The sequence below is a fragment of the Sorex fumeus genome, unplaced genomic scaffold, assembly GCF_029834395.1.
Source record: "Sorex fumeus unplaced genomic scaffold, SorFum_2.1 ptg000028l, whole genome shotgun sequence".
NCBI classification, from domain to species: Eukaryota; Metazoa; Chordata; class Mammalia; order Eulipotyphla; family Soricidae; genus Sorex; species Sorex fumeus.
In genome coordinates this window covers 224,381-296,469 of record NW_026606085.1, presented here as the reverse complement: position 1 = coordinate 296,469, position 72,089 = coordinate 224,381, and positions in this window count along the sequence as shown.

Here is a 72,089-nt window from a genome sequence, read left to right as displayed (position 1 = left end):
ATCCATGTGGGTTCCGGGGCCAAGACCTCCAAGCCTACCCGGATTGGAGTCGAGCATCCTCCACCCAGATCCTCCAAATTCCAGTAGGCGGGGGTCACACCCACGATCTGGCCCCCTGGCGCCGTGTAATCCCATCAACGGCCAAGACTCAGAGACTATAAAATCCAGTTCCCGGAACCGCGCGGATGCGAATGCCACATCTTATCAAGACATCTTTTTATGACATATTATTATCTCATTCCTACTTTGGACAAACTTGCAGGCTATCGAATGTAGCCTGCCCACAGGGCAGAGTCTTGCAAACTCCCCGTGGCGTACCAAATATGCCAAATACCAGTAACAATGATGGGTCTCATTCTCCTAAAGAGCCTTGAATATAATCTCAGTGCTAGGATGAAAGAGACGTTACTGGGGCCTGCTCGAGGCAATCAACGAATAACAGGATGATGAAAAAAAATTTTTTGATGGGGTTGGGTGATTTCTTCTTGTGGAGTTTAACCAGTACCTTGTATATCCTTGATATCAACCCCTTATCGGATGTGTATTTGGTGAATATCCTTTCCCATTCTGTAGGCTCTCTTTGTATTTTGGTCACTGTTTCTTTTGAGGTGCAGAAGCTTCTTAGTTTAAGATAGTCCCATTTGTCTATCTCTGTTTTCACTTGCTTGGCCAGTGGCATGACATCTTTGAAGATAACATTAGCTTCAATATCATGGAGAGTTTTGCCGACTTTGTCTTCAATAAACATTATGGATTCTGGTCTGATGTTGAGGTCATAAATCCATTTTGATCTTACTTTTGTGCATGGTGTTAGGCAGAGATCTGAGCCCACTTTTTTGCATGTAGCCATCCAGTTTTGCCAGCACAGTTTATTAAAGAGGCCTTCCCTGCTCCATTTCACTTTTCTTGCCCCCTTCTCAAAGATTAGATGATTATATGTTTGGGAGGAAATGTCAATATATTCAACTCTGTTCCATTGGTCTGCAGCTCTGCTTTTGTTCCAGTACCATGCTGTTTTAATTATTACTGCCTTGTAGTAGAGTTTGAAGTTAGGGAGGTTGATTCCTCCCATTTTCTTTTTCCCAAGAATTGCTTTAGCTATTCGTGGGGGCTTATTGTTCCATATAAATTTCAGGAGTGTTTGCTCCATTTCTTTGAAGAATGTCATGGGTATCCTTATAGGGATTGCATTGAATTTGTTCAGTGCTTTGGGAAGTATTGCCATTTTGATGATGTTGATTCTCCCCATCCATGAACAGGGGATATTTTTTCCATTTCCTCGTGTCCTCTTTTATTTCCTCAAGTAGCGTTTTGTAGTTTTCTTTTTACAGGTCCTTTACTTCCTTAGTTAAGCTGATTCCTAGGTACTTGATTTTCTGTGGCACAATTGTAAATGGGATTGTTTTCTTGATGTCACTTTCTTCTCTTTCAATATTTGCGTATAGAAATGCCATGGATTTTTGGGTATTGATTTTATATCCTGCCACTTTACTATACAAGCCTATTGTTTCTAGGAGTTTCTTGGTAGAGGTTTTAGGGTTCTCTAAGTATAGTATCATATCATCTGCGAATAGTGAGAGCTTAATCTCTTCCTTCCCTATCTGGATGCCCTTAATATCTTTTTCTTGCCTAATCGCTATTGCAAGTACTTCCAGTACTATATTGAACAGTAGTGGAGAGAGTGGGCATCCTTGTCTCATCCCGACCTTAGGGGGAAGGGTCTCAGTTTTTCCCCATTGAGGATGATATTTGTTGTAGGTTTGTGGTAGATGGCTTTAACTATATTGAGGAAAGTCCCCTCTATCCCCATTTTGGCAAGGGTTTTCATCATGAATGGGTACTGGATCTTGTCAAATGCTTTCTCTGCATCTATTGATATGATCATATGGTTTTTATCTTTTCTTTTGTTGATATGATGGATTATGTTGATTGATTTCTGAATGTTAAACCATCCTTGCATCCCCGGGATGAATCCCACTTGGTCATGATGTGTGATCTTTTTGATGAGTTGTTGAATTCTATTGGCTAGTATTTTGTTGAGAATCTTCGCATCCGTGTTCATCAGGGATATTGGCCTGTAGTTGTCTTTTCTTGTGGTGTCTTTGTTTCCTTTAGGTATTAGAGAGATATGGCCTTCATAGAAGCTGTTTGGGAGAGTTTCTGTTTTTTCAATTTCCTGGAAAAGCTTGAGAAGAACTGGCAATAGGTCCTCTTTAAATGTTTGGAAAAATTCCCTAGTAAATCCGTCTGGGCCTGGGCTTTTGTTTTTGGGAAGACTTTTGATTATAGTTTCAATTTCCTTGATGTGAATAGGTCTATTCAGGTACTCTATATCTTCTTGATTCAGCTTTGGGAGATGGTAGGAATCCAGAAATTTATCCATTTCTTCCAGGTTCTCGTGTTTCGTGGCATACAGACTTTCAAAGTAGTCTCTGATGATCTCTTGAATTTCTTTAGTTTCTGTTGTGATATCCCCATTCTTATTTCTGATTCGATTTATTAGGGCTCTCTCTCTCTGTTTCTTTGTGAATGTTGCTAGTGGTTTATCTATCTTATTTATTTTCTCGAAGAACCAGCTCTTGGTTTCATTGATCTTTCGGATTGTTTCTTTGTTTTCCATGTCGTTGATTTCTGCTCTAAGTTTTATGATCTTTTTCCTTCTGCCTGATTTAGGCTCTTTCTGTTGATCCTTTTCTAAGGTCTTGAGCTGTGAGGTCAAGTTGTTTATTTGCATCGTTTCTACTGACCTAAGATATGCTTGCAGAGCTATAAATTTTCCCCTTAATACAGCTTTCGCTGCATCCCATAAGTTCTGGTAGTTTGTGTCTTCATTCTCATTTGTTTCCAGGTATCTTCTGATTTCGTCCTTGACTTCGTTCCTGACCCACTCATTGTACAGCATCGAGTTGTTTAATTTCCAGGTGTTTGATTTGGCTCTCCGTGTCTTTGTGTGATTCACTTCTATCCTCAGTGCATCATGGTCTGAAAAGATGGCTGATACTATTTCTATCTTCCTGATTCTGTTGAGGTATGTTTTGTGTCCTAGCACATGGTCTATTTTGGAAAATGTTCCGTGCGCGCTGGAGAAGAATGTGTATTCTTTCTTTTTGGGGTGTAAAGCCCTGTATAGGTCCATAAGCCCTTTCTCTTCTATTACTTCTTTCAAAGCCAATAATTCCTTGCTGGGTTTTGTTCTTATTGATCTATCCAGAGGTGATAAGGCGATGTTGAAGTACTATTGTGTTGGTAGTGATGTCCTCCTTAAAATCTGTTAGCAGTTGTTTTAAATATTTAGCTGTTCCCTCATTAGGTGCGTATACATTTAAGAGTGTGATTTCTTCCTGTTGTACGTATCCCTTGATGAAGAGAAAATAGCCTTCACTGTCCCTTCTAATCTTTTTCAAGGTGAAATTAATGTTGTCGGATACTAGTATGGCCACCCCAGCTTTTTTGAGGGAGTTGTGTGCTTGCAGGATTGTTTTCCATCCTTTGACTTTGAGTCTGTGTTTGCTCTGGCTGTTGAGATGAGTTTCTTGTAGGCAGCAGAATGTTGGGTTCTGCCTCTGTATCCATTTTGCCACTCTGTGTCTCTTAAATGGTTATTTTAGACCGTTGACATTGAGAGAGAGAATGGTTATGGGGTTTTGTGTCATCTTTCTGTGCGGGTGTGTTGTGGTTGTAGAGTTTGTCTTTTCTTATAGTAGCCTCTTTAGGCCTTGATTTAGGTTTGGTTTTGAGTCTATGAAGTTCCTGAGCTGCTGTTTATCTAGAAAATAGTGTACCGTTCCTTCAATTTTGAGGGAGAGTTTAGCCGGATAGAGTATTCTTGGTGAAGCATTCATTTCAGTGAGTTTTTTGACTATATCTCACCACTGCCTTTGGGCTTGTAGGGTTTCCTCTGATAGGTCTGCGGTGAATCTAAGGGGTGCTCCTTTGTATGTGATTTCCTTCTTTGCTCTTGCTGCTTGCAGTATTGTGTCTCTATCGGCAGTATCGATCATTCTAACTATGATATGTCTTGGAGTGTTTTTGTTGGGTCTCTTTTAGCTGGCACCCTTCGGGCTCCTTGAACCTGAATGGCTGCATTGTGCAGCTCTGGGAAGTTTTCAGCAATGATTTGTTTGACGGTGTTTTTGTCGTTGGGATTGTTTCCCTGAGCTTCAGGTAGTCCCATGATTCTCATATTGTTCCTCTTGGAATCATCTGCTAAGACTCTTATTCTCTGTAGAGCCATTTTGAGCTCCCTTGCCACTGTTTGTTGTTGCGTGTTGGCTTGGTGCAGCTTATCTTCCAGCTCACTGATTCTCTCTTCAGCTGCGGTCATTCTATTTTTAAGAGAAGAAACTGAGTTTCTCATTTCATCTAAGGAATCTTTTAATCGTGACATTTCTGCTCTCATTTCTTCTCGTAATTTGTCGATTTTTTCTGTGGTGTTACTGGCTGTCTGTCTGACTGTTTCATTGAGTTGATTGAACATCTTCATGACTTCCTATTTGAATTGTATGTCAGAGAGGTCCCTTAGGTGAGCTGTATCAACAGAATGTTCTAGATTGTTTTCGTTGTTCTCCCCTTGTGTTGGGGATTTTCTTTGTTTCTTCATATTGCTGAGTAGGTTGGGAACTAGATTCCTTGGGGACTAGGTTCCTTAGTATGGGAAAACAACCTGTGGCCGCAATAGCGGCCACCCATGGGAAAATAAGCCACGCCCACTTTTGAGGCCACGTCCACTTGTGAGGAGGCCACGCCTCTACGGAACACTGGGTTTGGGATGAGATGGGCGCCGTGACAGGAGTGAAGAGGGCAGGGCAGACGCTCAAAACGGATTCTCTCCAGGCATCTCGGGAGACACCTGGGGTCCTGCAGGGAAAGATGGAGGTCCCAGGGTCGTGAGCCAGCAGCTGAGCTGACCTGGATGTGGGATGAGATGGGCGCCGTGTCAGGAGTGAAGAGGGCAGGGCAGACACTCAAAACTGTTTCTCTCCAGGCATCTTGGGAGACACCTGGGGTCCTGCAGGGGAAGATGGAGGTCCCAGGGTCACGAGCCAGCAGCTGAGCTGACCTGGATTTAGGATGAGATGGGCACCGCATCAGGAGTTAAGAGGGCAGGGCAGACGCTCAAAACTGTTTCTCTCCAGGCATCTCAGGAGACACCTGGGGTCCTGGATTTAGGATGAGATGGGCGTTGCGTCAGGAGTCTGAAGGACTGTTCTTGAGGAAACAGTCCAATAACCTGCTAAGCCCCCAGTACATACTTAAAAGTGATTCTTCCACTAGCGTCTGAGAAGCACCAGTGTACAATCCAATAAGAATATAGGAATAACTGCAGGTATTCTAGAGAGAAGCCATCTTCCTCTTGGCTGTTGCTGAAGGACAGAGAGAGATCCTGAGCTTTTCCCTCAGATGAAGCCTGGCCCTGTGAGTCCCAGTCTGTGTCTCAGACTCTGAGTCTCTGAGGACGTCAGGAGGATCAGCTTCCCTGTCATCTCATCACCCGGCACAGCTGCCTCCCCCTCAGTTTTCTGACATGTTCAGGATGTGGTTCTCACACTGTGTGTCTTGCACAGTAATACACAGCAATATTCTCAGTGCTCAGCCTGCTCAGTTCCATTTAGGCTGTGTCCTTGGATGCGTCTATAGTGAGTGTGAGTCTGCCCTGGAACTTCGGTGCATATCTTGATTCACCATTGTCAGTGAATATCCTTTCCATCAACTCAAGACCTTGTTCTGAGACCTGCCTCATCCTGCTCATCATGTAGCTGGTGAAGTTGTATCCAGACGCCATGCAGGAGATCTTCACTGATGTCCCAGGTTTTCCCACCTCAGCCCTTGACTGCACCAGCTGCACCTGGGAGTTCACACCTGTGGACAGCAGACAGGAGTGGGTGGACTCCACTTGGCTGGACCCGTTTCTTCACCCCAAGGAATAGGAACACTTACCTTCAGCCACAGTCACCAGGAAGAGGATTCTCCAGGTCCAGTCCATGGTGGGGACCGTACACTCAGGGACTTCTGAAGGTGTGGGTATGCCTGCTGTGTGAGGATGTCAGAACACAGGCACATCTGTATTTAATTCAGTGTCCCTGGCATAATTTGCCTATTCTTTAGGAGGGAGAACTCATAGCTGAAGGCCTAGTCCAACCTGAGAATGGGCTTGTGGAATCCACCTTGTCATCCTCAAGGGGAGTGAAGAGGTCCACGTTCTGATCCTTGTTTGAGGATAAGAGACTCTGCCCTGTCCCAGGACTCTGTTCACACAGAGCACCCCCTCCGGAGGGCCAAGCCCTTTCACGACTTTTCCTTCATGGCCCCCCATATATGTATGGCCTGGACACATCTGGACACACCTGGGCTTTGAAGTTATTTCTGGGATCCTGTTACTCCCCAAGGGATGCCACAATGAGACTACAAAATCATCGTAGTGCCCCAGTGGTTTCCATTGGAGATATTAAGAAGTCCAGAAACACCCCCTGCATACAGGTTTTACTACCTTGTTAATATGATAATTGTTCTTCACAAATGATACGTGGGCACAATTTAATCTTCTCTGTCGTACATGTATTTTAATTTTTGTTTTCTTGAGAAAAAAATTTAGTTTTAATGAAGAAGGAAATTCATACTGAGGAGATTTCTGCCTCTCTGCACCTATTTCCCCCATCTCTGCATACTTTTCAGCCTGCAACTCTGTGCTCTTGGGACGTGGCCCCTCCTGTATCCCGGTCCCCACCCTGCAGAGAGAGCCTCTGGGCTCTCAGGGGCTTCAACCTCTTGACATCTCTAACGCAGGGTTAAATCCTGGGACTTCACTTCAGAAGCTTTGGTCAGGAGTCATATTATTTTATGGGCTTTTTGATTTGGTTCTGAGTCACACCAAGCAATTCTGAGGTCTTCTTCCTGGCTCTGTGTTCAGGAATTGATCAGGTAGATGCATCCCAAGAAAATATTGGTAAATCAAGTAGTTTTATATATATAAAAATTAAAAGGTGACGCTGAGTATTCTTTGCTGAGATTATGTAGAAGTAATACAATAAATAATTAATTCACAAAAATAAAAATAGTAAAAAACTTCAAACTAAAAGTGGATGTAACAGCTTAACTAAAGAAGTAAAGGACCTGTACAAAGAAAACTGCAAAACGCTATTTCAGGAAATAAAAGAGGACATGAGGAAATGGAAAGATATCCCCTGCTCATGGGTCGGGAGACTTAACATTGTCAAAATGTCAATACTACCGAAAGCATTGTATAAATTCAATGCAATCCCTATAAGGATACCCATGCCATTCTTCAAAGAAATGGAGCAAACACTCCTGAAATTTATATGGAACAATAAGCCCCCACGAATAGCTAAAGCAATTCTTGGGAAAAAGAAAATGGGAGGAATCAAACTCCCGAACTTCAAACTGTACTACAAAGCAGTAATAATTAAAACAGCATGGTACTGGAATAAAGGCAGAACTGCAGACCAATGGAACAGGGTTGAATACACTGACATCTCTCCTCAATCATATGCTCATCTAATCTTTGATAAAGGTGCAAGTAATGTGAAGTGGAGTAAGGAAAGCCTCTTTAATAAATTGTGTTGGCATCACTGGACGGCTACATGCAAAAAAATAGGCTCAGAACTCTGCCTAACACCATGTACAAAAATCACTTAAACTTAATCACTTAACTTCCCGTTAGTCGTCGATTTGCTCGAGCGGGCGCCAGTAACGTCTCCATTTGTCCCTGTCGCGTGTTAGTGTAGCCCAATGGCATCTCTTCGCTCCGGGAACATGGAGGGCCTCAAACCGATCGTTCATGACCTTGACAAAGAAGTCTGACCATCTGGTAGGTGGGCGGCCACGCGGTCTCTTGACATCCCGTGGAATCCAATCAGTAACAGCTCTAGTCCAACGGTCGTCTTTAAATCTCATTACGTGACCAGCCCATCTGATTTTCGACACCTTGGCAAATGAGACAGCGTCCCTGATCCTTGATCGTCGACGGATGTCGGAACTCCGGATTCGTTCTCTCATTTGAGTGAAACGTGATATTCCAAGCATAGCTCTTTCTATTCTTCTTTGGGAGACCTGAATGGCGTTCTCATCTTGTTTGCGTAGGGCCCAGGTCTCTGAGGCATATGTTAATGCAGGAAGAACAGTGGAATCAAAGAGATGTGCCCGGAGCCGGAGGTTCTTCGTTCTCTTAGCTATTTCTTCGACGTTCTTGAAGGCATTCCAAGCCGCTCTCTTCCTCCTGCGCAGCTCGGGTGCCAGGTCATTTGTCATGTTGACCTCTCGACCTAGGTACACATAGCTGTTGCATTCGGAGATGGTCGTTCCATTGAGAGCGAATGGGGCGTCAGGAACAAGGCTATTTCTCATAAACATTGTCTTCGTAAGATTCAGCTGTAGTCCTACCTTTCCACACTCACGGTCAAAGTCGGCCAGCATTTGTGCCGCTTGGCTGATGTTTGGTGTTAACAAACCAAACACCAAACACCATGTACAAAAGTAAGATCAAAATGGATTAAAGACCTCAACATCAGACCAGAAACCATAAGGTACATTGAAGATAAAGTTGGCAAAACCCTCCATGACATTGAAGCTAATGGTATCTTCAAAGATGCCACGCCACTGGCCGAGCAAGTGAAAACAGAGACAGATAAATGGGACTATCTTAAACTAAGAAGCTTCTGCACCTCCAAAGAAACAGTGACCAAAATACAAAGACAGTCTACAGAATGGGAAAGGATATTCACCGAATACACATCTGACAAGGGGTTGATATCCAGGATATACAAAATACTGGTTAAACTCCACAAGAAGAAAACATCCAACCCCATCCAAAAATGGGGCAATGAAATGAACAGAAACTTTCTCAAAGAAGAAATCCGAATGGCAAAAAAGCACATGAGAAAAGGCTCTACATCATTAATCATCAGGGAGATGCAGATCAAATCCACAATGAGATACCATCTCACACCTCAGAGACTGGTCCACATTCAAAAGAACAAAAGCAACCGATGCTGGCGTGGATGTGGCGAGAAAGGGACACTCCTTCACTGTTGGTGGGAATGTCGACTGGTTCAGCCCTTCTGGAAAACAGTATGGACGATTCTCAAAAAATTAGAAATTGAGCTCCCATTTGACCCAGCAATACCACTCCTGGGAACATATCCCAGAGAGGCAAAAATGTATAGTCGAAGTGACATCTGCACTTGTTTGTTCATTGCAGCACTCTTTACAATAGCCAGAAACTGGAAGAAACCTGAATGCCCAAGAACAGATGACTGGTTAAAGAAACTTTGGTACATCTACACAATGGAGTACTATGTAGCTGTTAGAAAAGATGAAGTCATGAAATTTACATACAAGTGGTACAATATGGAAAGTATCATGCTAAGCGAAATGAGTCAGAAAGAGAGGGATAGACATAGAAAGATTGCATTCATCTGGGGGATATAAAGTAACAAAGTATGAGATTAATACCCAAGAATAGCTGAGATCAGCACCAGGAGGATTACTCCATAACTTAGAGGCCAGCCGGGTATCCTAGAGGAAAGGGCAGTTCCGATAGAGAAGGGAGCACCAAATAAAGGGTGTTTGGAGGATCCTCCCAGGAGGGGAGATGCATGTCGAAAGTAGACTGTGGACTGAACATGTTTGCCACTCAATGCCTCTTTTGCAGACCACAACACCCAAAAGGAGAGCGAGAACACAGGGGATTTCCCTGCCACAGAGACAGAGGGGGATGGGGGGATGGGGTTGGGGGGATATTATCCATGGTGGTGGAAAATGGGCACTGGTAGAGGGATGGGTATCTAATCATTGTATAATCGAAACCCAAGCACAAAAAATTGTAAATCTACAACTGTAAAAAAAAAAGAAAGAAAAAAAAGAATCATCATAAACAAAAAAAAAAAAAAATAAAACAGGATTTAAGTCTTTAAGTAAAGACTTTAATAGCACTATCCTCCCATTGTTCATTGATTTTCTCAAGGGATCCCAGTAATGTCTCCATTGTAAAACTTGTTGTTACTGTGTTTGGCATATCAAATATGTCACTGGGAGTTTTCCAGGCTTTTCTGTGTGGGCAGAATACTCTCAGTAGCTTGCCAGGCTGTCCAAGGGGGGCAGAGGAATTGAGCCCAGGTCGCCGTGTGCAAGGCCAACACCCTACCCGCTATGCTATCGCTCTGGCCCAAAGAATTAAATAGAAACAAAAATATATTAAATTTGTTAAATTAATAGCTTTTCAAAAACCGGATGTGAGTCTAACACAGCTGCTAACAAGTTTATTCTATAACTGTATTCGTAGGGCAACTATAAGTAAATAAGTAATGAATTTGATCAAATTAATGAAGTTTTATGGAACATATGGCTGGAATTCTAACTTTTTCAGTGATGCAGAATAGCATTATTTAAAGAAATTTTCTTAGAGAAATGAAAGTGGAGATAAAGAGATATCCGTGTTCAAGAGAGCACATGGGCTTCTCCAAATGGAAAAAATCCTTGAGTTCTGATTTCTGGTCATACATGTTAGAAGTCTGGAAAACATCTCTCCACCCAGCAGGAGGGAAAACCTGACCAAGTGTAACTCAGAGACTCACTTTCAGTTTATCTGTGAATAGTAAGAAAGGGGAAATGGACAGAGCAGTAAATTAGGATTATCTAAAGAAATTTACTTAGAGATATGCAAGGAGAGAGAGAGGGGAGGGGAGGCACAGGATTATGACAGGAAGGACAAAGACAGCCCAACTACAGAATCTGGTCATCATCGCGTGAGCCATCCTTCTCCTTTATTGATCCCTAGGAGCCTGTATGGGTTCTGTGTCTCTCACTGTCTCTCAGACTGTCTCCCTCTTAGGTGCATCGATTTCAATACAGACACTGAAATGTTATTGTGTATATCCCTTTTCCAACTGTCTACATTTAGTTCTTATCCAGTGATCATATCTAACTATTCCTGTCATTTTGATCTTTCTCTGTCCTTCAAAAACCACACACTTGTAGCAAGCTTTCAACCACTGATCCGTCTCACTGTCCCCTGTTACCTGACACTGAATATTAATCTCACACCAAAGTTTATATCCCACAGAAGAGTGCATTTATTCTATATCTGTCCCTTTACTTCTGACTCACTTCACTCAGCCTGATACTCTCCATTTCCCTCCTTTTGTTGGGTCACACCGGAAATGCACAGGGGTTACCCTTGGCTCATGCACTCAGGAATTACACCTGGTGGTGCTTGGGAGACCATATGGGATGCTGGGAATCGAACCCGGGTTGACTGCGTGCAAGACAAACGCCCTACCGGCTGTGCTATTGCTCCAGTCCTCCACTTCCCTCCTTTTATAAGCGAATTTCATGATTTCATTTTTCCCGGTGACTGTATAGCATTCCATTGTGTAGATGTGTTGTATTTCATCCAGTCATCTGTTCTCAGATACTCGGGTTGTTTCAGAATAAGCTATTGTGAATATAATATTGTGATGCGATAAACAAATACATGTCCATTTAGACAATTTGGAAATATATTTCCAATTAGTGTTTTGAGTTCTTTGGGTCAATGAAAAGAGTGGAATTTCTGGGTCACATAGAAGCTAAATTTTTAGCATACTGTGCACTATCCAAAGTTTTCCAAAGAGTTTGATCCCGTTGATATTTTTACCAGCAGAAAATGAGGATTGCATTTCCCCCACATCTATGCCAACACAGAATGTTTTGGTTCTTTGTGATGTGTGCCTTTCTCTCTGGTGTGAGGTGATATCTCAATAGTGCTTTAATTTGCATTTTTCTGATTAGTGATATAGACAATTTGTTCATACCATTCTCTGCCTCAAATTCTACTTTAAGGATATATCCATTTAAAAGCTCATTTTTAGATAGGGTTTATTTTTCTCTTAGATTTTTCAAGTCCTTTATATAAGTTTTATTAATCCTACATAAGATAAGTCTGTGGGTCTTGCACAGGGACTATAAAACCCAGCACCAGGAAGAGAACAGTGCAGAATCTTCTGCCCACGCACCTGGCTGTCCTAGCCGGAGACCCTTGGAGGAGGGCGGATTGAGTCTCCCTCCCCTCCCGTAGCAGAGCTCCGGCAGCCAAAGACCTCCAGAACCAGCCACAACCATGCTGAGATCACTCTCCACACGCATGAAGGTACCGGCAGAGAAACAAAGGCATGCGGATCCTGCAGCTGAGATCTCCAAGCCTGCTCAGATCAGGGCTGAGCACCCTCCACCCAATCCTCCATCTTCCAGTAGGCAGGGGTCATACCCACCAACTGGCTCCCTGGCACCGTGTAATCCAAACAATGGCCAAGACCCAGAGACTACAAAATCCAACTCTCGGAAGCATGTGGCCACGACATCTTATTATCTCATTCTTGCTTTGGACAACCTGACAGGCTTCGAATGTAACTTGCCCACATGGCAGAGTCTGGCAAACTCCCTGTGGCGTATCCTATATGCCAAAACCCAGTAACAATGATGGGTCTCATTATCCTAACCCCGAAAGATCCTTGAATATGGCACTTTTTAAAATGTCAGGTCTAGGACGAAGGAGACTTTATTGGTGCCTGCTCGAGGCAATCAATGAACAACAGGATGATCGTGATCATGATCGTGACATAAGATAAGTAATGAGTTTTATTAACTCTACATAAGATGAGTAGTGAGCAGATATTTTTCCCCAGTATTTAGGTTGTCTTTTGATTATGGTAATCATTTCATTTACTATAATTGGGCCATATTAAAAAAGTAGCTGACAACTCAAAGCATGAAATGAGTGAAAACTTTGGCTCCACATTGATCCAAAATAGTTTAGGGGAGGGAAATTAAAACAAGAAGACAGTGACCATGTGTTTGTACACAGGTGAAACACAAAAGGTTTGTCATGGGCTGATCACAATCACAAACCAAAATCACCTTCGATGTTGGGTGCAGAAACAGACTAGTGAGTCAGTGACCCTTCAGATGGAATTGTGACCAATGTGGATGGGTCATTGCAGGTTCAGAGTCAGGACACAACTCACGGGTCTTCACAGCACAGAGCCTCACTCAGCCTCTGTGCACATAACAAGGACCTAGGATGTGGTTCCTCCTTCCACAAACACAAGGTGAAACAAAATCTTCTCTGGACTCACTTCCCACTGCCTTCTCAGAGTCACCAGGGCTCAGCACTCCCTCGTCAGACTAAGATGAACCTCAGTTACTTTCTTTGTCTCCTGGAATCCAAAAGCATTAACTAGTGGAGGTGATCATAGTCGTGTTCACGTAGTACCAAATACAGTAGCCAAAATGCACACACAACACACAACCGCAACGTTCAGTTCTGTTTGTTTCCTCATTCAGCCATGGAGCCCATTCTTTCTCTGCTTCAGTTCTGGTTGAAGGGCAGTGATCATTGTTTTCTTCCTCTTCTGAGACTCCCAAGTCTCCTTGTCAGTATTTTCATCAGGTCAGAGAGCACTGAGAGGATTGTTTTTCTCCGCACACCCACAGAGCATCGGTTGTTCTGATGTTCTTACCTGGATTCAGTCCACATCCATTAAACAATAGAATTATGGTTTCAATATTCCTGGTGCTCTGTGGGAGCAGAGCATGTAAATGCCCGGTGGTCTGGTCATGGATTGGGTGAAGTCTCTCCCAAATAAACAATCTATTTAGCTAGTGCTGTGACTCTAGTAACTTCTAGCAGCCAAAAAGCCTGTGGTGTTTTCTCAGTGGAACTGGGAGGACCACAGGTCTGTTGGCAGAAATAACAGTAGGTTCTGGTGCTGACGGGGTATCACTGAGGCCTGTGACATCCCTCGGTGAACAGGCTTTAAAGAATATCATGAACTTATAGAAATTATCCCATGAGTCTCAGGAATATAAATTCTCAGTCCAAATGTATAGAATTCAGAGCCCAGAACAAATCCTTGCATATGTTATGGTGTATCATTGGGAAAGGATTCCATCTCCTGGAGTGGAGCAAGGAAAATCTCTCCTGTGTAATCTCCAGGCGGCTAGGGAAGCCCCAGGGGCTCTCCCCTTCTCTGGCCAAGGTGGAAGCGGCTTGGGCCTCTCCCTCCACCCCTGGCGGTCCATATCCTAGATTGATGGAGGAGTAAATGAGGGCCAACCCGGCTGATTGATCAGTTGCCATTTATTCCATTCTCCCCATGCTCCTGTTCCACTCTCTCTGAGCCCCCCATTCTAGTCTCACATTGGCCCTCATTCCTGTTTCTCCCACTCATCTCTCCACACTCCATCTCGCAGCCTGGTCTCTCTCTCTTCAGGCACTTGCTACTGTATTCTTCTGCATTCTTCTCCCTCTGTCCCTCTTGCTAGTCTCTCTGCCTTCCATCTTGTTGTCCTGCTCTCTGTCTCTCCAACTCTCTCGCTTCTCCAGTTCCCCAGCACTGCGGGTAGACACCACACTCTTTCAGTAGCAAGATCAACATAAGGAAACCCTTCCTGACCATCCATCAAGCTCAAGGGCTGAAACACCACTTAGGGGTGTTCCTCTTCTCCTTAGTTCCAGTCACTTAATTAACACCTTAATTAACATCATAATCCTACTTCTTAATATTAGTTATTTTGTATGGACACAGTAAGAGATACAATGAGCTTGTAGTGTGGCTATCCAAGGAACATCTTACCACGGACTCAGATTACAGTGCTCAGGCCAGATTAATCTTTACTAACCCTAGAAGGGACAGAATATAGTTATTACTATTTTGATCATGACAGAATTTGTCCATGACTATGCTCTTAACTTATAGTAAAGTATTATGACACTTTGACCAGGCCCAATTCGTGCCAGAGTAGCACATAGCTCACAGCTTGCCCTGGGTCCATCCAGTCGCTCGCTGGAACCCTGATTTTGGGGTGCTAATAAGTAAGGGAAACTGAGGCTTATGTAGAGAGAACAGATCTCCAGGAAGTAAAAATCATTCAGGGTCAGTTAACTGCCAAGTTACTAAAGCATAACATTAACTGTCTTCTTGTGTCCATAAAAAAAGGACATTGCTTTGAATTTATTATGCAAAGGACTTAAGAAGAGAAAAACAATATTTACAAGTCAGCAGAGCACAAAGAAAAAAGTTACAAATAAAGGCAGAGAAATGGGAGAACTGTGATGGGAGCAACCCAATAAACCTAAGCTCTCTGCTGCAAGACAGAAAGGACAAACCAATGTTATCCTCCACTCTACTACAAATGGTGTAATGGGAAAACAACACCACACACAAAGACAACAATAGAAGATAGACTGAATCCATATCTCACAGTAGATGCAGAATTTCATTAAAAGTGGACTTATGGTCCAGCTTTGACAGCAGAATCTTTAAAATACACAGAGGAAAACCTCGACCAGTCTCTCCATGACACTAATCTTTAAAGGGCTCATCTATAGTTTCACTCCATTGGCAAAGAGAAGAAAAACTGAAATAAATAAATGGAACTAAATCAGTTACAAGATTTTCATGAGAATTTAAATGATATTAAAACTGAAGCAACCAACTGACTGGAAGAAAATGTGTACCCACCAAGCATCAGATATTCATAGCACTCACCAAGCTCAACATCAGAACAAATAGCACTGTAGCACTGTCCTCCTGTTGTTCATCGATTTGCTCGAGGAGCACCAGTAACGTCTCCCCCAAAATTGTGAGACTTGTTGTTACTTTTTTTGGCATCGAATACATCACGTGTAGCATGCAAGGCTTTGCCATGTGGGCAAGAAACTCTCGGTAACATGCTGGGCTCTCTGAGAGGGGCGGAGGAATTGAACCCGGGTTGGCCGTGTGCGAGGCAAACACCCTACCCTCTATGCATCACTCTAGTCCATCAGAACAAATAACACACAACAAAATGGTGTGGAAATAGATTATTTACGAAAACAACATTTCTGAAGGCTGTAGACATATGAAAAGGTGTTTATCAACACTATAAAGGAAATGTTAATACAAAGGACAATGAAATCATCTTTCCCTAGTGAGAAGAGCTTATATCAAAAATACTGGAAACAGTTTTGTAAGGTTGTCCAAGAAAACACCGTTTCTATGTTTGTGTGACCTTATCTAAGGAAAACACTATAAGATTTATCTAACAAGTGAAAATAGAATCTCCAAGTTACAACTGATTCTATTTTTGGTAGCTTCACCCTAGCTTGAAAACAGTCATTTGAGAAAATACATGTAGACATATGTTTATTGCAGCGTTTAGAATAGTTGCCAAGGCATGAAAACAATCCTAATGCTTAATGACAACTTTATTGATAAGGAGTTGTGATGTATATACACAATGGGATACTGTGCAGTTATAAGCAAAGACAAAATAGCAGCGTTTTCTGCACCATGGATGGAACTAGAGGATATCAAATTAAGTGAAGTTAGTCAGAGGGAGAAGAACAAAGTCAGACAATCTTATTCACCCGTGGTACACAGAGAACAGAGCGTTACGATGGACAGGATCCAATGATAACTCCCCCTGCGTCCTAACCACAATCTGGGGTTCCCGAGAGGAGTCAGTCGGGGGCTCAGATCCCTGGTAAGGAGAGGCCGAGCACAGGGGCCACAGCAGAGTGTGGGAGTCTTGGGGATTTGTTGCTGGGAGAAGCGCAGGGAGTTTGTGACCCACCAGCATCAACACTCAGGCTATTGTCATCATGTTCCCTCAGTGACAGTAAAAAGGGAAGGAGAGAAATCTCTCCATTCTGTGAAAAGAAATTATCTTGACTAAAGAAAAATCAACCACACCTGACCTAGGAGGAGATAGCATTCTCTAATGGATTCTGAGAAAGGACGAGAAATAAGCAAATTTGTAATAGGAGAGAAAGCAATTATTAAAATGTATGAAAATGTATATAGGTGATATATTCAATTTTATTCATATATTTCAACTAAAGAGTAAAGAGGACCCCCCCCCCCCCCCCCAGCCTCTCTCCCCTCTCTCCCCTTGCTTCTGGAGCACAGCCCTGGAATCCCTGCATCACAGCACCCCCTGGTGGTCACAAACACCCCTGCAACTCTCCTGTCTCCCTCAGCAGGTTTGTGTCTGGGCTCACAGGGACTTGCCCTCACTGTGTGTATTTTGCACAATAATACACAGCTGTGTCCTCAGTTACTGAGTTACTCAGTTTTAGATAAACTTGGTTCTTTTAGGTTTCCCTGGATATGCTGACTTGTGACTGAAGACTCGGTTTATATCACTCCATATACCATCACTCCATATACCACCAATCCAATTCAGTCCCTTTCCAGGGGTCTGGCCAGCCTATTGTACATCATACCTGGTTAGAGAGAATCCGGAGACTGAGCAGGTGAGGGACAGCGTTTTCCAGGGCATCCACGGGCTTAGTCCTGACTCCTGCAGCTCTACCTGTGACAGGACACCTGGGGACAAAGACCCACAGTGAGTCACGGGCTCAGAAGCCCCATGTCCTGTCCACCTTGGAGCCTCTTCCCAGGAGACATTCACAGCTGGGAGCTGCCACCAAAAAGAGGAGGATCCAGTGCTGATGCACTTCATACCCACGAGGTCCATAATCTCAGACACCGTGTAGGGGGAGAGGGAGTCCGTGTTGGGGTGAGTGTGAACGTGGTTTTAATCCTGGGTCCCGAGTGAAGATATGCATAGGGGAGCCTCTGTAGAGAAAAGAGGGGACGCGGGGAGGGCTATTGTGTTGTGTCCCTGGGAGGAGGTGCTGAGTGTGTCTTACAGCACTCAGGTTTGTCCTTGGGGCCCTGACAGAGCCGGGCCTCTTCCTCCAGCACAGGAAACGTGCTGAGGAGCTCTCAGGAAACAAGATTTGCTCAGGGGGAAACGGCAGGTGGGGAGGAGAGTTCCCCTTGTCTCGAGTCCCTGATGACCAAACCCAGCCCCCCAGGGCTTCTACCCTTTAGACAGGCCACTGCCCCTCGGTGTCCCTGTGGTGGCTCCTGTTCTACCACTGAATATGGAAAACCTGGGGCCTTACAGGCAGTGGAATTGTCCCTGTGAATTATGACTTGGTCTGTTCTAATCTATGTCAATCAAATTTCACATTTTTTTAAAATTCAGGCTTCAGGTGCTCCATGGAATTATGAGTTGAGTCTTTTCACACATTTATTTATTCATGTACCTTGGATAAAAATCCATTTTCCTTGAGCAGCTACACTCTGAAATATTCAAGGCAGTTATTAGGGTGGATCTGTTCTTTCTCACTGGTGCTAAGCCTATTTAAAGACAAAGAAGATGCCTCGCATATTGTCTGTCATCTGCAAGCTGTTCACTCGCGTCATCCTGAATAGGATTGGCAGAACTCTAGATGAAGGACAACCATGCGAGCAAGCCGGGTTCTGCAAAGGATTCAGAACGATCAACCATATCCACACGATAACCAAGCCCATTGAGTTTTCTTGGGCATTCAGATACCTCTCTGTCTAACGTTCATTGACTTAAAGAAAACCTTTGATTCTGTTGAGATGAAAGTGGTCATCAAAGCCCTAGCCAATCAAGGCACTCAAACTCAATACATCAGGATCCTCCGTGAGCTGTATTGTGGATTCACTACCAGGATCTCACCATTCTACAAAGAAGTGGTCATCCATGTCAAGAGAGGGATTCGACAGGGTGGTACCATTTCACCGAAACTCTTCAGTGCCACCCTTGAGAAAGTCATGTGATGACTGGAATAGGAAGGAATGGGAGTGAAGATAGACGGTTGGCAACTACACCTCCTCTGCTTTGCTGATGACATCATTCTAATAACACAAAACATTAGCCAAGGGGCACAAATGCTGGCCGACTTCATTAGTGTGGAAAGGTCAAACTCCAGCTGAATATTACGAAGACAATGTTTATGAGAAACAATCTCGTTCCTGACGTTCCATTCGCTCTCAATGGAACGACAATCTCTGAATGCAACAGTTTTGTGTACCTAGGTCGAGAAGTCAACATGATGAATGACCTGGCACCTGAGTTGCCCAGGAGGAACAGAGTGGCTTGGAATGACTTCAAGAGTGTTGAAGAAATAGCTAAGAGTATGAAGAACCTCCAACTTCAGGCACATCTCTTCGATTCCACTGTTCTTCCTGCATTAACATATGCCTCAGAGACCGGGGCCCTATGAAAGCAAGATGAGAATGTTATTCGGGTCTCCCAAAGAATAATTGAAAGAGCTATGCTTGGAATATCACGTTTCACTCAAATGAGAGAAAGAATCCGGATTTCCAACCTCCGTCGACATTCAAGAATCAGGGATGCTATCTCTTTTGCCAAGGCGTCAAAAATCAGAAGGGCTGGACACGTAATGAGATTTGGAGATGACCACTGGACTAGAGTCATTACTGACTGGATTCCACAGGACATCAATAGACTGCATGGCGCTCACTTACGAGATGGTCGCGCTTCTTCATCTAGAGCCTGAATGATCAGTTTGAGCTTCTTCGTGTTCCTAGAACAAGCAGATGCGATTGGACTACAGTAGCACGCAAAAGGGATGAATGGAGATGTTACTGGCTCCCGCTCGAGCAAATAAATTAGTAACCAGATGTCAAGTGATCAAATGACCCAAGGACTGAGTTCAACAGAAGAGGCCAGAAAATATGGTATAAAATTTGATGTTTAAAAAAGTCAGCATTATGGATCAAAAGTAATCTACACACCCAGCAAGTTCTACAAAATTCTGCTAAGATAAACACAGACATGCAAACAACAATCCAGGCAACATGAGTATTGAGATGGATGATGTCACATCTCAGGGATCAGGTGGCTATAAGATTCATAACTACTTTCGTGTATAAGCACGTGACTCATTGTGACTGTCTCCAGCTGTCTGTTCCAGAGCTCCTGCAGGTCCAGGACAGTGAATCCTCACAGATGTGAACCACCTGCATTGTCTCTGTATATCCAAAGTCATCAGTTTCCAAGGGAGATTGGCTCCCAGACCTCAGGAACGACGCTGGAGTGCCTGGGGAATGCTGGGAATATTTCCTAAAGTTGCTACCCAAGACCAATAATTGGACACTTTCTTAATCACTTCACTTCACTTAACTTCCCGTTAGTCGTTGATTTGCTCGAGCGGGCGCCAGTAACGTCTCCATTTGTCCCTGTCGCGTGCTAGTGTAGCCCAATGGCATCTGTTCGCTCCGTGAATATGAAGAGGCTCAAACCGATCGTTCATGATCTTGACGAAGAAATCTGACCATCTGGTAGGTGGGCGGCCACGCGGTCTCTTGACATCCCGTGGAATCCAATCAGTAACAGCTCTAGTCCAACGGTCGTCTTTAAATCTCATTACGTGACCAGCCCATCTGATTTTCGACACCTTGGCAAATGAGACAGCGTCCCTGATCTTTGATCGTCGACAGATGTCAGAACTCCGGATTCGTTCTCTCATTTGAGTGAAACGTGATATTCCGAGCATGGCTCTTTCTATTCTTCTTTGGGAGACCTGAATGGAGTTCTCATCTTGTTTGCGTAGGGCCCAGGTCTCTGAGGCATACGTTAATGCAGGAAGAGCAGTGGAATCAAAGAGATGTGCCCGGAGCCGGAGGTTCTTAGTCCTCTTAGCTATTTCTTCGATGTTCTTGAAGGCGTTCCAAGCCGCTCTCTTCCTCCTGCGCAGCTCGGGTGCCAGGTCATTTGTCATGTTGACCTCTCGACCTAGGTACACATAGCTGTTGCATTCGGAGATGGTCGTTCCATTGAGAGCGAATGGGGCATCAGGAACAAGGCTGTTTCTCATAAACATTGTCTTCGTGAGATTCAGCTGTAGTCCTACCTTTCCACACTCACGGTCAAAGTCGGCCAGCATTTGTGCCGCTTGGCTGATGTTTGGTGTTATTAAAACAATGTCATCAGCAAAGCGGAGGTGGTGTAGTTGCTGACCATCTATCTTCACTCCCATTCCTTCCCATTCCAGTCGTCGCATGATGTTCTCGAGGGTGGCACTGAAGAGTTTCGGTGAAATGGTATCACCCTGCCGCACCCTTCTTTTGACATCAACGATCACTTCTTTGTAGAATGGTGAGATCCTGGTAGTGAATCCGCAATAGAGCTCACGGAGGATCCTGATGTATTGGGCTTGAATACCCTGATTGGCTAGGGCTTCAATGACCGCTTCCGTCTCAACAGAATCAAAAGCCTTCTTTAAATCAATGAACGTTAAACAGAGCGGCATCTTGAACTCTCGAGAAACCTCAATGAGCTTGGTTATCGTGTGGATATGGTCGATGGTGCTGAATCCTTTGCAGAACCCTGCTTGCTCGCATGGTTGTCCTTCATCTAGTGTTCTGCCAATCCTATTCAGGATGACTCGAGTGAACAACTTGTAGATGACAGACAATAGGCAGATCGGGTGATAGTTGCCAATGTCATGGATGTCTCCCTTCTTGAACAGTAGTAAGGTCCTGCTGGTTTTCCATTGGGACGGAACCTTGCATTCAGACAGATAGCGAGTGAAGAGCCGAGCCAGTGTATTGATGAGTACTGACGGCAGGTTCTTCAGGTGTTCAGGTCTGACCTTGTCTGGGCCGGGTGCTGTTTGTTTCTTTACCGACGAAATGGCATGTCGGATTTCGGAAGGGCAAACGTTGGGAACGACATACCCATCCTGTGGAATTTGGTATGTTGGCAAGTGGACATGGCTATCGAAGAGATTTGAGTAGAAGTCATGGATAATCGTCTCCATTGCCGTTCTGGAGGATGTGATGGATCCATCAGGACGTCGGAGGGCAGTCATCTTGGTCTTATAGTTGGCGAAGGATAGGCGGGCCTTACGAATACTTTTCCCGGCTTCTGCTGCATCTACCAGTACTTCTGCTCTTCTCTCTTTGAGGTCTTCCTTGATCGCATCTCTGCACTGCTTTGCAAGCTCGGACGTTAGCTTGCGGTTGCCTGAGGCATGCGCCAAACCACGCTGGCGAATTAGCTCAAGAGTTTTTGAAGATAGGCGACTTTTTGTGGCTATCTCTCTCTTGGCGTTCCTCGCACATTCATGGGGGTGCTGAACCAGTGTATCGTATTCCTCGTCAATGTTGTCAAAAATGGCATCTTCCCATGTTGCCGCAATAGTACCAAAGAGTTCCCAGGTGGTGGTCATTCTAGGAGTTCTCATTTTGAACTTTGCAGCCCTTTCTCCCCGCTCTGTGAAGTAGAATTTTGCACGAAGGAGACGGTGGTCCGATCCTGTTCGAAATTTTGGGACAACAGCGACATCAGTCAGGCAAAACCGTCGATTGAATATGATGTGGTCTATTTCGTTGTGGAATCGTCCACCGGGAGACTCCCATGTCCATCGTTTAGATTCTGCCTTCTGGAACTGTGAGTTACCATGAATGGTCTTGGTCGACATGATGAACTCAGACAGTTTCTCACCCTGTTCGTTCCATTCTAGGCCATGGGTCCCGATGTGAAGTTCTTCAGCTGATCTTCTCGGTCCTATCTTGGCATTAAAATCACCCACAATGATCTTGTAGAAGGTGTGGTCTTCTTTATAGAACTTCTCTAGCTCCATGTAGAACTTCTCGATTTCTCTTTCATCATAATGAGATGTTGGTGAGTAGACAACGAAGATAGAAACTGCAGGCAGTGAGCCACATCTATTCAAATGTAAACCTCCGATTCGGGTTGTTAGGCATTCGAATGAATCAATGCTCTTGGCCAAGTTTGTGTTCAGAAGGACACCGACGCCTCCAACACCTCTTTTATCGCATGTTCCGAGGAACAATTCTTCTCCAGTGTCGAAAACGGCATGGTGAGATTCGTGCCTTCTTGTCTCCGTTAGACCAATGATGTCGTACTTGATCATTCGCGCTTGTACCATCAGGTCCTTGATGGATGCATCTGATGCTAGCGTACGTGCATTGAAAGTACAAACGATCATTTTTGTCTTCCTTCGTTGTGGCAGCCTAGGTCGGCCTTGAGATTTTGTCAGCCTCTCCTTTCTCATCCTTCTCAGTGCTGCCATGTCGGTGAAGCCTTCAGGGTCAGGTGAATGAGACCAGTTGTAGTTACTGGTTTTGGCATATTGAATACACAGCGGATAGCTTGCCAGGCTCTTCCGTGTGGATGGAATACTCTCGGTAGCTTGCCAGTCTTTCCGAGAGGGATAGAGGCTTTTGGGGTGACCTCTAATCACCCTTGTAGGTGTTACCATATTTGAACCCTATCAAATATGGTACGACAATTCCAGAAGATGGGTATTTAGTGTCTTATGATGTGTGAAGCGGACACTTTCTTAAACTTAGGAAAGCTTATTTTCACACACCATTCTTAAGTATAGATTAACAATTTTTGTTTTAATTATCATCTTATTAAATTAGACGTATTTCTTTTCCCTTTCTTGCCTGACGTTGTAGCTGTTTCACTCTTTCAGATGTAGAATAAATAAAACATTCTGATTTATAATTAGTAATATATTAGAAATAGTGCAAGATCCAAATTAGAAATGAAAGATACGAAGAATATTCTTTTCAGATTTTAGCATTGTTAGACACTCCTGGCATGACAGAAACTTTAAAATTTTGTTTTTCACAGAAAGCTCCCGGAAGAGAACAAGGCAGAGTCTCCTGCCCCCACGCCTGGCTGTTCTAACTGGGGCCCCTTGGAGGAGGGTAGATTGAGTTTCCCTCTCCGCTCTGGGCAGAGCCCCAACAGCTGAAGACCTCCGGGACCCAGCCAAAGTCATGCTGAAACCACTCTCCCCATGCTTGGACGAGGAACCGGCAGAGGAATCCAGGTGTGCGGGGCCAGGGGCTGAGATCTCCAAGCTTGCTCTGTTCGAGACTGGACCTCTTCCACCCAGTTCCCCCACCTTCTAGTAGCTAGACAGTTACACCCACCAATGCCGTGTAACCCCATCAATGGCCAGGATCCAGAGACTCTAAAACTAAGCTCCCGGCAGCACGCAGCCGCGACCTCTTATTCTCTAGTTCTAACACTCAGAAAACCCGGCAGACTACTGTGAGTATCATACCCGCCTATATGCCTGACTAGGAATACCTGTAAAGGTGATTAGAGCTTGCCCCAAAAGTTTCCATCCCTCTCGGAGAGCCTGGCAAGCTACCGAGAGTATCCCGCCTTCACATCAGAGCCTGACAAGCTTACCCTGGCGTACTCGATATGTCAATAACAGTAACAGTGAATGGTCCTCATTTCCCTGATTTTGAAGGAACCCCCAATATATCATCGGGCCACACTAGCATTCAACAGGGATGAATAGAGATGTTACTGGGCCTGCTCGAGCGAATTGGTGAACAACGGGGTGATAGTGATAGTGATTTTCACAGCAATTTGAGCAGGATCAATGGAATTGGAGCATCTTTGCACATGTTCATTTTCCTGCACCACTAGCCTGATCTCTGCGCACTATAGGGGAGACCAGGACACAGAGTACCCCAGGGGTGCCTGCACAACTAAAAAACACAGAAAATCCATCTTTGAATAGTACAGTTTATCATAATGATTATGTAATCATTAGTTTAATTCAAAATTAGGCAGTTTCAATCATCACCGAGAGTGTAATTTTTAATAGGAAATTTACCTTCAACATTTGTCTTTGTTATTGATATTGCACAGTGGTAGGGCGTTCGCCTTACAAGCGGCCAACATGGCCAACCCGAGTTTGATTCCTCCGCCCCTCTCGGAGAGCCCGGCAAGCTACCGAGAGTATTCGATATGCCAAATACAGTAACAACAAAGTCTCCAATGGAGACGTTACTGGGCCCGCTCAAGCAAAATTCTTTGAGTTCCCTAAGTGAAGAACTGATGGTGCACTTGTAATTTTAAAGAGGTGACTTTGGAAGATTCCCCAGAATAGGAGAGCTGCCCAGTGATGTCACTATGTGAGGGGAGGAAGGAATGTAGATTCTAATCTCCAGGTTACTCTGTTTTGGGAGGGCAAACAGGAAACTAAGGTTGATCTACAATGAGGAATTTATTAAGAGTCACATATGCAATAATCTCAGTATGGAGCCTCAGTGTAAGGAAGATTCTTAGGCTCTGGGGTGTGGTGTTTCTGGGGGTGCTGGGATAGTGGGAGCTCAGGGAGAGCATCGATGTTCTGGGTCTCACTGTGAAGGGCTTCCTCTGTCTCACTGTGAAGGGCTCAGTGCTGCAGGTATTTCTCCTCTACAATGTCTGAGGGGTGGAGATGGAATGGGGAAACTGAATTTCCATTTAGTAAGTGGATGAGGGACTAGAAGTCAGCCCATCCAAGAGAGCAAGACTCCCAGGTGTGGAGTGACCAGGTAGAGGATACCTCGATGCAGGTCAGAGGATAGGGGTCAGTGGGCACAGAGTATGTGTCTGAGAGCAGAAGGAAGGGGCCAGCACACAGCTGAGTGGACGCCAGGATTTCTCTTTCTCATGAAGTGACTCCTACCAGGAAACCATGATAACCTCTACAGGGGGATTTTAATTTCTACAAGAGAATAATGAGCCCCTCAGGCCTCCGGGAAGTCATGGTCCCATCAGTAAATACTATACTGAGGCAGAGAGTAAGACAACCTCCTTCCCGCCCACAGTGGGGATGGAGAACTCAGGACAAGTTGTCCATGGGTAGATCTGAGAGGTGAGGAGCAAGTCAGTCCTGATCTCCACAGAAAAATGATTCATCTGGTCATGAACAACATTTCCTCAGGGGCAAGTCCTCAGAGCCTCCTGGGGGCCTGCACCCCTGATGCTCACCCTGCTTCCTCCTGCAGGTGGTTTGTGTCTGGGCCCACACGGCCTTCCCCTCTCTGTGTCTCTCACACAGTAGAACAGGGCTGTGTCCTCCTCCCTCAAGCGGCTCATTTGCAGAGAGAGCGTGTTCTTGCTGTTGTCTCTGGAGATGGTGAATCCGCCCTTCACAGAGCCGGCATAATGTATACTACCACTATCATAACTAATGTACGAAATCCATTCCAGGACCTTCCCTGGAGTCTGGCAGACCCAGCTCATCCCATAGCTGCTAAAGGTGAGTCCTAAGGCTGCACAGGAGAGTGTCAAGGACTTCCCGGGCTGCACCAAGTCTCCTCCAGACTCCACCACCTTCACCTCACACTGGACCCCTGAAAACACAAAGACATTCTCGTCAGGAAACAATCCTCACACAGAAGATCTGCCTCTCCATCTTTCCCATGCTGCTTGTCTCTGTTGCCCATGACTTACCTCCTAACACAGCCACCAGGAAGTCAGCTCAGCCCACATGTCATATTGGTTCTATGTGAGTCAGAATGGAGGCCTTGGGAACCCGTGAACTGACTCCTCTCCTGGAGCTGAGGCTGGGCTGGCCTGTTTTTCATCATGACAGGGAGAGGCTCATTTGCATATTCTGCTCCTACATAAAACGTTCTGTCTGAACCTATAGATTAAGTGAAGAAATCCAGAACAAGTGTCAGGTTCTGGGGATGACTTGTGACTCGAAAAAGATTCTGTCATGCATTTATTATATGAAAATTTTAATTTGTGACATTTTGTCCTTATTTATTATCTACAGTCATACTTCTGTTTCATGCATAATTTGTCACAGAAACACTTAAATACTTTATATAATATTATCATAACACATTTTAAGAGTTGGCCCCATTATTGAGACAAAAATAATCCCCTAAAGGACATCGAGTTATGAATGAGTTGAGAACCAAGAGTTAAAACAGAATCAGGAATGAGGCAGAATGGCCAGACAACATAGTCCTGATATCTGGGAAACCTGAGGCAGGATTCTGTGTCTGCTCTGTTTCTGATGTTTCTCCCAGAGGAAACATCTCTGAGAATAAAGATGTTTGTCCTGATATCAAAGGCCCTCAGATGTGTAAAAGCTCAGCTCATATAGACTAAGTCAGGCAGCTGACCTCAGAATGTCGTTCTTCTGATGATTCCTGTTTCTAAATGAAAACTCACTGTGTTGGGCATTAGGAGCTCTCAGTTCACGAGACTGTTCCTCCCTGGACCCCCCCCCCAACTTTTCTCTCTTAAGTCTGTCTTTAAAATGCTCATAGAACCCCATGGTTTGTCCCTGTTCACCAGGATTGGTCCCCAGTAACAAGAGGCAGCAGAGGAGTAAGCTTCTTCCCTTGCATTGGGTGATCAAGGTTCATTCCTTGCACTTTGTATGTTTTCCCATGCTCCACAAGGAGTGATTGCTGAGTACAAAGCCAGCAGTGTAACCAGAGTGGCACAACAACAAATCCAAACCAACAGAGACTGAAGGATAGCACAGTGGTGGGGAGCTTGCCTTGCACATGGCTGACCCAGGTTTGAACTCTAGTATCCCATATGCTTCTCCCAGCAATTTCAAGAGTAATTGCTGAGTGTAGAGTCAGGGGTAATCCCTTAAAAAGGCCAGGTATAGCCCCCAAACCAGACAAAAACTCACAAATCACGCCAAACAAAATATCACTAGCATCTGTCAAGAACTTCCCTGTAATGAGAACTAATTGTATTTATTCTGAATTTTGCCTTTACCTGGAGGATGTTGGAGACTAGTGTGCATGAAGTACATGGGGTGTGACTCTTCACATCAACCCGACCCCACATCTCCTTCTTCACAATCACAATCACAACCATCCTGTTATTTGTTGATTGCCTTGAGCAGGCCCCAGTAACGTCTCCTTCGTCCTAGCCCTGAGATTTTTTTAAAGTACCATATTCAAGGCTCTTTCAGAGTTAGGAGAATGAGAGCCTTCATTGTTACTGGTATTTGGCATATTGGGTACGCCACGGGGAGTTTGCCAGACTCTGCCGTGTGAGCAGGTTACGTTCGGTAGCCTGCCAGTTTGACCAAAGTAGGAATGAGGTGATAAGATGTCTCCTGCCCCCGCGCCTGGCAGTCCTCTCCTGGGCACCTTGGAGGGGAGTGGGTTGAGTTTTCCTCCCCGTCCCGACCAGGGCTCCGTCAGCCGAAGACCTCCAGAACCAGCCACCATCATGCTGAGACCACTCTCCGCACACATGAAAGTACCAGCAGAGGAACAAAGGCACGCGGGTCCCGGGGCTGAAATCTCCAAGTCTACTCTGATTGGGGTGAGCATACTCCACCCAGATCCTCCGAATGCCAGTAGGCGGGGGTCACACCCACCAACTGGCCCTCTGGTGCCATATAATCCCATCAACGGCCAAGACTCAGAGACTATAAAACCCAGCTCCCGGAAGAGAACAGCGCAGAGTCTCCTGCCCCCGCGCCTGGCTGTCCTCGCTGGGGCCCCTTTGAGGGGAGTGGGTTGAGTTTTCCTCCCCGCCCCGACCAGGGCTCTGGCAGTCTCCTTCTATGTCAATATTTGAATAATAGTAAAAACCAAAGGAGGCCATGCCCTAAACAGAATACTGATTATAGATCATTAATGTTTCATGAGCGTTGGCATATATGGACACCTGTGCAGTGATCATGACACCAAAAACTGGATGAATCCCTCACTCAGTGTTTCACCTTGGTCCATGGTATTCCGCCCCCCACGCCTCACCCCTCCCTCATGCCCTCTGCGGTGACTCCTGTTTGTGTAATTGTGTGTAGGGTGTGATGACAGAGATTCACTCTCAGTAGCCTTCCACTCTTGGGATATTTTATGGGTCTTTTACTCATTACTAAAGGCGTCTTGAATTGCTCTCAGTCCTAAAGCATTAGAATAGGTCACACGAGCTTTCTAGAAGGAGAGGAAAAATGAGGAAAAGTTGTTCTACATCTTACATAAATATTAAAGAGAAAGCTATACAAATAATAACAAACAGGAAAGTAGAGATTCATACTCACCCTGCCAGGATTTGGAGTCCTGGGGGCCTGGTGGGATGAGTGTGGGGGACAGGGAGGAGAGATTACAGGGAGGATGTTGAGAGTGTAAGGTTGTCACTGAGAGTGGAACTGCTCTGGGAGCAACGGGAAAGGGTCCTAGGAAAGACGCTGGAACTGGTCATGGATGGGAGTGGGTGGGGGAGATGGGGGTTGAGTGTCTCTGTGTTGTGACAGAATATTGGCCCAAGTGGGCTTCTAGCACATGGTGACCCTCTTTGCCCCTGGTGACTGAGGCCTTTCCCAGGTGGCTCCCGAGTACCCTCTGGTGGTGAATAATGCCCCTGCAGTCGCTACCATGTTCCCCCAGGAATTCGTGTCTGGGCTCCCCTGACTGACCAGCAGTTCCCTACACAGTCACACCCCCAAGATCACCTGCTCTCAGGCTACTCTCCTGCATGCAGTTCACAGGGTTCCTGGGTCTCTGCAGACGGTGAATCAGCCCCTCCCAGAGAGTCAGGGGGTGATTGTCCTGCCACAGTCCTGCCTTTTCCTCGGGTCTGGTGACCAGGTCATCCAGGAGCTGCTGACCAGAGTCTGCACAGAAGAGACTCCGCCTCTGTCTCAGTCTATGTTTCTGTCCCTCTCTCTCCTTTCTCTCTCTGTATCTGTCTCTGTCTCTCTCTGTGTCTCTCTGTCTCTGTCTCTCTCTTACTCCAGGTTAAGTCTTCAGTGATTATATCTTGTTAATTGATATCGGAGTCTTTCACATTACATCCCACCCAATGACCAATTTGCTGTGCTACTCCTGGTTGATCGAGTTGTAGTGTTTTTGATATGTCGCTCCAGGAAATCCAGAGTTTTTAACGGGGTAACATAGCTGAAGTTAAATCTTTAATTGGTGCCGGCTTCGGGGAATGTGTGTGACTGCCTGGGCTTCCAGAAGTACAGAAAGATGGCGGGAATATAAAGGAAATATAAATCAGAGGGACAATGAGAGATATCACGGTGAAAGACCTATACCAGAAAATGACTCTAAAGAAAGAAAGAGTTGGGATGTTGTCAAATGCAAATCTGTTTCCTAATTAGCTTTGAATGTTGTTTGATTTAATCTCTATGAAAAACAGTAGGAGATTTCTCTAAAAAGTGAAAATAGAGTTTCCATATAAGAAACTGATTCAAGCTAGATACCTTCACCCAAAGGTGAAAATATCAAATTAAGAAGTTATAATAAAACATACAATGAAGCATTTAATATACTGGCTAGGACATGGAAATGATCCTAATGCTTAATGACATGTTCATGGGTAACAAGTTGTGCGGTATATACAAAAAGGGATACTATGCAGTAGTTAAAAAAAAGACAAAATATCAGCATTTTCTGCACCATCGATGGAACTAGAGAATATCAGATTAAGTGGTTTGTCAGAGGGTGAAAGACAAATTCAGAAAATCTCATCCATCTGCAGTACACAGAGAGCAGAACGTCAGGATGGACAGGATGCAATAATATAACGGCCCCTCCGTCCTTCCGCCCGACCGAGGTCACCAGCTGCCCCCCACAAGCGGCTCTCCGGCCACGGCCCCGGAAGCACAAGAACTAAGCACAGAAAGCCACCCGCTTGGAGCAGAAAAGCAAATGGACTATGTGTTAAACCGCGCCAGCATGCCTGCCCGGAGGGGAAAGGGTGTTGCCCCATTCGCCCAATCCTCTCTGGAAAGAAAGATGGCGGCCACATGGGAGCCTTGTGGACAGCAGGTTTGAGCCGGGGGTGGGGGGCGGCAGGGGCCTCATGGGAAGGGGGGCGTTCTGGGCTGTCCTTCATGCCCGACCGAGGTCACCCGCTGCCCCCCACAACTCCAGAGCACAGAAACCAATCTCTTAACTATCTAACTTTTAATAGAAATACTTCCAGGGTTAATAAGTAAAATAGCAGAAATCCAAAACCTTGCGGCCGCAATTGCGGCCGCGCGACATCATTTTATTCTTAAACCCAGCTGTAGAAAGCAAATCATTTCACAACGCTGTTTCAGCATATCTGATTGGGGGGGGGGGGGTCGTAAACTCTAAACAATAATTGTGCATCTTCTATCGAAACAATGTATCTAGTCAAAGTAGATAGAGTATTAACTAGAACTCATCTGCCTCACAGGAGTTGGGAGGGGTGGGAGGTGGGGTTTATTGGGGTTCGCAGTTAAAAATAAGTATTGGTAAAGGGAAATCTGTTTGATATTTACATGACTGAGACCTAAACCCGAAAGATCTGTAACTTTTCCCACAGTGATTCAATAAAGAAATAAATTATTAAAAAAATAATAATATAACGGCCCCTTCAGTCTAACCACACTCTGTGGGTCCTGAGAGGAGTTGGGTGGGGGCTTAGATCACTTGGAAGAAGAGGCCGAGCACAGGGGCCACAGCAGAGTGTGGGGGTCTGTGGGGATTTGGTGCTGCGAGAAGTGCAGGAAGTTTGTGACCCACAAGCATCAACACTCAGACTATAGTCATCGTGTTTCCTCAGTAACATGCTATTCCTCCCTACATGCCTCACCCTTCCCTCATGCTCTCTGCAGTGACTCCTGTTTGTGTAAGTGTATGTAGGGTGTGATGACGGAGACTTACTTTCAGTAGCCTACCACTCTTGGGATATATTATGGGTTTTTACTCATTACTAAAGGCGTCTTGGATTACTCTCAGTCCTAAAGCATTAGAATAGGTCACACGAGCTTTCTAGGAGCCTCCAAGGGGTCTCAGTGAGGACAGCCAGGCACGGGGACAGGAGACTCTGTGCTGTTCTCTTTGGGTTTTATAGTCTCTGGGTCCTGGCCGTTGATGGGATTACTTGGTGCTGGGGGCAGTTGTTGTGTGTAATGCCTACCTATTGGAAGATTGTGGATCTGGGTGGAGGAGGCTCAGTCCTGATCTGGGCAGGCTTGGAGATCTCAGCCCAAGAACCCGCGTGCCTGGGTTCCTCTGCTGGTTCCTTCATGCATGAGGCTTGTCTGAATGTGTGGAGAGTGGTCTCAGCATGTCTGTGGCTGGTTCCTGAGGTATAGGCTGCTGGGGCTCTGCTTTGGGCAGGGAGGAAAACTCTGACCGCATGGCAGAGTCTGGCAAACTCCCGGTGGCATACTCAATATGCCAAACCCAGTAACAATGATGGGTCTAATTCTCCTGACCCTGAAAGAGCCTTGAATATGGCACTTTCTAAAGTCTCAGGGCTAGGATGAAGGAGACGTTACTGCTTGAGGAAATCGATGAACAACAAGGTTACGTGATACCATAATATCGTGTTCCTAGAACTAGCAGATGCCATTCAGCTACACTACCACGTGACAGGGACGAATGGAGATGTTATTGGTGCTTGCTCGAGCAGATCGATGAGAACGGAATGTCAAGTGATCAAATGATCAAGTAACCATGAATATCATGAGATGTTGGAATTCCAAAATTGTAAATGGTTGGTGTCCAGAGACATCCCTGCAGGGAGCCCATACATTTTGAGATTCATCTGGGAGTCTCTGGGTCAAGGCTGCTGATGCGCTGAGATTGCTCCCAGAGGCAGATAATGGGTGGGAGAGCCAGGACCTAAAGTGGGCAGGGAGATGGGCAAGGACCCCCTCACAATATTAATAAGATAAACTAAGAACCATCCTCTATGACAGGATATGTAATGTCATGTGTGAACCCAGGCTGTCTATGCTGGACCTACGAGAAGAGAGAGGCCGTGGGACAGCCCCACCAGGAGGATTCCCAGAGGTGAAGGACTCTGAGACATTTGTATCTGGATAGTTAACTTGACATCACACTCTCGTGCAGGGCCATGGAGGGATCACACTTTACACACAGGGACTTTACCTGACTGGGACTCACTGAGACCCCAGATGAAGGAACTTAGGCAACAGCTGAGATTCCTTAGCTGTAATGAAGATCAAGGATGGCGCAGTGTAGGCGATGTGATGGAAATAACAGAAAGGGGCAAGTATGGAGACAAAACACAGAGAGAGAGAAACAGCTCAAGAAGTGCTGGGCTAACGGTGTTGGCGCGGATGTGGAGAGAAAAGGACTCTCGTTCACTGCTGCTGGGAATGCTGACTGGAAATGCCCTTTTGGAAAACAGTATAGACCATTCTCAAAAAATTAGAAATTGAGCTTCCATTTGACCCAGCAATTCCACTCCTGGGATTATATCCCGGAGAGGCAAAAAAGAATAGTAGAAATGACATCTGCACTTCTATGTTCATTGCTACACTGTTTACAATAGTCAAAATCTGGAAAAATCCTAAGTGCGTGAGAACAAATTACTGCCTAAAGAAACTTTGGTACATCTACACAATGGAGTCCTATGCAGCTGTTAGAAAAGATGAAGTCGTGAAATTTACATACAAGTGGAAAATATCATGCTAAGTGAAATGAGTCAGAATGAGAGGGGCAGACATAGAAAGATTGCATTCATCTGTGGAATATAAAGTAACAAAATAGGAGACTAACACCCAAGAATAGCCGAGATAATTTTGAGGACGTTCACTCCATGGCTTGGAGGCCAGCCTCACGCGCTAGGAGAAAAGGCAGCTCCGATAGAGAAGGGAGCACCAAATAAAGGGTGTTGGGAGGATCCTCCCAGGATAGGAGATGCATGCTCTAAAGTAAACTATAGACAGAACATGATTGCCACTCAATGCCTCTTTTGCAAACCACAGCACCAAAAAGGAGAGAGAAAACAAAAGGGAATGCCCTGCCACAGAGGCAGGGTGGAATGGTGCAGTGGGTGGGGGGTGGGGGATCATTGGTGGTGGAGAATGGGCACTGGTGGAGAGATGGGTACTCAATCATTGTATAATTGAAAACCAAGCACAACAATTTGTAAGTCTACAACTGTATCTCATGGTATTTCACTAATAAAAATTAAAAGTAAAATAAAAATAAAATAAAATAACAATGGGGCAAAAAAGAAGTGCTGGTCTGAGTTTGTGTGGCGGACGAACAGTGGAGTTGGAGCATATGGGTCAGTGAGGGACAGAGGCAGCTAGATGAACCAGCTTTGGGAGGGTCTGATGGGGGTGAGTGTTGGGGGACAAGGGACTGGGACTGTGATCTGAGGGTGTCACTGAATATGGAGCTGCTCTGGAAGCGATGGGGAAGGGTCCTGGTACTGACGCTGGATCCGGACCTGACTCTCATTAAGGCTCAGTGCTAACAGGTTGCAGGAAGTGTGACAAGCTTGATCAAAGTTGGTACAACGATACTTGCAGGGGGGTTGCAAATGGACCTGCCCTAAGACTTAGTGATGGCAGAACAGGGGCCCGAACTCCCTCCAACTACAGCACGGATCAGTTATTATTGTGTTTTGATTCTCGTGATGGACCATACTCCCTCCTCATTCCCTTTCCCCTTTCAGTCCTCAGCGCCCTCTGGTGGCCCTGGAGACTCCTGCAGACCAACATGTCTCAGCATGTTTGTGTCTGGGCTCACCCTGACTTCCTCTCACAGTGTCTCTCGCACAGTAATATACAGCTGTGTCCTCGGGGGTCATTGAGCTCAGCTTCAGGAAGAACTGATTCTTGTTCGTGTCCCTGGTGATGGAGACGCGGCTCGTGAAGGATGGACTGTAGTTGGTGTTTCCATTAGAACAGATGCGCCCCAACCAGAGCAGGCCCTTCCCTGGGGGCTGGCGGATCCAGTGCCAGCAGTGACCACTGGTGATGGAGAATCCGGAGACAGAGCAGGTGAGGGAGAGGGTCTGGGAGGGGGCCACCAGGCCTGGGCCCGACTCCTGCAGGGTCAGAGCAGACACAGCACCTGGGGACAAGGAGAATCAGTCACTGTCAGTCCCTGCAGTCACTCCCTCCCCTAGACCCTGTCACGTCTGGGACACTCACCCAGAGGGGCTGTCCCCAGGCAGAGGAGAAGACCCCACAGAATCATCTTCTCGACCACAGCTCTGCCTTCCCCAGAGACTCAGCCCTGAGTGAGGAGACAGCTGTGAGCTCCACAGCCCAGACAGCATTTGAACCCAGAGCCTGAGAGGGATTTGCATGAGGCGACCAAGTCTGTTATAAGGATAAACTTTTTTGCTTTGAATCTCATTGTCCCATTGGGGCGCTGAACTCACACACCCTGTGTGATGAATTGAGAATTCAGTCCATGGGGCACCTTGAAAGAGTTTATATGAGGGTCCTGACTCAGTCTACATAATAATCAGTGTCAGCGACATTGACAACATTACAAGTCCTTCCGTGTGACTGTCTTGAAATATATAATGAAAGTTGTTACATTTTTACCTTTTTAATAATCAAAGAAACTTTAATACTAACCCTCTTTTACAATGCTGTAACTGATTTCATTTAAGCTATGATTCATTTGAAATATTTTCAGTATCTCTGTCTATATGTATGTATCTTTCTTTCATTGTAGGAATTCGTTTTTTGCTTCCCAAAGTTCCTTGACCTTACATTAATCAAGATTTTTGCAATGTTCTCTTCAAATAGATATTCACTTGAGAGTCTATGCTATGTTTTCATGACCCAGTTTTAGCAAGAAACCTCAAACACATAATGAAATTTCTCTCCCTGGACATCTGGACAGCCTCTAGATTGGATTACACCTGTGGTTCCCTCCATTCCCCAGGTCGTGTCTGCTTGTCCTCCCCTCAGCAAGAAGCCTTGAGTCAGCCCCGCAGGATCACCTCAGCCTGGACGCTCCTGTTCTCTGAGCCTGCTCATCCCTTAACCACAGATCACTGCACACATATGCAGTGTTTGTGGTTAATTCAGATTTTCAAGGATGCATAACTTTTACAACAAGGAGTTTGTTCTTTTGTAATGTGACTAATGTTTGAAGCATTAGCCTCAGTCTCCCAGTCAAGGGCACTGGCATTTCTGCCTCAGTGGCACTCATTTCTCACCTGACAGTCTCCTAATCTGACTCACAAAGCTTGGAAACGGATGCGCTAGCCAGTCCCCCTGCACTACGCACGTGGACATTGAAAACAGGGACATTGAGGATGCACAACATGAAGCGGGTCAAAATTTCAGTCCAAATCGACCCCCATACCTTTTTATTGCTGGAGGAAATCTGAATTAAGAGGGTAGAAATCATGTGTCTCAACTCAGCCCGGAATATACTCTTGTTAGTAGCACAACATGCTGGGCACAATCACAAAGAAAAAGTCACTTTAATATTGGGTGAAAATAAGTTCTAGAGAGTCTGTGAATTCCTAACTATGAAACTTAACAATGAGGCCCTTTGAACAATCCTCACAAGACACTAAACTCATGTCTGTACCATGTCTGCTGTACAACTCTCAGCCTCTCTGTGCAAACACAGCCCTGTGATGTGGTTCCTCCTTTCACAAGTATAGCAGCAAAACATAACTGACCCGACTCAAGAATCCCACAGCCTTCCCTGGAGGTGCTCCGTGTTGAATTATTTCAGGCTCAATTTTAAGATGAGCCTCAAGCAACTGTATGTGTCTCCCAGAACCACAAAATACATGATCATGTAGCGACGTCTGTGTGATCCTGTCACTGCAGCACTAAGTGTTGTAGAAAGATGTGCATAAGCCCCAATGTTGATTCTTTTTGCTTCTCTGTTCAGCCATGGAGTCCATTCTTTACCTCCTTTACCTGGGAACTCTTTGGTACTATTGCTGCAACATGGGAAGATTCCATTGTTGACAACATTGACGAGGAATACGATCGACTGGTTCAGCACCCCCATGAATGTGCGAGGAACGCCAAGAGAGAGATAGCCACAAAAAGTCACCTATCTTCGAAAACTCCTGAGCTAATTCGCCAGCGTGGTTTGGCGCATGCCTCAGGCAACCGCAAGCTAACGTCCGAGCTTGCAAAGCAGTGCAGAGATGCGATCAAGGAAGACCTCAAAGAGAGAAGAGCAGAAGTACTGGTAGATGCGGCAGAAGCCGGGAAAAGTATTCGTAAGGCCCGCCTGTCCTTCGCCAACTATAAGACCAAGATGACTGCCCTCCGACGTCCTGATGGATCCATCACATCCTCCAGAACGGCAATGGAGAAGATTATCCATGACTTCTACTCAAATCTCTTCGATAGCCATGTCCACTTGCCAACATACCAAATTCCACAGGATGGGTATGTCGTTCCCAACGTTCTCCCCTCCAAAATCCGACACGCCATTTCGTCGGTAAAGAAACAAACAGCACCCGGCCCAGACAAGGTCAGACCTGAACACCTGAAGAACCTGCCGTCAGTACTCATCAATACACTGGCTCGGCTCTTCACTCGCTACCTGTCTGAATGCAAGGTTCCGTCCCAATGGAAAACCAGCAGGACCGTACTACTGTTCAAGAAGGGAGACATCCATGACATTGGCAACTATCACCCGATCTGCCTATTGTCTGTCATCTACAAGTTGTTCACTCGAGTCATCCTGAATAGGATTGGCAGAACATTAGATGAAGCACAACCATGCGAGCCAGCAGGGTTCCGCAAAGGATTCAGCACCATCGACCATATCCATACGATAACCAAGCTCATTGAGGTTTCTCGGGAGTTCAAGATGCCGCTCTGTTTAACGTTCATTGATTTAAAGAAGGCCTTTGATTCTGTTGAGACGGAAGCGGTCATTGAAGCCCTAGCCAATCAGGGCATTCAAGCCCAATACATCAGGATCCTCCGTGAGCTGTATTGCGGATTCACTACCAGGATCTCACCATTCTACAAAGAAGTGATCGTTGATGTCAAGAGAGGGGTGGGGCAGGGTGATACCATTTCACCGAAACTCTTCAGTGCTACCATCGAGAACATCATGCGACGACTGGAATGGGAAGAAATGGGAGTGAAGATAGATGGTCGGCAATTACACCACCTCCGCTTTGCTGATGACATTGTTTTAATAACACCAAACATCAGCCAAGCGGCACAAATGCTGGCCGACTTTGACCGTGAGTCTGGAAAGGTAGGACTACAGCTGAATCTTACGAAGTCAATGTTTATGACAAACAGCCTTGTTCCTGATGCCCCATTCGCTCTCAATGGAACGACCATCTCCGAATGCAACAGCTATGTGTACCTAGGTCGAGAGGTCAACATGACAAATGACCTGGCACCCGAGCTGCGCAGGAGGAAGAGAGCGGCTTGGAATGCCTTCAAGAACGTCGAAGATATAGCTAAGAGGACTAAGAACCTCCGGCTCCAGGCACATCTCTTTGATTCCACTGTTCTTCCTGCATTAACATATGCCTCAGAGACCTGGGCCCTACGCAAAGAAGATGAGAACGCCATTCAGGTCTCCCAAAGAAGAATAGAAAGAGCTATGCTTGGAATATCACGTTTCACTCAAATGAGAGAACGAATCCGGAGTTCTGACATCTGTCAACGATCAAGGATCAGGGACGCTGTCTCATTTGCGAAGGTGTTGAAAATCAGATGAGCTGGTCACGTAATGAGATTTAAAGACGACCGTTGGACTAGAGCTGTTACTGATTGGATTCCACGGAATGTCAAGAGACCGCGTGGCCGCCCACCTACCAGATGGTCAGACTTCTTCGTCAAGATCATGAACGATCGGTTTGAGGCCCTTCATGTTCCCGGAGCAAACAGATGCCAGTGGGCTACACTAGCACGCGACAGGGACAAATGGAGACGTTACTGGCGCCCGCTCGAGCAAATCGACGACTAATGGGAAGTTAAGTGATTAAGTGAATCATTATAGATATTTGAAACTTCACTGCTGTTTTCAGTTCAGTGATCATTGAGTGGATTGGTGCTCTGAGGTGATTCTCAGAAAGTATCGAATGTTCTGATGTACTTGAGGTCTTTCCCAGACTTTTGTTCCTATTTATTAAAGCCATTATAATTCTTTTCTCTTTCACTATTCCTTGTGCGTTGGCAGCTCCTTGTGTAACTCTAAATGGTCTGTGTGGAGATCTGGAGATTGTGCTCACACTAGTAGGCTACTGCTGTGATGGAGCCATTTTAGGAAACCATTGTTTTTTAAATCTAATTTTATTTTTACATAATTGTTCATAGTGATTCATTACATTCAATATTACAACACGAATCCCACCACCATTACAACTTCCCACCATTATTTCCTATTTTCCCAACCACCACCAAAGCCTCCCCGAAGAGCAGGCCTGAAATGATTTATTTTGTATTACTTGTTAAGATTAATTCACCAAAAATGATCAAAAAAGATTTTATTAGACGAATGTGTATGAAGATTGTTGTGTCCCACCCTGGAGCCATTAAGCGCTCATATACGAGATTACTCACCTGTGTTACAGGTTAAGACTATTGTTTTATTATTTTCTTCATCGAGATGGGTTGCCTTCTACATTACATCCCGTCCAAAGTGGCGTGCTAGTCATGGTATATCGTGATACAGAGTAAGAGATGTCATACCAGGAATTTAAAATGTTTGTGGGGTGATGCAACTCAGGTTAAATTTTAACCTGAGGCTGTTTAATTTCTTGGTAAACTTGGTCCCAAGTTGTTGTGGTTGGGCCAAAGGCACAGCTGCAATTTTGGGGTGTCAGGAAGCCTGGCTGGTGACTTTGGAGTTCAGAAGCATGTCTAAGCTCAGTGATCTCTTTTGAGATTTCTTTATGTTAGGTCGTTTATTATCCAATGCTCATTTTGAATATTGTGGTTGAGCAGTCACACACTTCTGGAATCCTAGATTGTAAATGGTTGCGTTGCAGAGACATTTTTGTAGGCACTAATTGATTTGGAGATTCAGTTGGGCATCTCTGGACCAGGGCTGTTGGTGCGCTAAGATGGTGCCTGGAGGCACATTGTGGAGGCGATGGCCAGGTCGACAAGCAGCCAGGGAGCTGGGGAGGGACAGCCCGGTGCCTCTTCTGCCATGCAGCAAGGAGATTCAGTCCTGGAACCCTCATACCTGGGCCTTGCTTGTGGAAGCTCTTTGTCACCAGGTTCCATCTGGAGTAGGCGGGGAGACTGCACCTGCTCCATCTGGGGTGTCCCTGTGAAATGGACTCAACATGGGGCCTGGAGATATCTCTGGATCTGGGGTGGCTTACAGGACTCACTGCTGTATCTCTGGGTTTTGATCTCTTTCAGGATTTATTTATGGGTCCCTGAAACAAGGTCAGTAATAGAGTTCACAGGGTGGTGCTGGCGTTGCTTTGGGGGAGTGACTGCCAGTGCTTCCGGGTGTATTGGGAAGAGGGTGGAGGTAGCCCAAGATAACTCTGCGAAAGCCTGGAGATTTCAGTCACAAAATCTGCATACCCGAATTTTCAGCACACAGTACCTTAGTGAGGTCCGTCCTGAGACAGTGGAGTCAAGCTGGGGATTTGGCAGCGATTTTGGACTGTATAAGTATGCAGGTGCTGGGGAATCTGCCTGGGTAGCACAGGTCAACCTGCCCCGCTCTGATTTACCCCAGTGTGTTCAGCCATATGCGGGTCAGAGATTAACTGTAGCTTTTGTTCTCTTTCCAGATTTATTTACAGGCCTCTAAAATAAGACCAATAAATGAGCTTCTATAGCTGAGCCAGAGGTCTTTTGTGGGTGTGGCTCCCAACTCTCTCATACATAACTTTTGGCTGTTTAATTTCTTGGTAAACTTGGTCTCAAGTTGTTGTGGTCCGGCCAAAGGCACAGCTGCAATTTTGGGGTGTCAGGAAGCCTGAAGGAACCATCAAGCTGCTGATGCACTCACCCCACAGGTACAGGTTGACCTGATGGAGGCACCATACCCTATGCAGTGCTTTCTGTTTGTAGAAGTGTATGTAGGGTGCGATGATGGACACTCATTCTCAATAGCCTTCCACTCTATGGATATATTATGGGTTTTTACTCATTACTAAAGGCGTCTTGGGTTACTCTCAGTCCTGGACCTTTAAAATAGATCACAAGCACTTCCTAGGAGGAGGGACAAAAATGAGGAAAAGCTGTTCTATATCTTACATGAATATCAAGGAGAAAGTTATACAAATAATAATAATTAAAAAAAAACAGGAAAATATCTATACATACTCACCCTGGCAGGCGTTGGAGTCCTGGAGGCCTGGTGGGGTGAGTGTGGGGGACAGGGAGGACAGATCACAGGGAGGGGTTTGGAGGTTTGAGGGTGTGACAGAGAGTGGAGCTGCTCTGGGAGCGACAGGGAAGGGTCCATGGAAAGCCGCTGGAACTGGGCATGGATGGGCTTGGGTGGGGGTGATTGGGGCTGAGTGTATCTTTGTTGTAACAGAATATTGGTCCGTGTGGGCTTCTTGCACATAGTGACCCTCTTTGCCCCTGGTGGGACTGAGGCCTTTCTCAAGTGGCTCCCGAGTGCTCTCTGCTGGTCGGTAGCATCCCTGCAGCCCTGCCTGTGGTCTGGGGAGTCCTTCAGAGTCCCCCGATTCCCAATGTGAATAGAGGAATGCGTCCTGATCACCCAGAGGGATAGGAAGCGTGAGCACTGGGAAATGAGTCCAGCCTGATTCACAGCAGTTTCCCCAGAGAGGTGTGTTCAGAGACAGTCCATGGAGAAGGGAATACTTCCTGCCCCCACGTGGAGGTCACTCATGCCTGAGTCACATCACAGCTCACAGAGACATTAGAGTAAGTCTGGATTACAGAAATGGAATCTGTGCAAAAGGAGAACTAAAGGCCACATTACAAAGAGATTGAAAAATTAAGAAGAAAAAAATTAACTGATAAAAATCAATGTCATTGTTACTAAATTTCAATAGACATTTGATTCATAGACGAGTTGAATTTCCAAATCAATATCCTGGAATATAGGCTGGGTATTTGACATCTTGTGAAAATTTGAATAATAAATGTTGTGAACAGAAATACAGCTTCCTCACAAAAATTTGTAAATCTACAACTGTACCTCATGGTGTTTCACTGATAAAAATCTAAAAAACAAAGAAAAGAAAAGAAAAGAAAAGAAAAGAAAAGAAAAGAAAAGAAATACAGGTCCCTGCAGTGTCTTTGAGTTCAGAGACTCTGAATATTATCTGAACATTTTTTACTCAAGGAAATAGATTATTTTTTTAACTGTGTCATATCCATGCCTATCAGGTTTCAAGTGGACTAAAATCAGATGCAGGAGGTAAAGGTAAAGGTAAAGGTAAAGGCCCTCCCGTTGATCGTCGATTTGCTCGAGCGGGCCCAGTAACGTCTCCATTGGAGACTTTGTTGTTACTGTGTCTGGCATATCGAATACTCTCGGTAGCTTGCCGGGCAGGAGGAATGAACATTATTCCTGTCTCCTCTTGCGCACCTCAACTCATCTACCCCCTGTCTGGGGGACATAACCTGGGGGCCCTGGGTCTCAGGGTGTAGAATGAGAAGAAATTGAACCCCCTGATTTCCTAGTTTCCAGCATGCACAGGGCACAGAAAGAGAGTAATTAATCATTATTGAAGCATGTTTTTCAGATGATATTTTGTTGGCAATCAATGAGAATTCTAGCTACAGGATCAGTGTTTTAATTTGATCCAGTTCAATTTTGAAAGGCTGGGGCGATAACACAGCAGTAGGGTGTTTGCCTTGCACACAGCCAGCCTGGCTGAGCTGGGTTCGATTCCTCTGCCCTTCTCCAAGAGCCCGGCAAGCTACCGAGAGTATCTCGACCGCACGGCAAAGCCTGGCAAGCTACTCGTATTCAATATGCAAACAAAGTAACAACAAGTCTCAAAATGGAGACGTTACTGGGACCACTCGAGCAAATGGATGAACTATGGGAGCACAGTGAAACAGTGACACAGTTGTGAAACCCACAGCATCTTCCTGTCCTTAGACACTAGTGAGTGACAGGGACCCTTCCTGAAGGCCCTGCAGGAGAGTGGCCAGGAGTGAGCTGAGGGGCGTGGGCTGGAACTTCCCCCTGAGTCCTCCTGCAGCCCCTACTTTAGCCCTGCACAGAGGGACACAGCAGAGTGAGGAAGAAGAGGAGGCTCAGGGGTCACAGGTGGTTCTTCAGGTGACAATGCACCCTGACATGCGACTAAGCTGAGCCCATCTCTGGGCGTCCCTGAGCACGGGAGTGAGACTCTCCGGGGAGCAGACAAGAGAGGAGTGTGCATGATCACTGTGGGGAGGGTCAGAGACCTTCACCCCCATATGCCTGGGCGGGAACAGGGGGTAAAGTAAATGTGAGTTCCTGGAGGAAGCTGGTACAGAGATCCCTGTGGGAGATTTGAGAATGGACCCCTCCTAAGTGTGAGTGATGGCAGGACAGGGACCCCTGTGGGACCCCGAGGTCATTCTGAGTATAGTGTGGGTTAGTTACTGTGCTGTTAGGATTCCCTTTGTGGATCTGACTCCTTCCTGGTCCCTGTGCCCCTTTCACTCCTGAGTGCCTTCTGGTGTCCCTGGAGAGCCCTGCAGCCCAGACTGTCTCAGCAGATTTGTGTCTGGGCTCCCCTTGACTTCCCCTCACTGTGTGTCTCGCACAGTGATACACAGCTGTGTCTGCAGGGGTCACTGAGCTCAGCTGCAGGGAGAACTGGTTCTTGTTCTCATCTGTGGTGATGGAGATGCGGCTCTTGAGGGATGGGCTGTAGTAGGTGTTTCCATCCCAACATATACGCCCCAACCAGAGCAGACCCTTCCCTGGGGGCTGGCGAATCCAGCCCCAGCAATAACCACTAGTTGTGATGGAGAATCCGGAGACAGTGCAGGTGAGCGAGAGTGTCTGGGAGGGGGCAACTAGTCCTAGGCCCGAATCTTGCAGCTACATCTGGGACAGGACACCTGGGAACAAGGAGAATCAGTATCTGTGACTCCCTGCAGCCCCTCTCTCCCCTAGACCCTGTCACATCTGGGACACTCACCCAGGGGGGCTGTCACCAGGCAGAGGAGAAGACCCCGCAGAATCATCTTCTTCTCCACCACAGCTCTGCCTTCCCCAGAGACTCAGCCCTGAGTGAGGAGACAGCTGTGAGCTCCACAGCACAGAGGGTATTTGACCCCGGAGCCTGAGAGGGATTTGCATGAGGTGACCCAGTCTGTTATAAGGGGCAACTTTCAGACCTTGGACCTTCTTGTCCCATTGGAGCGCTGAACTCACACAACCTGTCTGGTTGATTCAGCACTTGCCAATGAAGTACATTGAAACAGGTCATAGAAGGCTCCTCACTTGTTTTAATAATCTGTCTTAGTCAAGTGAAAATTATTATAATCATTTCAATTTCAAGTTTCTAATGAACATAGTTTGCATTGCTTATGTTTAAAAAACCTTTTTAAGATATCCATCATTTAGATGCTCATAATTATAATCATACTTAAACTAGTTTCACATCCGTCTCTCTCCAAAATAATATCCAAACAAAAACTGCCCTTCCCAGTATTCATTCCTTTCATAAAGTATGACATAGTTGTATATGATAACTGTTTAAAAATCACTTAACTTCCCGTTAGTCATCGATTTGCTCGAGCGGGCGACAGTAATGTTTAATTTTGTCGCTGTCGCGTGCTAGTGTAGCCCAATGGCATCTAGCTGTTGCATTCGGAGATGGTCGTTCCGTTGAGAGCGAATGGGACATCAGGAACGAGGTTGTTTGCCATAAACATTGTCTTTGTAAGATTCAGCTGTAGTCCTACCTTTCCACACTCACGGTCAAAGTGTGGGAACATAAAGAGCCTTAAATCAATCGTTCATGATCTTGATGAAGAAGTCTGAGCATCTGGTAGGTGGGCGGCCACGCGGTCTTTTAACATCCCGTGGAATCCAGTCTGTAACAGCTCTAGTCCAGCGGTTGTCTTTAAATCTCATTACATGACCACCCCATCTGATTTTTGACACCTTGGCAAACGGGACAGCGTCCCTGATTCTTGATCATCGACGGATGTCGGAACTCCGGATTCTTTCTCTCACTTGTGTGAAACGTGATATTCCAAGCATAGCTCTTTCAATTCTTCTTTGGGAGACCTGAATAGCGTTCTCATCCTGTTTGCATAGGGCCCAGACCTCTGAGGCATATGTTAATGCAGGAAGAACAGTGGAATCAAAGAGATGTGCCTGGAGCCGGAGGTTCTTTGTCCTCTTAGCTATTATTTTGATGTTCTTGAACTCGTTCCAAGCAGCTCTCTTCCTCCTGCGCAGCTCGGGTGCCAGGTAATATGTCATGTTGACTTCTCGACCTAGGTACACATAGCTGTTGCATTCGGAGATGGTCGTTCCGTTGAGAGCGAATGGGACATCAGGAACGAGGTTGTTTGTCATAAACATTGTCTTTGTAAGATTCAGCTGTAGTCCTACCTTTCCACACTCATGGTCAAAGTCGGCCAGCATTTGTGCCGCTTGGCTGATGTGTGGTGTTATTAAAACAATGTCATCAGCAAAGCGGAGGTGGTGTAATTGCCGACCATCTATCTTCACTCCCATTCCTTCCCATTCCAGTCGTCGCATGATGTTCTCGAGGGTGGTACTGAAGAGTTTCGGTGAAATGGTATCACCCTGCCGCACCCCTCTCTTGACACCAACGATCAATTCTTTGTAGAATGGTGAGATCCTGGTAGTGAATCCGCAATACAGCTCATGGAGGATCCTGATGTATTGGGCTTGAATGCCCTGATTGGCTTGGGCTTCAATGACCGCTTCCGTCTCAACAGAATCAAAGGCCTTCTTTAAATCAATGAATGTTAAACAGAGCGGCATCTTGAACTCCTGAGAAACCTCAATGAGCTTGGTTATTGTGTGGATATGGTCGATGGTGCTGAATCCTTTGCGGAACCCGGCTTGCTCGCATGGTTGTCCTTCATCTAGTGTTCTGCCAATCCTATTTAGGATGACTCGAGTGAACAACTTGTAGATGACAGATAATAGGCAGATCGGGTGATAGTTGCCAATGTCATGGATGTCTCCCTTCTTGAAAAGAACAGAGATAGCCACAAAAAAACGCCTGTCAGAACTGTTTACAAAGTACATAGTTAATAAAAAATTTCTGTTTGAGTTTTATTTTTTTGGGGGAGCACATTCAGTGATGCTTGGTGGTAACCCCTAGCTTTGCACTCAAGAATTACTCCTGGCAATGGCTGTTTCATTCTGGGCAACCCGGAGCGGGGCTGGGTGAGGCCCGTTTAGCCCCAACCGAGGCAGCCCCAGCAGCCAAAAACCTCCAGAACTCAACCGCCACCATGCTCAAGGGCGCTCTCCACATGCTTGGAAGGGCCTCACTCAAGAGCCAAACTATCCCTGGACTTGTCACACTTTACCCCACCAGTATACCAAGAATAGCACACCTCATTTAATGGGGTTTTTAGTAGAAGGCAACTGATCTTAGTGCTATATATATATAGACAAAACTCAACCTTTAACAACATGTTACAAATCTCGTTTAAAAGGGCTTAATGGCTCCTTGGTGAAATATAGCAATCTTCACACCCTTTCCTCTAAGGAATATTTCTGTCTCATTTTTAGTGGATTATTATGAACAAGCAATACAAAATAAATTATTTTGGTTCATCTTGTTTGAATGTAATCAAATATAATCAAATATTGTGAAATATTTTATAAAAATAAAATTAAATTTTTAAAAAAGAATTACTCCTGCTAGTTCTTGGGAGGACCATATGGGATGGTGGGGATATCTCCCATTGGCAAGGGCAAGAAAAGAAAATTGTTCGCGTCTTTGATGATGGAGATGCGGCTCTCTGGCTCTCTAAATTGTGCATTTTGTAGTTCGGGGTCTACTTTGCATTCTCACGGGGCAGACATTTGTTATAGGCTACATTTAAACTATTCCATGTGCTTCTTTTAAATTTTTCATGGACTCCATAGAAAGTTAGAAAAAAAACTTTCAAAAATTCATCCACAACTGCCCCGTCTCAAGGTTTCCACTGAGGTCACTCTGCTTCTGTCCATATCTGCGCATCTTTCATCTCTATCAGAGCTTGGGTGTTTCTGCTCAGGGGTCCTGCTGTTCCCACCTTTGTCACCCTCCACCAGTGCCACGATCAGTTCTGTTGCTCCATCAGGTGCCTCCGCCAGTGGGTAACATTCAATGACACTTAAGTGGAATAAGTGTCCCGGGAGGAGTGGATTTCTGGAGATGACTGAAGGGCGTCTGACAGACCCTTTCTCCAAATCCCCTTGTAACTGCAGACCCCGGCACGAGCTCAGTCTGAACTGACTGTTCATACTCAGTCACCGATGGAAATTCTGTCCTCTTTTTCTGTCTGTCTGTCTGACTGTCTCCTTTCTTACTTTAAACACTGTGATGTAGACAGTTCTTCACAATACAGTTGTTTCAGGTATTCAGCATGCCAACACCAGTTCCACCATCAATGTGCTCTTCCCTCCACCAATGTCCCCAGTTCCCCACCCCCCAAGCTAGCTCCCTGAGCAACACTAATTAATTGACTTTACACTGTTTGTTACAGCATCTCTCTCCTAATGGTGCTTCTAAAATCCCGGCCTGAGGATTTCCTTCCTGAAATCTTAGGTGTGCTTGGGCCTTCTGTGGTAGAGTTTCACTCGTGAGCCCAGTGGGTTTCCAATCAATGTTCCCATCTAATTTCTGTATTTCTTCTGGCTGGCAGCCCCGTTTCACATTTGCATAGGTGGCATCAGGCTTCAGGCTTGGAGATGGGACGCTCAAGTGCAGGTGATTCTCTGGCCTCTCTGAGATCAATCCTGTAGACGAGCAATTCAATGGCTGTGGTGACAGCCAGATGTGCGTGTGTTGAGTGTTGGGCCTTGGGCAGAGCAGGGACTCGGTCTGTTTCCATCCCACCCGGGGTCAAGAGATCTTGGCCCATGGGCAGTTGGGCCTTCCTAGGATACGTCACTTGTCAATGTCTCTCAAAAACTGTCACCTCAAGCAGAAGGGGGTGTGAGACTCTGGTGTTGGGAAGGGAAGACTGGCTTGTGGCATGTGCTTGACAGGGCTGACCCTCCTCCTGTTCCCCTGTCCCCAGTGGTCCACAGAGTTGGCATGATATCCTCGGGGCATTGTAAGGTGAGATGAAAGGCAGAGAAGCCCCTCAGGGTGACACTAACCTGGTTCCTCTCCACTCTGACCCCAGAACTGCAGAGCCTAAGCTCAGGAGCAAGTTTCAGGGAATAGTGTTGGCATGAGCCACGTCAGAACCCCAAGAGGAACCATTTCTGTTCTGGGCTGAGGGGTTCTGGGGGTTGGGAGGGAGGGGAGTCAGAGATCAGTGGTGATATTCTTCAAGGAGAAATGGAACCGATGGGCACCCTCGAGGGGGAAGCAGGTAAGTAGCACTTTCCCTACAGAGCTGAAGCTACATGTAGGAAACTCATTTTAGAAGGACGAGCATGGAGGACTTGGGAGAGAGAAATCAGTGAATCATGTGTCTTGCTTGACTTGTAGTGTGTGTAGTTGGAAATCCACGATGCTTGTCCCGTGCTGACCACACGCACAAAACCAGTCACCTCCCATGCTGGGTGCAAACACATTCCAGATTGTCGGTGAATTCTCAGATATGGAATTGTGAAGAACGGGAATCATGGTTTGTTTGGAGTTGGGATACTCGCCTTCGTGTCTTCACAGTGCATGTTGCTCTCCCCTCATTGTCTCTGTGCAAACAACACAGGCGGGGGTGCGATTCGAACTTCCACTGCACAAAAGCAAGCCATAACTGACACTGGACTCATAAACCCCTACTAATTTCTCAGGCGATTCATGAGGTCCAAGACCTTCAGACTTACCTTCCACAGAAACATGAACCTTGGGTACTTGTACATAAAACATTAATCTGAGAGATGTCTGTGTGGTTGTGCTCAATACAGCACGAGGCACAGCAACAAGATGCACACACAGTGCTCGAACTCCAGCCCTCGATTCCAATTTTGTCTTCTTCCATTCCCCATTCTTAAGTGCCTTTATTTTGAAATGACGTTTTTCTTTTTTGTTCATTTTTGTCTTGTGGCCACACCCAGTTTTGGGCTTAATCTTGGCTCTGTACTCAGTGCCGGGTTTCTGTTGGGGGTGGGGACCGCATGGGATGCCAGAATCAAACCATGGTCGGCCACGTGCAAGGCAAGCACCCTGTCCATTGCACCATCCCTCTGGCCCTGAAATGATATTTTCATTAACTCATTCATTCCTTCAGTGAGATTTTTGAGTCTTCCTGTCAGTGTTTTCTGAGGCTCAGTGACTACTGAGAGAAGTGTTACTCTCAGGTCTCCACAGAGAGCATCGAATGTTTTGATGTACCTGAGTGTTTACCTGATTCAGTTCCCACCCATTGAAATTATAATATTTCTCTATTTTTCATTATTCCTTGTGCTCCTTGGGATTAGGGGGTAGGTGCTGGGTGATCTAGACATGGAGTTGTGCTCTGCTCAAATATCTCACCAGTGCTGAGACTCTAGAACTTCAGGCAGCCACAGGTGCCTGTGACATAATCTTAGTGGGACTGACAGGGCTGGAGCTAGGTTGGAATGAGCAGGATGGGTTCTGGTGCTGGCCAGGGACTCACTGACTCTTGTGTAAAATACGTGCTTGTTATAAGAATAAACATAAATGATCACACAATTGAATGAAACCTGCAACTCAGAGATAATTCCTTAAATCTATCACAGTAATTTTTGGCAAGGGATTGCTTGAACTTAAAGCAGAACAAGGAAAGTGCACGAATAGAGAACACAAAGCAAGTGAATCCACGTCTCACATCGTCTACAGAATTTTATTTAAGGTACATTAAAGGCCCGGATACTGGGCCAAAGTCCTTAAGAACATTGAGGAAAATGTAGGCAGAGCTCTCAATACTGTTCTGAGAGGTATAATCAATAATTTGACTCTGATTGAAAATCACATTGAAAATGTACTTTTACATGAAAAGTAAAATCAAATAAACCAAAATAATCATTTAAAAAGATTTTACAGGGCAAGGAAAAGTACATTAAGATAAAAAAATAACATTTCAAAATTGTTATCATAATACCACACTCATCATAATTGTGGCCCTACTATCAAAGATACTGATAGTGCTCACAAAACTCACACCAGGAAATCCCTGACTGTAAAACCCCCGTCATAAATGGTGGGGGGACATGCACAGAGACTTCCCTGGAGGTGACAACCCTGTGGGCTGTAGGTATAGAAGTGTTTTTCAGCACTGACTGTCATGGAAATGTCAATAAGAAGGTTAGTGGTGGATCCTCTCAGCCCAGTGAGAATGGCCGATATCAAGACTGGAAACAACCAGTGTGGCTGGGATGTCCACAAAGAGAAACGCGGTTTCAAGGTAGGTTTTGAATGTCAATGCTTGGTTCTATTTCTATAAAAAATACCAAGGAGATTTCTCAAAAGAAGTGGAAATATTTCAACAATCATGAATAGATTTGTAATTTTGTGATTAATGATGTTTAAATAAAAGGTTTTATAAAACTATTTTTAATAAAACTATCAAAAATAGTTCCTATATGACCAAGTGATTCCGACCAGATAACTACAGCCAAATGGGAAAAATTAATTTGAGAAGATATACATGAACATATGCTTTTTATAGTATTTACATAGGGTCAAGGACATGGAAAGTCTCCTAATTCTTAATGACAATTTCATGGACAAAATGTTGTGTTGAAAATACACAATGGGACACTATGCAGATATAAGAAAAGGTGAAAAATTATTAGGTTTCTGAAACATGGATGAAACTGAGAACTATTAGATTCAATTAACGAAGTACAGGGAGAAGGGTAATGTGGATAATCTCATTCACCTGTGATACATAGAAAGCAAAGTGTCAGGATGGACAGGATCCAACGATAACGGCTCCTGCAACCTAACCACACTCTGGGGTTGCTGAGAGGAGCCGGGTGGGGGCTCAGATGACTGGGAAGAAGAGATCGAACACATCTCTTCATTCTGCTGGGGCCAGAGCAGAGTGTGGGTATTTGGTGCTGGGAGAAGCGCAGGGAGTTTGTCACCCACAAACATCAACACTCAGACTATTGCCATTGTGTTCCCTCAGCGACAATAAAGAAGATAACGGGGAAATCTCTCCTTTATGCAAAAAGGAATGATCTTTATTGTAGAAAAATCGACCTCACCTGACATAGCAGGACGTAACGGTCTCTAGAGGACTCTGAGACAAGAAGAAAAAAACACTAATTTGTGCTAGAAGAGGAAGTAATAACTAAAATGTATATACTTGGTTTACTAAATTTGGTTTAAATGTTATAATAAAGAAGAAAATGATCCCCCCAAAGTGGACAAATATGTAAAAACAAATGAAAAAGTAAGAAAAGAATGTGACCTCTTATAGTCCTCTCTCCCTGACCCTGGGCACAACCCTGGGATCCCTGGAGGAGCGCGCCCCCTGGTGGTCACATGCACCCCTGCAGCTCTCCCCTGTCTCCCTCAGCAGGTTTGTGTCTGGGTACACAGAGACTTGTACTCACTGTGTCTCTTGCACAATAATACACAGCTGTGTCCTCCATTACTGAATTGCTCAGTTTTAGGTAAACTTTGTTCTTGGAGGTGTCCCTGGTGATGCTGACTCTGGACTGAAGACTTGGGTTATAGTCTGTGCCCCCATTACCCCATATAGCGCCAATCCAGTCCAGCCCCTTTCCAAGGGCCTGGCGGACCCAGTGTACACTATAGCTGGTTATAGAGAATTGAGAGACCCAGCAAGTGAGGGACAGTGTCTGCGAGTGCGTCACCAGACTTGGTTCTGACTTCTGCAGCTGTATCTGGGACAGGACAACTTGGAGCCTCCGACCAGGGGATACTCACATCCGGGAGCTGCCACCAGAAAGAGGAGGAACCATCGCTAATGCACGTTCCTGCCCACGAGGTCCATAATCTCAGACACCGTGTCAGGGAGAGAGGGAGGCCGATTTGGGATGAGTCTTAATGTGGTTTTAACCCTGGGTCCTGAGTGCAGATTTGCATGGGGGAGCCTCTATAGAGAATGGAGTGGACCCGTGGAGGCTGGTGTGTGGGGCCTCTGGGAGGAGGTGCTGAGTGTGACTCAGAGTGCTCAGGCCTATCCCTGGGGCCCTGTCAGAGCCCGGGCCTCTTCCTCCAGCACAGGAAATCTACTGAGGAGCTCTCAGGAAACAAGAATTGCTGAGGAGAAACGGCAGGTGTGGAGGAGAATTCCCGTGTCTCAGGTCTCTGACTACCAAACCCAGCTCCCCAGGGACTTTACCCTATAGACAGACCCCTGCCCCTCCGTGTCCCTGCGTGTTTTCTTCTATTCTCCCTCTATATGCTCACAACATCGGGCAAAGTGTCATTGTGATGTGGTCAGGAAATTCAGACACCTAGGTCCGATCCATAGTCAATAAATTTACACAGTAGTTTATTTGTACAATTAGCTTGGATGAAAATCCTTTCGCTTATGGCTGCTTCAAACTGAAATACACAGGAACCTATGGGGTGGATTTGTTCATTCTCACTGGTGATGGATTTGTGTTCGGCCAAGTTAGAGCTTTCTCCAAGGTGACCTTCTTTGTGTGCTTGTCCTGTCCAGGAGCACCTAATCCTGCTGAACTACATATAGCTCTGCATTCAGAGGGTCACCATGAACGTCAGGACCGTGTTTGGGGGGCACATCACTGAGGAATCTTAACCCTGTCAAGTGCTTTGAAAAACTCATGGTGCGACAGGTCCTCAGCACATAAAAACTTTGGAGCAGGATTCTGCTTCTGGTTCTCAGACTCACACATTTGACAATGGTGCACGTGACTTCAGAAGAGCAGGGGTGACCCTACCCACTGTAACAAATGAATGGAATTTAGGAACAGACAGAGTCCAATAAGGTACCCTAATTCCATGGAGAACTAGAGAGTTGAGATAATTATTGGGTACCAGAAAGTCACTCTAAAATTTCATGTTTGGGGACTTATTTTTAGGTTTTTTTTATTAGATTACTGTGAGCTGCAACACTGATTATAATTAAATTTCTTGCATATATGTTCCAAGGACAATATCTTCACTAGTATCCACTTCCACACACCAGTGTCTTCAGATAGCCTGAACCCCTCCTCTATTTTAGGAAATTATTTTCTTTTCTAGGTATTTGGTTTAAATACTGAAACTGATATGGCATTATACATTACTCCCTTTCTTTTAATTGATTCCCAGTGGGAACGCAATTTTAACATTGTTCCTGATTGAATTTTAGTCATATAATCCAACAACAGTACCTTCACCAGTGTACATTTTCCACCACCAAGTCCCCAGTTTCCCTCCTGCCTCCACTTCCTGCCTGCTTCCATGGCAGGCACTTTTTCCTTTTTCTTCTCTCTCTCTCTCTCTCTCTCTCTCTCTCTCTCTCTCTCTCTCTTTCTCCCTCTCTCTCTTTCTCTGTCTCTTTCTTTCTCTCCCTCTCTCTCTTTCTTTCTGGGTTCCAATACAGATACTGAAAGGTTATTATTTATATCCCTTTACTAACTTTCAACACTCAGATTTGCCAGAATGATCATTTCTAAGTATTATTTTCATACTGGTTCCTTCTCTACCCTAACTGCCCTTTGCCCCACACTCCTGTGGCTAGTTTCCAACCATTGATTAATCCTTCTGTCCCCTCCCACAAATGAATGCAGTCATTCTATGTCTGCTCCTCCATAGCTGATACATTTCTTTCAGTCACTGTCTTCCCGTTTTACTTCGATTTTCTTGAGCAGGCCCAGTAACGTCTTCATTGTGAGACTTGTTGTTACTGTTTTGGGCATATCGAATACATCACAGGGAGCTTGCCAGGCTTTGCCGTGAGGGCTAGTTACTCTCGGTAGCTTTCCATGCTGTCCGAGAGGGGCAGAGGAATCGAAGCTGGGTCTGCTGCGTGTGGTATCATAAAGATAAATAAATATATGGGACTGAATATAGAGTTCAAAATAGAACCACACACGTATAGACAATATTTGATAAAGGTGAACAAAGACAATACAGTGGAAAGAAGATAAGCATTTAAACAAATTTTGCTGAAGCAGTTGACTACAAAATCCCCAAAACTGCAAACAACCTTAATAAATAAATGCAATGTTGTTTATGGAAGTCTTGAGTTGGAAAAACCCTAATGCCCGCCCGATAGAGGGAATCCTTAAATATAGTGGTTTCCCTACAGGTAGCTATCACCAAAATGCTGGGTCATTAAAAGCCATGGAGAGCTGCGGAGTTAGTCCAAAGAGTTAGAGTGCATGCCTGGTGTGCATACAGCCCTAGGCTCACCCCCACACTACAAGCTCTTTCTAGCACCACTGGGGTAGTCCTGGTTGCCCTCAGCACTCCTGGGAGCCTCCAAACAAACAAACAAACAAACAAAAAATAAAGAATCATTGTACAGTACATGAAAAGATATCCATGATACAATAAGTGGGGGGGGAAGGGAGGGCGAAAGGCAATTTTTTTTTTTTTGCTTTTTGGGTCACACCCGGCAATGCTCAGGGGTTACTCCTGGCTCATGCTCTCAGGAATTGCTCCTGGCGGTGCTCAGGGGACCATATGGGGTGCTGGGAATCGAACCTGTGTAGGCCATATTGGCTGCGTGCAAGGCAAACGCCCTACCCGCTGTGCTATCGCTCCAGCCCCGAAAGGCAATTTTAAATGACTATGTGTAAATAAATTTTAAAAGTACTTTGTAAAAAAATCTGGGAAGTATATCCATTAATGTTAACAATATTTTTTTCTGAGAAGTGAAATTATAGGTATAATTTCTAGTCTGAATTTTTCTATTGCTTGATGTTTTTGTATTGCTTGATTTCTACTATAAAAAGTATTACCTAAAGTAGTATTATTAAAGTTAAAGTAAGTATAACTTTATTAAATATTTCTTTCAATATGATACTCTTCATGGATCCATTTATAAGCAAATTTTATGACTTCATTTTCCTAACAGTTGCACAGTATTTCTTTGTGTAGATGCACCATATTTTCTTTATATAGTTGTGTGTTCTCAGGAACTCAGGTTGTTTCAGATTTGGTCATTGTGAATAGTGCTGCAGTGAATATAGGAGTGCAGATGGTATTTCTGTTGTGTGTTGTTGGGCTCCCAGAGTATATTCCCAGAAGTGGTAATTCTGGGTCAACTGGGAGTTCTATCTTTAGAGAAATGTCCACATTGTTTTTCCAAAAGGCTGACCAGTCAGCATTTCCACAAACAATGAAGAAAATTCCCTTTCTCCAGCATCCACGCTAGCAATGGTTCTTCCTGTTCTTTGAGACGTGTGCCAGTCTCTGTGGTGTGAGATGATATCCCATGGTTGTTTTGATTTGCGTCTCCCCCATGATTAGTGAGGTTAAGTAATTTTCGTGTGCTTTGGCAATCTGAATTTCTTCTTTTAGGAAGTTTCTGTTCATTTATTCTTCACAGTTTTGATAGGATTGGAAACCTGCTGAAACAGTTGATTGTATTCCTTGTCAGTGTTGTCAATGATGGCATCTTCCCATGTTGCCACAATAGTGCCAAAGGGTTCCCAGTTGGTGGTCATTCTGGGAGTTCTCTTAAACTTTTCAGCCCTTTCCCCCAGCTCTGCGAAGTAGAATTTTGCATGAAGTAGAGGGTGATCCCATCCCCTTTGGAAATTTGGGACAACAGGGACATTATTCAGGCAAAACCGTAGATTGAATATGATGTGGTCAGTCAGAAATACTGTGCAACTGTTAGGAAAATTAAGTCATAAAATTTGTGGAACCATCCACCAGGAGACTCCCATGTCCAACGTTTAGATTCGGCCTTCTGCATTTGTGAGTTACCATGGATGGTCTTGGTTGACATGATGAACTCAGACAATATCTCAACCTGTTAGTTCCATTCTAGGACATGGGTCCCAATGTGGAGTTCTTTGGCTGATCCTCTCGGTCCCATCTTGATATTAAAATCACGGACAATGATCTTGTAGAAGGTATGTTGTTCCTTATAGAACTTCTCCAGCTCCATGTAGAACTTCTCAATTTCTTCTTCATCATAGCTGGATGTTGGTGCATAGACAACGAAGATAGAAAATGCTAGCAGTGAGTCACTTCTATTCAAGTGTAAACATCTGATTTGGGTTGTTAGGCATTCGAATGAATCAATGCTCACTGCCATGAGAAGAGATGATAAAGAGTCCTAAAGTCTCCAACTACTATTTTGTTGCAACCAATGTCTTCCTTTAAGTGTATTTTGAGAATTTTTATGTATTTTCCTGTATAGTCATTGGGTGCATACATGTTTCGAGTGTGATTTTTCCCTTATGTACAAAACCCTTTTTTATTAAAGCATGAATTTCAATGTTTCTGGTAACCTTGTTCTACCTGAAATATATGCCATTGGATACTAGTATGAACACCCAGGACTTGTTAAAAATATTCATCTCTAAAAGAATTGTTTTCTAGCATTTGACTTTGAGTCTGTGTTTGCTCCAACTAGTTATAGGCGAAGAATGGTGGCGTCAATGTTTTAAGCCATTTTGTCATCCTGTGTTTCTAATAGGTGCATTTAGACCATTAACATTGAGAATAATCAGTGTCTTGCGGTTTTGTGCCATCTTTCTTTAGAGGATTATTGTATTTGTCTTGCCTATAGGAGCTCCTTGAGCTTTTCTTGCAATATTAATTTGAGTTCTTGCAGTTTCTTTTTATTTTTGACTTTTTTGGGTCACACCTGGCATTGCACAGGGGTTACTCCTGGCTCAGCACTCAGGAATTACCCCTGGTGGTGCTCAGGGGACCACATGGGATGCTGGGAATCGAATCCGTGTTGGCCGCGTGCAAGGCAAACACCCTACTGGCTGTGCTTTTGCTCCAGCTCCCCCGAGTCCTTGCAGTTTCTGAGCTATTGTTTATCCAAGAATTAGGGTGCCTTTCTCTTGAATATGAATGAGAGCTTACTGGGTAAAGTAGTCTTGGTGAAGTTCCAGTTTGCTAATTTTTTAAAACTCTATCTATGTATAGTCTTAGGACCCAGAAGATTCATTTGATAGCTCTGCTGTAAATCTGAGGACACTCCTTTGTATGTACTTTCCTTCGTTGATCTTGCTGCTCTCAGTATTGATCTAGATTTATGGACTGGTACTTCTGATTAGGATATGAATCCTAATTCGGACTATTTAATTAGGATATGTCTCAGAGTCTTTTGATTAGCGTCTCTTTCAGCTGGTACATGCTGGCTTCTTAGATCTGCGTGCCTGTGGTCTCCAGTTCGAAGTTTTCAGCAGTAATGTTCTTAAATGTTACTACTTCATTGCAGTTACCTCCTTATCTCTCTGTGATTCCGAGGATCCTTATGTTGCTCCTCTTAAAAATAATCCTTTCTCTGTTTTGTCTTTGAGTTATTTTGAGATCTTTTACCAAGTTTTGTTGTTGCCCCGAGGTTTTCTGCATCTCATCCTTAAGGTCACTGAGACTGTTCCCGCTGTTGTTACTCTATGTTGAGGGCACCAATTGAGTTTTAACTTCATCTACTGAACTTTTTATTAATTCCATTTCTGCTTGTCATGTCAACCTGATTGCCCAGAAGGTAGATGAATTTGTTTATTCAATCTGTGCACATTTTTTATGTAAGTAGGTTATCTGTAAAGTAAAGGCCCTCCCGTTGATCATCGATTTGCTCGAGCGGGCCCAGTAATGTCTCCATTGGAGACTTTGTTGTCACTGTGTCTGGCATATCAAATACTCTCGGTAGCTTGCCGGGCTCTCCGAGAGGGGCGGAGGAATCGAACTCGGGTCGGCCATGTTGGCTGCGTGCAAGGCAGACGCCCTACCCGCTGTGCTATCGCTCATCAATTGACATGACTACACAATGTACGTCTATCTTAAGTATTCGTGTTCCACAAATATTTCTTATTTCAGAAGCAGACATGACAGGTAGAGTTCTGGACATTGTTAAAACCTCATGACAGAGAATGCAGGAAGGAAGCTGAGGGGCCAGCTGGAAAGCGGCTTGTGCACCCTGACCCAGACCCTATCTGTCTCATGCTACCCAAGGTCTCAGCTCCCTGCTAGGGCCCAGACTTCCCTGATAATTGACCAGACCTGGGATAACCCTTGTTCAGACTCATGTGTCAACTCAGAAGCAGCAGCCAAGCCTCCTGTCCCCTGGCAGGGCAGACACAGCCATGGAGATGACCCACTCAAGCTGCCAATATGGGCCCTACCTCTGAGTCACAATGTGACCTCAGCGCCAGCCAGTCTGGTGGAGGACAGAGCCTGTGCTCACAGGGACAGACAGAAGAGGCGTGAGGAGATCCTGTGTCTGCACCTCTCTCAGCGACCCCCCCTCCCCAACAGGGAGATGATTGGGGAGCAGCAGGATAAGTCTTCACACAATTCCCAGGGCACTCTGTTGCCACACAAAGCTGAGGGGTTTGAATGCTGTGACACATCCCTGCACCTCACACCCCTCTTCCTGACTGAAGTTGGAATGCCCATTACTTGGTCCATCCAGTTGGGAAGAGGGCAGTGCAACAAGGGTGACAGAAAGTGGCGCAGGGAGACATTTGCAAAGATCCATAGATACTTTATACTTATTCTGCAAACAAGGAGCTTGACCCATGAGGGCGATCAGTAGGGAGAGATGCTGGTCAAGGTACCGCTCTGGAGATTCCAGAAAGCCAGAGGAAAGCAGAATTCTTCATGCAGGCAGAAGGGCGCAGAGAAAACAGGGAGGTTGGGGACTCCCATGGGGCAGAGGAAAGGAGGAAAGCACAGGGGGAGAAGGCGCCCCAGCTGAGCCCCAGTGCCCAGCACCCACATCTCGGTCCCTCAGAGAAGCTCCAGTGGCCAAGGGAGAGGAGGGAGGGAAGGACACAAGAACGAGGGGGGAGAGAGAGTGAAAGAGAGGGAGAGAGGGAGAGAGAAGGAGGGAGAGAGAAAGGGAGAGAGAGGGAGAGAGAGAGGGAGAGAGAAAGAGAGAGAGAGGGAGGGAGAGGGAGAGAATGAAAGAGAGAGAGAGAGGGAGAGAGAGATGTAGGGGAGGGAGGGTAGAAGGGGGGAGCAGCCAGTACCTAGCGCAGGATACCTGGAAGTTTCTGGAACCACTGCTCCCCACTGTGGGCCCTCAGGAGCTGTTTCCTGGAAAAGGCGAAAAGGTCAGGCAGCCCCGCCCCTGCCCCTCCCGCTCCTTCTGACCAACCCTTGGGCCCTGCGCCCCTGGACAGCCCGAGTTGGGTGCGACCACGGGGCCTTGTGGGCAGCGCTGTCCGTGGCCTCCTCCTGTCCCTTCCTCCCCCACAGCAGCGTGTCCAGGGCAGCTGGACCCTCGGAGCTCAGGAGTCATCCATGCGGACGGGGAGATGCACAAGGATGGGGCGTATTCTAAAGCTACTTTCCAAAGCTAACAGCGACCTTCCTTAAACCTGTAGAAACTTGTTTCAAACCACCAACTTTAACTTAGATTTCATAAACCTTTAGGGACTTATTTTTAACATACTAAATAAGATAAATTTCTTACTTTTTTCAATGCTACTTCACTAATTTTGTGTGTGTTTTCCTCTTAAGGATGTAGAGTAAATAAAACATTCTGGAATATATTTAGTAGAAGCAAGGCAAGAAATGAATTAGAAATAAATGAAAGCCTAGATTATTCATTTTGTGTTTTCTGGTCACTAACACTCCTGGAATGACAAAAGCACTTTCTAGTTTGTTCTTAATAGCAATTTGGGCAAGTTCAATGAAATGCTTTGCACGTGAGTGTCCTAAGCTCTTTTTCCAGGCCCACTCATTGATACCTGAGCACTACTGGTGGGACCAGGACACAGACAGGAATTAAAGGTGAAGCAATTGCAGGTGTGTTCTCCAAATCAAACAATAACACATACCTCCATATTTGGATGACATCATTTTAACATAGGGATTAGATCCTAATTTTTATCTATTTTATTCTTTTGGTATCTTGTCTGATAGTGTGACTTCCAATAAGAAACACACCTTCAATTCTTGTCTTTTATTGGCATCGGTTTTTAAAACTCATTCACTACTGTAACTGTACTGTAACAGTCTCCTGCCCCTGTGCCTGGCTATTCCTCGCCGGGGCCCTTGGAGGGGAGCGGGTTGAGCTTTCCTCCCCGCCCTGGCCAGGGCCCCGGCAGCTGAAGACCTCCAGGACCAGCCACCACCATGCTGAGACCACTCTCCGCACACCTGAAGGTACCGGCAGAGGGACAAAGCCACGTGGGTTCCGGGGCCGAGATCTCCAAGCCTACTCGGATTGGAGTCGAGCATCCTCCACCCAGATCCTCCAAATTCCAGTAGGCGGGGGTCACACCCACCAACTGGCCCCCTGGCACCGTGTAATCCCATCAGCGGCCAAGACTCTGAGACTATAAAAACCAGCTCCCGGAACCGCGCGGCCACATTCGCGGCCGCTCGACATCTTATTATGACATCTCATTCCTACTTTGACAAACTGGCAGGCTACCTAATGTAGCCTGCCCACATGGCAGAGTCTGGCAAACTCCATGTGGCGTACCCAATATGCCAAATACCAGTAACAATGATGGGTCTCATTCTCCTAAAGAGCCTTGAATATAATCTCAGGGCTAGGATGAAGGAGATGTTTCTGGGGCCTGCTCGAGGCAATCAATGAATAACAGGATGATCTGTGATCTGTGACTGTAACTGAAGACCTAATGGTGCATTTGTGATGTTAAAGAGGTGTCTTTGGAAGGACACCAGAACTGAGTGCTGACTCAGTGGGGTCACCATGTGACTGGTGGGAAGGGATTTTAATTCTAATCCTTAAATCTCTTATTCTTGGTTAATTTTACAAGAGAATAAGGTTAGCTGATAGTGACAAACTCATCATTAAGATGTGACATTTGCAGTGGTCTTGGGAACTCAGTGTAAAGAGCTAAGTAGTTTCAGGGTTGATGCATCTCAGGAAATCAGGGAGGACATGTGCTCAGAGAGAGACTGACTCTGGATCCTTCCTCACACTTGCTATGTGCACCATTCCTTCTGCTCACCTTCAGTTCAACATTTGGGAAATAAATAAATATTATTTATATAGCAAAAAAGATTTCCTAAGACCTAAGAACAAGTCGATCCAAGTAATCTGATGAGGATGAAGCCATGTGTCTCAGCCCATAGGGTGTTGTTCAGAGCACAGAAGCCTGTGGGATTTTCCCAGAGCCGAATACATGCCAATGATTCACGTTGATGAAGTTAAACTTGCCAAGGGGATGATGAACATCCTTAGAGGATAATTTTAATTTGTGCAAGAATATAATGTGCCACTCATGCTCCAGTGAAGTCATGGTACCATCACTGAAATCGTCCATCAGGAGGCAGAGAGTGTGACCAACTCTTTCCTGTCCCAAGTGGGAATGGGGACACAGAGAAAAAAACCCACAGAACAGATGAACCCATGGTGTCATCTGAGAGCTGAGGGGCAGGTCAGACCTGATCTCCACAGAAAGATGATTCACCTGTTATGAGCAAAGTCTCCTCAGGGAAGAGTCTTTAAAGCCTCCTGGGGGCCTGCGCCACTGAAGCTCACCCTGCTTCCTCCTGCAGGTGTTTTGTGTCTGGGCCCACAGGGCCTTCCCCTCACTGTGTCTGTTGCAGAATAGTACAGGGCCATGTCCTCCTCCCTCAGACGGCTCATTTGCAGAGAGAGCGTGTTCTTGCTGTTGTCTCTGGAGATGGTGAATCGGCCCTTCAAAGAGTTTGCATACCTTATAGTAACACCACTAACACTAATGTCTGAAATCCACTCCAGGCCCTTCCCTGGAGCCTGGCGGACCCAGCTCATCCAGTAGTCACTAAAGGTGAATCCTGAGGCTGCACGAGAGAGTCAGAGTCCCTCCAGGCTGCACCAAGTTTCCCCCAGACTCCACCAGCTGCACTTCACACTGGACTCCTGCAAACACAAAGGCATCCTGGTCAGAAAACTCTCCTCACACAGAGGATCAGTCCCTCCCATCTCTCCCATGCTCCGTGTCCCTGTCGCCCATGAGTTACCTCCTAACACAGCCACCAGGAGAAGCCAGCTCAGACCACACGCCATGTTGGTTATGTGTGAGTCAGGATGGAGCCCCTGGGAACCCCTGAACTGACTCTTCTCCTGGAGCTGAGGCTGTGCTGGCCTGTTTTCATCATAGCAAGGAGAAGCTTATTTGCATATCCTCCGCCAGCACAAAACGTTCTGCTTGAACCTAAAGAGTAAGTGAAGGACTCCTGAGCAAATGTTTGCTTCTTGGGGCGACTTGTGACCCGGAAAAGTTTCTGTCATGCAATTGTTTTATGACAACAAATTTAATTTATGATATTTTGTCCTTATTTTTGATGACTATCATGTAATATCTATAGTCATTCTTCTGTTTCATACTTTTGTTTCATGCATTATTTGTCACAAAAAAGCTTAAGTATTTTATATAATATTCTCACAACACATTGTAAGAGTTTGTCCCATTATTGAGACAAAAGTAATACACTGAATGACACTGAGTTATGAATGAGTTGGAAACCGAGAATTAAAACAGAATCAGGAGAAAGGCAGAATGACCAGATAGCACAGCCATGATATCTGGGAAACCTGAGTCAGGATCCTGTGTCTGCTCTGTCTCTGCTGTTTCTCCCAGAGGAAACATCCCCGAGGTTAAACATGTTTGTCCTTATATCAAAGGCCCTCGAATGTGTAAAAGATCAGCTCATATAGACTAAGTCAGGTAGCTGTCCTAAGAATGCCATTCTTCTGATGATTCCTGGTTCTAAGTGAAAACTCTCACTGTGTTGGGAATTAGAAGCTCTCGATCCATGAGCCTGTTTGTCCCCTGATCCCCCACCCCTTCTCTCTTAAGTCTATCTTTAAAATACTCCCAGCATTCCATGGTTTGTCCCTGTCCACCAGGTTTCTTCCCCAGTAACAAGAGATGAAGAGACAGTAGAGGGATAAGCTTCCCTTGCATGTGACCGATCAAGGTTCATTCCCTGCACTTCATATGGCTTCCCATGCCCCCACCAAGAGTGATCCTTGAGTACAGAGCCAGCAGTATACCAAGAGTGACACAATAACAAACCCCAAACAACTGGGGCTGAAGGATAGCACAGTGGCAGGGCACTTGCCTTGCACATGGCTGACCCAGTTTTGAACTCTAGTATTCCATATGCTTCCCCCAGCAATTTCAAAAGTAACTTCTGAGTGCAGAGTCAGTAGTAATCCCTAAGCATAGCCAGGCATAGCCCCCAAACCAGAAAAAAAACTCACAAATAATACTAAACAAAATATGGGCTAGCAGCTCTCAAGAACTTCTTTCCTGTAATGAGAACAAATTGTATTTATTCTGAATTTTGCTTTTACCTGGAGAATGTTGGAGACTAGTGTGCATGGAGGTGGAGGGGGTGTGCCTCTTCACATCAGCCCGACCCCACGTCTCCTTCTTACCATATCAATATTTGATTAGCAGTAAAAAACACAGGAGGCCAAGCCCTACACAGAATACTGATTATAGATCATTAATGTTTCATGAGCACTCTTATATATGGACACCTGTGCAGTAATCATGACACCCAAAACAGTGAATAAATCCCTCACCCCAGTGTTTCCCTGTAAAATCTTATCACGCCGAAGGTTGTATGTTCACGGGCTCACTGGATGGCACTGTTTCACCGCCTGCGTTCGGTGCTCTTGAGCCACTGTGTGTGGCCTGGATCGGAACAGCCGTTGGCCAAGGGCAGATGGAAGAAAAAACGGGGGCCAGGCCGGTCTATATCAATAGTAGTTTATTCCAATCCTCTTCACTCCTGTCTTTCTCTGCATCCTTCTCTCCTGGGCCCCAGTCTTGGAAGCTCTCTCCTTCTGGCTCTGACTCTGGATCTCTGGAGCCCGAGCTCTCTCACTTCTGACTCCCTTTCCGAGCTTACAAGTCTTAGTTTATATAGCAGTCACTTAAGGCGGTGACATAAAGGTGGGTTGAATACTGACGAATCAACAAAGAGAGGTAAGGCCACTCCTCCAGGAGATTAACTCAAGGATAAAATCTCATCTACAGAGATTACTTCAGATTACTAGGAGATCCACCCAAGGGTGGGATCCCAACAAGGGTGTGTTCTTCCTTCAGTTAGTAATCTACTTAAATAGTTGTAATAAATCTACTTCTAATATTTCTAGCAATGTCATTCTGTATGAGCACAGTAAGAGATATAAATTTAGTTTGGTTCTTCCTGAGAACATCTCACTATACACTTCGCAGTCCTCAGGCCAGGTTAATCTTCCTAGCTCCAGCAGGGTCCTAGTCTTGTCGTTACTTACTTTTGGATCATGACAACATTTGTCCATGATCATGCCCTCAACTTATAGTTGAGTATCGTGGCTCTTTGGCCTGGCCCATTTCGATGCCAGGGTAGCTCACTGCTTGCCCTGGGTCCATTCAGTCCCTCGTCGGGACCCTGCTTTTGGGGTGCTAAGAACTAAGGGCAACTGAGTCAAGAAATCAGATGCCCAGGAGTAAATATTATTCGGAGTCAATCAACTCCCAAGTTATAAAGCATAATATTAACTGTCTTCCTGTGTCCACACAGAAAGGACATTGCTTACAATACAAGTTCAGTGTTATTAGATGGGTATGACCTGACAAACCTAAGCTACCTGAGGAAGGACAAAAGAGTGTTATCCTACATTTCCCCTTGACCCATGTTATTCCTCCCCCCACGCTTCACCCCTTCCTCATGCTGTCTGCAGTGCTTCCTCTTTGTGTAATTGTATGTAGGGTGTGATGACGGAGATTCACTCTCAATAGCCTTCCACGCTTGGTATATATTTTGGGTTTTGACCAAAAGTGTCTTGGATTGCTCTCAGTATAGGACCTTTAAAATAGTTCATACGAGCTTTCTAGAATGAGAGAGAAAAATGAGGAAAAGCTGTTTGTTCTACATCTTACATGAATATTAAAGAGAAAGCTATGCAAAGAGTAACAAACAGGAAAGTACCGATTAATACTCACCCTTCCAAGCGTTGAAGTCCTGGGGGACTGGTGGTATGAGTGTGGGGGACAGGGAGGACAGATCTCAGGGAGGGGTTTGGGAGTGTGAGGGTGTCACAGAGAGTGGAGCTGCTCTGGGAGCAACGGGGAAGGGTCCTAGGAAAGACGCTGGAAATGCGCATGTATGGGAGTGCGTGGGGTGATGGGGGCTGAATGTCTCTGTGTTGTGACAGAATATTGGTCCATGTGAGCTTCTAGCATATGGTTATCCCCAGGGGCTGAGGCCTTTCCCAGGTTGCTCCCGAGTGCCCTCTGGTGGTGCGCAGCGCCCCTGCAGCTGCTCCTGTGTCCCCAGCAGGAGTTGGTGTCTGGGCTCCCCTGACTGACCCAGAGTCCCCCGCACAGTCATACCCCCAGATTCACCTGATCTCAGGATGCTCCCCTGCAGGCAGATCACAGGGTTCCTGGGTCTCTGGAGACGGTGAATCAGCCCTTCCCAGAGACTCACGGGTTGATTGTCCAGCCAACAGTCCTGCCCTTTCCCAGGGCCTGGTGACCAGGTCATCCAGGAGCTGCCTACCAGAGTTCTCACTGGAGAGACTCATCTCTGTCTTTGTCTCTCTCTCCTTTCTCTCTCTCTCTGTCTCTGTCTCTCTGTCTCTGTCTGTCTGTCTCTCTCTCTCTGTCTCTCTCTCTCTTTCTCCAGGTTAAGCCCTCAGTGATTATGTCTTGTTAATTGAGAGGAGAGCCTTCCACATTACATCCCATCCAATGTCCAATTTGCTGTGCTACTTCTGTTTGATCGAGTTGTAGTGTTTTTGATATGTCGCTCCAGGAAATCCAGAGTTTTTAACGGGGTAATATAGATGAAGTTAAAGCTTTAACTGGTGGCGGCTTTGGGGCATGTGCGTGACTGCCTGTGCTTCCAGAAGTACAGAAAGATGACAGGAATGTAAAGGAAATATAGATCCGAGGGACAGTGAGAGATATCACGGAGAAAGACCTCTTTCAGAAAAAGACTCAAAAGAACAAGATTTGGGATGTTGTCAAAAGCAAATCTGTTTCCTCATTAGCTTGAAATATTGTCTGATTTAATGTCTATGAAAAACAGTAGAAGATTTCTCTAAAAAGTGAAAATAATGTTTTCATTTAACAAACTGATTAAAGCTAGATACCTTCATCTATAGGTCAAAATATCAAATTAAGAACTTATAAGAAAAACATGCGATCGTCGATTTGCTCCAGCGGGCCCAGTAACGTCTCCATTGGAGACTTTGTTGTTACTGTTTCTGGCATATCGAATACTCTCGGTAGCTTGCCGGGCTCTCTGAGAGGGGCAGAGGAATCGAACTCGGGTCGGCCATGTTGGCCGCTTGTAAGGCTTGTAAGGCGAACACCCTACCTGCTGTGCTATCGCTCCAGCTCCACTGCTGGGCTGGAGCGATAGCACAGCAGGTAGGGCGTTTGCCTTACAAGCGGCCAACATGGCCGAACCGAGTTCGATTCCTCCGCCCCTCTCAGAGAGCCTGGCAAGCTACCGAGAGTATTCGATATGACAAACACAGTAACAACAAAGTCTCCAATGGAGACGTTACTGGGCCCGCTCGAGCAAATCGACGATCAATGGGAGGGCCTTTTTTAAGAAAAACATACATTGAAGTATTTGATATACTGGGTAGGACACGGAAATGATCCTAATGCTTTGTACCTGTGAGGCGAGTGCATCAGCAGCCTGATGGCACTGTCAGACTTTCAGATATGCTGGACTCGACCCCAAAAACTTGGGGAAAAGTTTACCAAGAAAATAAACCGCCAAAAGTTAGGTATGTGGGAGACACAGCCACAAACCACCTCCGCCTTAGCTATATAATTGGAGGCATGGCCTCTCTGGTTCCTGATCAAACTGCTTAATGGTCTTAATGATCCCAGAAACTCCGAAGGGAATCTCGGAACCCAAAAGCTTTTGGCAGAAATGCATCCTGTTCCTGCAGTAGGTTATTGGCGCTGGGCCATTCCAGGTGGGAATAGATTTCATGCTTTGGCCTATTGCCCTTGGTGGTCCAGTGACCACCATCCTCCAGAGGCCACTGGACAGTCAGGTTTGGGCCTGCAGTGACGAGACATGCGGGGCCTCACCAGGTGGGAGTGGAACCAGCCCTTTTCTCCCCATCCCAGAGAGACCCCGATTCGCCACCTACAAACGGCCTCTCTGGCTCCTGATTAAGCTAATTAACGGCCATGATTCCAGAGACTTAGAAACAAATCTCAAAATCCAGTGGCTTTTGACAGAAATGCATCTGGACTGCATACAAGGTGGCCACTGCCTCAGAGCTTCTTGAAAAGCCAGATATAAGCTGGCAGTGATGGGGAAAGTGCAGTCTCATGGGAAGGGGGGTGGTACCGGCTTGTCCTTCATGCCCTACCTAGGTCACGAGTTGTCCCCCAAGCGGTTCTCCAGCACAGCCATGGCTCCAGAGGCAAAAGGACTTAATCCAGAGCCCAGCAGCTTGCAGCAGAAAAGTGAATGGACTATGTGTTAAACTGGGCGCCATGCCTCCCCTTGTGTTGCTCCCTTCCGCTCCCCCACCCCCGGCAGCAAGGTGGCCACTGCCTCACAGCTTATTGGAAAGCTAGGTATGAGCCACTGTTGCCGGGGCAGCTGCAGTCTCATGGGAAGGGGGGCGGTACTGGCTCATCCTGCCCTACCGAGGTCACGAGTTGCCCGCCACGAGCAGCTCTTCGGCACAGCCATAACACCAAACGCACAGAAACCAGTCTCGTAATTATCTGGCTCTTTGTAGAAATCCAAAATTGTGAGGTCACTATTGCGGCCACACGAGATTATATGATTTTCATAAGCAGCTATAGAATACAAAGTGTTTCACAATGCCTTTTCAGCAATTCTGATTGTTGGGGGGAAATTCTACCAACATTATTAAACAATAATGGTGCATCTTTTGTAGAACTAATGAATGTAATCAATGTAGAGAAGAGTTAAGTGGAAATCATCTCCCTTACAGGCATTGGGAGGGGTGGGAGGGGGTATATTGGGGTTCTTGGTGGTGAAAAAATGAGTACTGGTGAAGGGAAAGGTGTTTGATCATTGTATGAACAAGACTTAAAACTGAAAGCTTTGTAACTTTTCCCACAGTGATTCAATAAATAAATATAAGAAGAAAAAAAATAAAATTATGAAAAAAACGTAAGGTGGAGTTTATGCCCAATTCAATCAGCTAATCAGTGGCTGAATAAATAGCAGTACTCCTACATAAAAAAAAGAAGAAATTATGTAAAAACAAATGAAAAAGAATAAAAAGAATGTGACTTCTTACTGGCCCTTCTCCCTTTGCCCCAGGTACAGCCCTGTATCTCCTGGAGCAGAGCGCCCACTGGTGGTCAAACGCACCGCTGGAGCTCCCCCTTCTCCCTTAGCAGGTTTGTGTCTGTGCTCACAGGTACTTGCCCTCACTGTGTGTTTCTTTTGCACAATAATACACGGCTGTGTCCTCCGTTACTGACTTGCTCAGTTTTAGGTAAACTTAGTTCTTCAAAGTGTCCCTGGAGATGCTAGGTCAGGACTGATGACTTGGCTTATAGTATGTTCTTCCATCATACCCTTTAGCACCAACCCAATCCAGACCATTTCCAGAGGTCTGGAGCATCAAGTCCACATCATAGTCGGTTAGAGAGAATCCAGAGACTGAGCACGTGAGGGAAGCATCTGTGAGAGCGTCACCAGGCCTGGGCCCGACTCCTGCAACTGCACCTGTGACAGGACACCTAAGACAGAGACCTGCAATGAGTCACAGGCTCAGGGGCCCCATGCCCACTTTGGAGTCTCTGTCCAGGGAATACTCACAATCAGGAGCTGCCACCAGAAAGAGGAGGAAGCAGCGGTGATGCACTTTCCTGCCCACAAGGTCCATGATCTCAGACACTGTGTCAGGGGGCGAGGGAGCCCGAGTTGGGGTGAGTCTGAACGTAGTTTTAATCCAGTATCCCGAGTGCAGATTTGCACGGGGGAGCCACTTTAGAGAAAGGAGGGGACCCGGGGGAGGCTGGTGTGTGGGCTCCCTGGGAGGAGGTGCTGACTGTGGCTCAGAGCCCTCAGGTCTTTCCCTGGGGCCCTGTGAGACCTGGGCCTCTTCCTCCAGCATAGAAAACATGCTGAGGAGCTCTCAGGAAACAGGAATTGCTGAGGGGGGACTGGCAGCTGGGAAGGAAAGTCCTTGTGTCTCAGATCCCTGATGACCAAACCCAGCCCCCCCCCCCCAGTTCCTCTACCCTGTAGAAAGTGCACTGTCCCTCCATGTCTCTCTGTGGTGGCTCTTGTTCTCTCACTACAGATGGAAAACCTGGGGGACCAAACAGGCAGTGTAACTATCACAGGAAATTCTGACTTGGTTCTGTCCAATCCATGGTTAATCAATTTTCACTGCATTTACTCTCTTATCTTCCATGAACATTCCTTCCCCTGAAGCAGCGTCACTCCCTAATTTCAAGGTTGTTATTAAAGTGGATTTTTTTCACTATTAATCGTTTTGTATTGGGAAATGAAGATGTTTCTGCCTAGGTGACCTTCCTGGTGTGTTGACCTTGTCAACAGCATCTAAACCTGGCGAGTCCTGTGTACAACTCAGTGTCCAAAAGATGATTGTGATGCCTTGCCACAGAGGCAGCGTGGGATTGGGGGTGGGAGGAAAACTGGGATCAGTGCTGGTGGAGAATGAGCATTGGTGGAGGGATGGGTACTCAATCACTGTATAACTGAAACCCAAGCACAAAAATTTGTATGTCTACAACTATACCTCACGGTGTTTCACTAATATAAATAAATAAATAAATAAATAAACCAAAAGATGATTATGAACCTCAGGACTCTATTCTTGGGGTTCATAACTGAAGAATCCAAACCCATGTTTGATGCTTAGAAAGACCCAGTAAAGGGTCCTCAGCACACAATCTATTGGGCCAGAGGTTTCGTCTTTGCGTTAAGACTCACACATGCTACAAATGTACAGTGTGCAAGCCCTGAGTGCGATCTTATTCTGCCCTCAAATGAATGGAACCTAGACACAGTCTGTGTCACATAAGTGTACCCCTAATTCCATGGAGCACCAGAGGGTTGAATTAAATCTAACGAACCAGAAACTGTGCTTTATAATGTGATGTTTTAAAAAGTCAGCATTTGGGTTTGGAGCAATAGCACAGCAGGTAGGGCATTTGCCTTGCACTCAGCTGAACTGGGTTCAATTCCCAGTATCCCATATGGTTTCCCAAGCAGCGCCAGAGTAATTCCTGAGTGCATGAGCCAGGAGTAACCCTGGTACCTCTGGAATTGCTGAGGGGGTACTGCAGCTAGGGAGGACAATCCCCGTGTCTCAGGTCCCTGAGGACCAAACACAGCTGCTCCAGAGCCTCTACCCCATAGACAGGCCCCTATCCCTCCATGTTCCTGTGTGGTGGCTTCTGTTCTCGAACTGTCTGTGGAAATTTTAGGTTTGAACAGCCAGGTTTATTGTTGCAGTGAATTCTGACAGAGCTGGGTTGAACCCAAAGTTAATAAAATTGTAGTTGTGTTTTCTCAGATTTATCTTGGATAAAAATTCCTTCTTCTGAAGCAGATTTACCCTTAACTATTCAAAGTAGTTTTAAGAATGGTCATAGTAACTTATGATGGGCTTAACTGGAACAAGGAAGAGCCTCTGCCCCGTGACCTGCCTGGTGTGGTTGGCCTGTTAACAGCAGCTGATCCTGCTCTGTCCTGTCTATAACTCAGTGTTCATAGACCAGCATGAATCTCAGGACCCTGTACTGGGGTCATCACTGAGGAATCCTGACTCTGTCTGGAGCATAGAAAGATCTCATGGAGGACATTCAGCACACAATCTATTTGACAGGGAACTGGTCTTAGTGTTCAGACTCACACATTTGACAAGGGTACAAGCCCTGAACACTGCCAGGGGTGGCCCAACCACAGCCCCCAAATGTATAGAGCCTAGACACAGGGTGTGTCACTTATTGTACCTCCTATTTCCATGAAGCACCAGAGGATTGGGATAAATCCAAGGGGCTAGAAAATATGTTCTAATTTTTTTTTAAAAATTCAGTATTGGGGCTGGAGCGATAGTACAGTGGGTAGGGTATTTGCCTTGCACGCGGCCAATCCGGGTTTGATTCTCAGCATACCATATGGTCTCCCCAGAACCTCCAGCAGTAAATTATGAGTGCAGAGCCAGGAGTAACCCCTGTGCATCACCGGGTGTGACCCCCCATAAAAGAAAAAAATCAGCATTAAGGGTCAAAAATCATCAACGTACCCAAATACTCAAAAAAAAACCAACTAAAATAAATACAGATTTCCTTAAAAGTCAGACGGTGTGAATATTTGAAGTGGGTGAGTCTCCCCTTCACAGCCACGGTAGCTCTAATGTGGCACCCGAGTTATCCTGAGTTCAGTGAGAGCTCTTGGAGGCAAATAGGAGATGGACAAGAAGTGTTACTTATATTTCCATCACTGCACTTTGGGTCAGGGTCTCTAACCTCCACCAAAGACCCCAACACTCCTGTCAGATTCATACCTTAAAACTACATTCCAGTATGTAACTCGGAGCAGACAAGATGAACTTTTGTTTGTACTGAAAAAACAATGCCTCACATCCTAACAAGACGTGAGGGAACAAGATGTGTTTTAGTCATATGAGCAAATGGGAGGAACCAATTTCCTTTACTTGGCTCAGGGTCAGCTCACGTTTTCTTGTATCCTGTGAGGAGCCAGTCCAGGTGTTTCTGAAGAAGTAAAGGGATGAGTTTTGACGATTCTCAAAAAATTAGATATTGAGCTCCCATTTGACCCAGCAATATCACTCCTGGGAATATATCCCGGAGAGGCAAAAAAAGTATAGTCGAAATGACATCTGCACTTGCATGTTCATTGCTGCACTGTTCACAATAGCCAAAATCTTGGAAAAAAAACCTGAGTGCCTGAAAACACATGACTGGCTAAAGAATCTTTGGTACATCTACACAACGGAATACTATGTAGCTGTTAGAAATGATGAAGTTATGAAATTTGCAAACAAGTGGTTGTACATGGAAAGTATCATGCTAAGTGATATGATTCAGAAAGAGAGAGACAGACATAGAAAGACTGCATTTATCTGGGGAATATAAATAAACAGAATGGGAGAGGAACACCCAACAATAGTTGAGATAAATACCAGGAGGTCTGCTACATGGCTTGGAAGCCGGAAGCACATGGTTGGGGAAAAGGCAGCTCAGATAGAGAAGGAAACACTAAGAAAAGGGTGTTTGGAGGATTCGCTCTGGATGCAAGATGCATGCTGAAAGTAGACTATAGACTGAACACCATGGCCACTCAAAACCTCTATTGCAAACCACAACACCCTAAAGGAAAGAGAGAGCAAAAGGGAATGCCCTGCCACAGAGGTGGGACGAGGTGAGGAGTTGGGGGGATGGGAGGGCTACTAGATTCATTGGTGGTGGAGAATGGTAACTGGTGGAGGGTTGGGTACTTGATCACTGTATAACTGAAACCCAAGCACGAAATTTTGTAAGTCTACAGCTATACCTCATGGTCTTTCACTAATAATAATTAAAAAAGGATTTGATAGATTTCACTACCAATGTCTT